Source organism: Plecotus auritus, assembly GCF_963455305.1.
Source record: "Plecotus auritus genome assembly, chromosome: 13".
In the NCBI taxonomy this organism is placed as follows: domain Eukaryota; kingdom Metazoa; phylum Chordata; class Mammalia; order Chiroptera; family Vespertilionidae; genus Plecotus; species Plecotus auritus.
In genome coordinates, this window is record NC_137779.1 from 10,047,618 (window position 1) to 10,118,208 (window position 70,591).

Genomic DNA, 70,591 nt, shown 5'->3' on the forward strand with positions numbered 1-70,591 from the left:
TGAGCTAAATCTCAGCTCCAGTTGTCAGCAGCTGTGTCACTTTGTTCGAGTCCCTTCCCCACTTTGAGCCTCGTTTCCCCATCAGTAAAATGGGGATGATAATGCCTCCTTTGTGGAATTACCGGGAGAATGAAAGAGATGGAGGCACATCAAGTGTTTGCACGATGCCTGGGACCTAGTGAGTCCTTTGTCAAATAAGTTAAAGCATGTGATGGGCTGAATTGTGTCCTCCAAAATGTCTATGCTGAATTTCTAACCCCTGGCACCTCGGAATATGACTGGTTTTGGAGATAAATCTTGTAAAGAGGCGATTAAGGTAAAACAAGGACACACAGGTGGACCCTAATTCACTCTGACTAGTTTCCTCGTAGAAGGAGAGACTAGGATACAAACAACCCAGACAGAGGAAAGCCCATGTGACGACAAAGGGAGAAGTCATCTACAAGCCAAGGAGAGAGGACTCAGAAGAAACCAGCCCGGCCTACACCTTGATCTTGGACTTGTAGCCTCCAGAATCACAAGGAATCACGTTTCTATTGTTGAAGCCACCCGGCCGGCAGTGCTGTGTTATGGCAGCTCTAAGGAATGAATATAGGGCATACTGAGTATGTATTCATGGGAGGCCCACGTTTATAGTCCTGGTGATTAGCCATATGCAGACATGGACTTGGGCTCTACTTGGATCCAAGATGATGACACAAACCACACACACAAAAATAAATAAAAATAGTGGAAACTGGATTGAGGGAGTGCCTCCCTTCTGGTTGGCTTCTTGGCAAATTCCCTGCAATGCTGTCATCCGGGAATGCGGTTATCACGCAAGCAGGGTGACTAATCCCCAGGGATTGCAACCCATCGTAATTTTTAGGTAAAGCTTCTCGGATTCGGTGAGAGGCAGTCGTTTGTAATCAGGCTGAAGTGCTCTGAAGAGCGCCTGGCCCACAGTCAGGTTCGTGGTGCAGTTCTTGTTGTCAGATGTCTCTGATGGGCTCCAAGGCCTGAGAAATTAATGTTCCCCAAGAATCTGTTTTCAGCTACTCTCCTTGGCAGACGTCATTAACCCCCCACCTCACAGCCACATGCTCTTCCAATCACCCACTTGGCTATTTATATGATTTAATGAATTCCAAAAACATTTCTTAATTATTATTACATCCCAGGCTCTGTGCATTTCATCCCCCGCCAGCTGTGGGTGCAGTTGGCAAGCTAGGGTATGCAGTGTCATGTACCGTCTCCACACAAGTGGATGTTTGATGGTTGGTCCCTATGGCAACCATGGTCAATGAAGGCTCATAAAGGAGGTTGAACTTGGGTTGGCCGCTCCAGGCCAGAAGGAAATGAGCATTTGGATAGGTGGGGGGAAAAGGAGAGGCTATTTCAAGCAAGGAGAGGCTGAGCAAAGTCGGTGGCATTGTATTGTAATAGTTTGTTGTATGTCCATCTCCTTATTAGACCATGGGCAGACCATTGAGCGTAGGGATGGAGTCTCAGTCATCTTTGTGCACCTGTTGGCTAGCATAGTGCCTCCAGGAGAGTGGCCCTATAATATAACATCACCATAATCACCAGCCCATGCAATTCTCAACTTCTTCACTCAAGTGACAGGAACACAACCCTAACTGGCTTGAGCAGAAACAATTTAAAAGGGGAGGAGTTTATTCGCTCATTAAAGTGCGAAATCTGAGGGCATGTTGGCTTCAGGCATATTTGGATCAAGGATCTCAACAAAGACTCTTTTCTTTTGGCTCCATTTCCCTCTCTGCTGGATTCCTCATCAGATGTTTCCAGATAGTAGTCACTAGATGCTCTGGGCTTAGAGCCGACCAGGCTTATAGTATACTCAGGCTTCTGTGTGTGTGTGTGTGTGTGTATACATACATATATACACACATATACATATATACACACATGTACATATATACATGTACACACAGATATACACACAAATAATTTTTAGTGAATCCTCTGAGTAAGTTAGAAACAAGGTCCATTTTTACTCTAAACAAAAGGATGTTCTCTTATGTAATCACAGCACGATGATCAAATTAAAAAAAATACAATGTCGAATCAATACTATTACCACATCCTAAATCCCCATTTCATTTCCATCGATTGCTCCAATAATGGTCTTCTAGATTGTCCTGCCCTCCTGCCCCCACCCACTCAGAATCCAACCCAGGATCCAGAATTCCATTTAGCCAACACGCTGCTCTCCTTTAACCTGGAAGCATTTCTTAGCTCTTCTCTGTCTTCCTTGAAGTGTACGGACCGGTTATTTTGGAAAAGGTCCCTCTCTTTGGGTTTGTCTGATGTCTCCACGTGCTCTTTTGTGAGCACAATGTTAATCCTTGGGAAGACGATGGCTTTTTCGTTAGACACCTCGTATAACACTGCTCCAAGCCTTCGGGTTCTGTGAGCTCACGGACGTGGGCTTTGAAGGAAGCCCATCCAAGTTTCCTGTGTTCCTGGCTCGTGGTTTCATGATGGTCGTTGGCCAAGCTTTTATGGGTGCTGGGTGTTCAAAGGCCGTGTGACTTTGTAGAGCTACCTTCAGCCCACAGGCCATTTTAGGTCATCTTCGGCTCCGAGCCCTTCCATAAATCTGCTGCCAGATTTGGGTCCCTCTTAAGATTTGTTCAGGAAGGCAGCCTTCCTGTAAAAACATAAAAGTCTTTGGTCCCCTTTATTTAACCATTTACACTCGAACCATGACCATTGCTCCATATTCCAACCTGTCTGAATACACTTCACACCCTCGGATCCATTCCAGTAATTGAGGTTTTACTCACTGGCCGCTCTGACACCGACGACAGTGAAGCCATGAAGCAATTCTTCGTTAAATCAAATCGCTTTTATTCTCTGAGCCCCAAGTGTTCTCATCCATAAACAGGAGACCATAACATAACCTATGTCCTAGGTTGTTGGAGGATTAAATTTGCGTGAAAGTCACACAAGGCTCAAATCATGTTCTGTATCTCCAATGTATTTGTATGTGTCCATGTGTCTCTATTTACCTCTCTCTATGGGGAGAGTTCGCTCGTTACTTTGCAAATAAAGACCTGCCTCATTCTTCCTAAAACAGCATTTCAGAGAAAGCTGGGGCCGAGGCAGCTAACGTTGAGTTGGGCGAACCCCTTCTCCTTTGTGGTTGACCAGCAGGACAGTAGAATATGAGCTTCTTGAGGACAAAGTTGTTTATTGACTTTGTGACTTCAGCTCCGAGATACATTATGGGCACACCGTAGCCACTCTGCCAATATTTATTTAAATTAAAAGCCCCCGCTTGGTAGCCCTGGAGGTTGATTTTGGAATAAGAGGGGGTTAGAGCGTGAAATGGATTCCAGGTCCAATAGCTCAGATCACTGCCGGTTGAACCTTTCCGTCCACCCAGAGGAAGGGTGGAAAGGACGCTCTCTGCCCCGGAGCAGTGGGGCATTCGTGAAGTGCCACTATTGGAGCTGAAGGGGGCCTCAGGGGAACAGCAGTGAGCCGAGGCTGAGTAAATTAAGGCCCATGGGCTCTTGATCCGATTCACCTCTTATGATTCTAATTATACGCCATCCCCAGCTATTGTGTTTCTCCCTGTGCCAGGCACCCTGTGAGCCTTATCTGTCATCCTGTCCATAACCCTACAAGGTGGGTGTTCGCAGTTTCATCTTCTCAGATAAAGTCATCGAGGCTGAGGAACACCCTCTTCAGGACCGACTTTCCTTCCCATTAAAAGGCCTGAACGCTTTGTTGTGGGTTAAGAGGAGCAAGTTTTCTCAGCTTTACACATGGACCACAGAGAGGAAGAGCGGTGATTTCCCACATCTGGTGGCCCTCTGTCAGTGTGCGTTAAGTGTTCGACATGAAGATCTTATTTTAATCCTTTAATCCTCTCAGCAATCCTAGACGGGAGGTTCCAGGATGTCCATTTTGCAGAAGAGGAAACTGAGGCCCAGGAACCTGAGTGACTTCCCTGTGGCACCCAAGTCTGCCTGTCTAGGCTCGGAACCGTGACGGCCAAATGCCCTTCACCAGGGTCCAGCCACTGAGCCGCAGAGAAAAGGTGCTTTGCTATGGAGAATCCTCACACCCTCCCACAAGTCTCATCCAAGAGGTATTGCGTTGTTTTTACACCGAGAGCCGCTCAAAGCGTCACGGTTCCTTTTCCTCCATGTCAACGAAAGGAGACGTCAGATAAGTGCCTGGGCCAGGAGGTGTTGCAATATCGGCACCTACAGAAATGTTCACTGATGAACAAAATAGATCCAGAGACATGGAAGCATGGAACAGACTGAGGAATCTCAGAGGGAAGGCAGGGGTGGGGGTGGGGGTGGGAAGAGATCAACCAAAGAACTTGTAAGCATATATGCATAACCCATATGGACACAGACAATAAGGTGGTGAAGGCCTGGGGCAGGGGATGTGGGCGGGCTAAAAGGGGGTCAGTGGGGCGGGGGAGGAGGACATATGTAATACTTTCAACAATAAAGATTTAATTAAAAAAATAAAGACATGTTCATTGAGTGGCCACGGGAATGCATTCTTCCAGGTAACTGTCCAGGACCGCTGAGATGTAGAAAGTGGCTGTGGCTGGTGTGAGTGTCCACCAGCGTGACTCCCTGGCCACCCACCTCCAAGCAGATGGTAATGACTTTCTCAGCCAGAATGTGGCCACAGAGATGAAAGGCTCTATTTAAGATTTCCCAACCCTTAAGCAAGCCACCTCGACGCTCGGGCCACCCTTTGAACTGCCTTCATAATCTAGCGGGAGAGGAACTATAAGCCAGCTCCGAGTCAGACTGCCCCCCATTAATGCTTAATCACCTCCCGGGGCCCTTTCGATATATTGCATCCCCTCATGGTGCGCTTTCTTTTCAGGGGTGTGAAAAGGGAAATAAGGCTTTGATATAAATAAACAGAGACTAATATTCCTGGGAAAAGAGGATGTTGTTAGCGCGATCCACGCGGGCTGTGCAAATATCTTCCCTCATTGGAACGTGAAGGGTTGCAGGTAAATGACTGAAGTCTCATAGGACATGATGGGTCGACACACTTCCCCTCATTGTCTCTTCATATAAATCGAGGCATGGCTACTTTATGAGCGAGGGGGGCGGGGCGGGGGCTGGTGGAAGCTGAGCCGGGACAGCCTACAGCTGCATTGTCATAAAACGGTGCCCAGATAGCGCCAGGTGTTCCAACCGACACCCTTGCTTGTGGGCTTTGAGTGCTGAGGATTTTTTACAATCTCCGCTTCGTTCGCTGCCCCTTTCCAGACACTTCCTCGGGAATACAGCGGGAGCGGGTGTCTCTTTCCAAAGAGACGGGTCCAACCTCTCCCCAGAGACGTGAATGGGGTGATCCGCAGCCGAGATTTTGGGGGATTTGTCTCACTCAAGTCTCAGGTTCAAGGATGCACACCACGTGTGTGTGTGTGTGTGTGTGTGTGTGTGTGCGCGCGCACATGCCGAATCTGTTCTTCCAAACTAGGATCAAAGCAAATGTCCAGGGCTACAATGGTGTGTGTGTGTGGGGGGAACTATTAGTGATGGAGCCCTCACTAGGCTTCAGCTGCCTGGCACTTCTTGTGGCCACTTACCATCTCGCGAATCCACTGAGGGGCGTCCTGACGTTATCTTGATTTTAGACGTGAAGAAACTGAGGCTCAGAGAGTGGGTCAACCTACCAAGGCCACACAGTCTGACACTGTCAGTGCGGGGCCTGGGACACAGATCTGTGGACTGGGAACCGCAGGACGTTGTTCATCAGTGACATGCCAGTCACCTTCCTGTGCCACGTGTGACTTCGTTTAATTCGTAGCACACCTTTCCTCTCCCAGCAGGCCCACGTGACAGCCGAGGAAGTGGGAGCTCAGAGGGAGTAAGTAATTCATTAGGGGTAGCGACAGGCATCAGGTCCTTTGCTGCTTTTTTTTCTTCCCAGAATGCCTGTCGCGTGGGCCTTGCCCTCAGGATGTCTCTCTGACCCATGGTTGTGGGTTTCAGTTTCCCGGATGCTGGAAACAAGCCCACGTGTCGGGTGGGTTGAGCACAGAGGGTACAATCCCCTTGCTATGGGTTGAAGTGTGTCTCCCCCCCCCCCCCGCCAGGCCTCCCCGCCCCCCGCCGCCAAATTCATTTCACACTTGGAAGTCCTAACTCCCGGGACTTCAGAATGTGACTTTATTTGGAGACAGGCCTTTATGGTGACAATGATGTTAGAATGAGGTCAGGTGGCCCCAATTCAATAGGACTGGTGTCCTTATAAAAGGGAGCAATTTGGATACAGATTTGCACACAGGGAGAACTCCATGATGACAGAGATCAGGGTGTGGCGTCTACAAGGCAAAGAACGCCAAAGAGTGCCAGCAAGCTTCTAGAAGCGAGGAGAGGGGCATGGAACCAACCTTGGACGGAGCCAACCCTGCCCACACCGTGGCTTCAGACCAACCTCTAAAACTGGGAGATAATGAACTTCTGCTGTTTGAGCCACTCGGTGCATGCCGATTGTTACAGCAGCACAAGGATAGTAACACATCCTTGGAGGGAAGGGAGGCTGAGGATGGCCCTGAGGAGACACGTATTCCAGCCTCAACTGGTCCTCACTGCAGGCAGGACCTTCTGCAGCAGCCACATCTGTGCCTCTGGTGGCCAGGGGCAGTTCAGAGTGGCTCGTTTCAAACCGCCCCTCCCTGGAGCAAGCCAAAGGACATGCCTGATTAGAGTCAGGATTCTCCCCACTTGAAAAGAGCGGCTTGAATTTTTACTAGCGCATCTGGGAGCATACGCCATGCAAGATGTTTACCAGCATCCATGCGCACATGGAAAGCATCACAGAGGCGTGCATACATATCTGCTCATTTCTAGTTGCAGGTTAAATATCAATTACAGATCTCGGCCCGTGGTTGCACCAAATGAATCACAATAGCTAACAGTGATGGGTTACTCGCCTGGTACTTTCCCAGTATTATCTCATTCAAACCCTCGCAACAATTCTGTGAGGGCCACGATTATGATCCCCTTTGACACGTTGGAAAACGGACTCCTAGGAATGTCAGGCACTTGCCCGTTTGGACAGGATCTTCCTGGTGTAATGAAATGGTGGCCAGCAACATGAGGCTTTCCATTCTTAAAACTCTAAGTCCACCGCTTTCTTCCTTATCTAAGGCCGAGGTCTTCTCTCCCCATTGTGTCTGGCCAAAGTCCCACAGTAACTTCTGATTGGATAGAATTTGAACACGTGACTACTGTTGAACCAATCATGGTGGCTGGGGCTGGAATATGCTAATTGGCCATCTACTGGGTAATGAGAGTGAGGCGGGTTGATTCCCAGGGAAAATCAGGGTGCTGTAACTGGAGGAGGAAACGGACGCTGTCCACTGTGACAACTTGCGCTATGGAAACCCCCCCTTCGTGTTTCTCAGCAGGATCGCTCATCCTGCTTCACTAAACCCAGGTCTGTGTGTTTTTAGATTAACCAGGACATTGTTTCAGCCTAGACCGGGCCTTACAGGAATTTCCCTCACTTCTTGTCCTCTCCCGTTTCCATGGTTGGAAGTAGGAAGCACCCATCTATTTCTGATGCTTTAAAGAACCAACCTTTGAAATTAAAGTCAGGGCCTGAACTTTTGCAACTAAAGCCTTAAAACTCCTTTCCTTGGCCAAACCTGGAATGTGGGGATAGTCGGGGCTGGATTCAGCTCAAGGCTCTGTATCAGTTATCAACCGCCACGCTCCTGCTGTGTAACAAATAGCCACCAACACCACGGGCTACAGCAACAGCATTTATTTTTGCTAATTCGACTATGGGTTACTGGGAGGGTCTGCCAGTTGGGGCTTACCTAGGCGCTTGTGATCACCTGCAGGTCAGCCGAGCCATCTGCATGGCTTTTCTGTTCTTGGCTGGGCTTTCTTACTTATCCAAGCCTTTGGCTGGGACACCCCGGCTGACCCAGCTCTGTGTCCCCCTCCAGCAGGCTGGCCCAGCTGCACATGGAGAAAAGGAAGGATGAGAGAGTGGAAATGCACAATGTGTCAATTGGTTACGGTCCCATGGCCAAAGCAAGACACAGAGGCCAAGTTCGGAGTCACCTGGGAAGGGCCCCTCAAGGATGTGGGCATAAAGTAAAATGACAGAGAGGATATCATTTCTTTTGTTTGTTTGTTTGTTTGTTTGTTTGTTTGTTAATCCTCACCGAGAATATTTTTCCATTGATTTTCAGAGAGAGTGGAAGAGAGAGGGAAAGAGAGAGAGAAATATCAATGTGAGAGAAACACATTGATTGGTTGCCCCCTGCATGCGCCCCGACCAGGGCATGGGCCAGGGAGGAGCCTGCAACCGGGGTATGTGCCCTTGACCAGAATCGAACCCTGGGTCCTTCGGTCCACAGGCCGACACTCTGTCCACTGAGCCCAACTGATGAGGGCATGATATCATTTTTATTTCCCCTCATACCACCACCTGAGGCTGGTATTCTTATGAGACCCATTGTCCAGATTGAGACACTAACGCTGAGAGGGGTTAAGAGACTTGCTCAGTTTCCACTACCAGGAAGTGACAAGGTCTGGATTTAAACCTGTGGCAATGTCTGGGGGCTGCACCCCCACCCCCAGCTTCCTCTCTAAGCGGTTTCCACCCCAGTTCTTTGCTCTCTGCATAGCTGCTGGCCACAGGTTGGGTCTAGACCTGCTCTAAACATAATATAAGTATACAATACAAGAAAGTCCTTCTCTACAAGCCCCAGAGAGAGAAACAGCTCCCGAAAGGGCTCCTTTAAGCTGACTTTCCTCCGAGCTCCAGAAACCGCCCCTCCCACTGGAGCCCAGGTGCCCTCCCTGCCCCTGGGAGCCTCGGCCCAGGGGAACTGGGAGGCCAGGGGCCGGGCGGCAGGCCAGCGAGATCAGCTAGAAACAGCTCTTTCTTTTCTGCCGGTGACGGGTCCACACCCTGGGTGCATAAATTCTTTCTTTTATTTTTATTATTATTACAGCTCAGGGTCTAGCTTGGGCCATAAATGGATTTAAGAGGCTGCTAGAGTATAGAATTTAATATAGTTGGCACCATTAAATAGTGGCATAGCGAACCCACTTGGGGAAATCCGGACCCCTCCCTCCCCACCACCCCTCTTCCTCACCCCTCTCACCTCCCTCCTGATCCAAAGGCTTCCTGGAAAAGGTCTGGTGGGCCCATCCTCACTGGGAGGGGAGGGGGAGGGGAGGGGGGAGGCAGAGGGCAATAGGCCGGAAGGAAGAAGGCCAGGGAAGACATACCTTTCCCAGGGTGTCTGCAGCCCTGGGGGGGAGGGCACTGGGCAGATGCCCAATTAGGGACACTTGGGAGGTGGGACAGACCTTTCTAGATAAGCGTGGTTTTTATCGGCCTATAAAAATACTGCTTTCACTTACCTGCCCGCTCCTTCTCCAGGCTCCTGGGAACAAATGGAGGGGGACAAAAGAATGGCCTGGAGGGCAAGGGAGGGATGCCAGGGGCAGGGGGCACCTGGGGCAGGGACGGAGGAAGGGAGGAAGTAGCTCAGGCTTCGAGGCTCCCAAAGTCCAAAAGCTGCCGCAGGGTTTTGTTCTCTCCAAACCCATCGCCATTCAGACTTTTGCTCTAACGCAGTGGTCGGCAAACTCATTAGTCAAAAGAGCGGCAAACGGCGGCTTGCGAGCTGCATGTGGCTCTCGAGCCGCGGTTTGCCGCTGTTGACTAATGAGTTTGCCGACCACTGACCTAGACTCTCGATTCCAATAATTACAGGCTGTTGTTGTTCCTTGTGATTAAGCCCCCGCTAGAGCGGCAAACCGTGGCTCGCGAGCCACAGTTTGCCGACCACTGCTCTAACGTGATGCACGGACGGGCGAGTTCTGCAGCGTCGTGCCTTTCATTGACTCCTGATATATCTTTTGACTGTGTCTCCACATCTTGGGCTCTGAGTCCATCGGTTATAATACCTTTATGTTTTACTCAATAAATGTTTATCTAGTACTGACTATGTGAAAGGGACGAATGCCGTGTTTGGTTCAGTGGATAGAGCGTCGGCCCACGGGTGGACTGAAAGGTCCCAGGTTCCATTCTGGTCAAGGGCACGTACCTCGGTTGCAGGCTCGACCCTGGCCCTTGTCGGGGCATGTGCAGGAGGCAACCAATCGATGTGTCTCTCTCCTCTCTCACATCGATGTTTCTCTGTCTCTCCACCTCCCTTCCATTCTCTCTAAAGGTCAATGGAAAAAGCATTTGGGGGCTGGACTTGGCCAGTGGGCGGAAGGGTGGTGAACGCTGTGGAGGGGGGTGTCCAGCAATCGTGCAGTGTGGTCTGCATGGGGCAGAAGATGGGGTTCCAGTCCCAGGTCTGTTCTAAAGTCTTGGGGAACTTTGTCAGTTTCCTTCCCTGTCTGTCTCTGTGCCTCTAGACCTCAGTTTCCCCGTGTGTAAGATTAAAGAGTTGGACTAGTTGTTGCTGAGGCTCACTTGGGTCCTGCCCTGCGGGATGGGCCTGTGTCAAAGCCCAGGGGTGACAGGTGGCGAGGGGATGGGTTCTGGAAATGGCTTCTCCCTCGCCAGCTGCAAAAACACACACGTCCTTCCTCCTCCCGAACCGGTGACTCGCAGCCTGGGTGGGACTGTTGAATCGAGGGGTTCTCTCCAGGGGAACCTCACCATGCCATTGGTGAATCATTTCAGGCCGAGTGCGTCCGTGGGCCAGGCTGCAGGAGAGGAGATGTGAGGGTCCAAGGGGCCCGTGGACCCACTGACTGAACGCAGATCACCAAGGAGAGTTGTGAACTTGACCGTGCAGAGGAGCATGTGTGTGCATGCAGGTACACATGGCTCATGCGTGTGACTCAGGGTGAAGGCCTTTCATTGTGTGAGAGGCTTCCCGTGCGTGACTGTGGGCAGTGTGGCTGCTTGTGGTTGTGTGTGGCTGAGTGAATGCCTGCATATGGGCAGGTGTGAGCCTGTGGGCGGCTGTGTGACCGTGGTGTGTGTGTCTGACTCAGTGTGGCAGGTGGGTGTGTGTCTTTGTGACAATGAGTATGGGAGTGTGTGTGTGTGTGTGTGTGTGTGTGTGTGTGTGTGTGTGACAGTCAGTGAGTATGTGTACGTGCATGTGTGTGATGAGTATGGCCAGCGCCGTGTGCCACAAAATGACCACACTTACATATGTGGGGGATGGCCCTGATCGCCACACAACCAGGTGACTGTGCATGGCTGTGTGTGCCAAAAGTGACTCCCTAGTGGTTCTTGCTGCTTGACCCCCTTGGGGACAGAGGCTGTGACAGTGGTGTCAGCAAGGGCCCAGGGCCCAGGCCAGCCAGCTGCCTCCCAGCCCCCAGGGCACAGGTGGTGGGAATCAGAGCCCGGCTGCTTTCAGGCGGGGCTGGTGGGGGATGGGCTCAGCGGCCCAGTGAGAGCTGCTCCCCCTGGCCTCCCCCTGGTGTCCACACAGCCCGCCAGGCCCACGGACTTGGGGACAAGGCCGGAGGCTGTCTGGGAGTGAGGACGGCAGCACCTGATTGCTTGGGACGAACTTCCAAAAGTAAACGTGTTGAGGACCCGGAGACCACCTGTCCTGGGGCAGGTGCGCACGCACAGGATGCTGGGCAGTGGCTGGGTGTGCCTGTGCATTCACCGCCCCCTCCTTCACTCTGCCTCCTGTCAAGTGGGGATGGGGCCCTTTTCTTTTTTCCCATTTTATTGTGCATGGGTTTCGGGTGTGCACTTAGCGGTGAGACAGTCATACACTGTACACAGTGATTCCCCTGGCACCGGACACACTCAGGCAATGTTACTGACCTTCTTCCCTTGGTGTTCGCAGACTGTCAGGGGTGTGGGGGCTTCCCCGAGTGCTGGGGGCAGGGAGGGAGGGGGTTTCTTTTATGACGCTGTCGCCTCCACTCCCAGGCACCTTTCGCCCAGTTCCCAGGAAGTGACTGTGGAATTTGTTTCCAAATATAGAGCCCGGTGGCCTGGGAGCCTGTAGACAGCCCCCGTGGCCTCCCGTCTGCAAGGCACGACTTCGGCTGCTTTCCTGGAGGCCGGCCGCGGGTGCTCGCGTGGAGCTGTCGGTGAAATAATAATCATAAAAGCGGCTAATAAAAGTAGAGGGGAGTTGAACACGGGGTTATGAGCCCAGGGCACGTCTGACCTGTGGTGGCTGCCCTGACGCACACAGGCATTCCATAGCCCGACACGGACCCACACAGGCCCGAACCACACACGCGGGCTCATATGTACAGCGCAGACTCGCGGATGTTTTTGCATAAGGAGGCGCACAGGAACATCCACAGCTATTTTAAATGCTCGCTCTCGAGGAAGGACACACACTGACATGCACACAGACTCCCACACAGCAGAGGGGCACCCCAAGTCCCTGCTCAGAGGGCACACTGGCACCACAGTGGCTGGAGGACAGTGTGAACTTATAAATGTGTTTTATTCATTTCAGAAGAAGGGAGAGGGGGATGGAGACATCAGTGAGGAGAGAGAATCACTGACCAGCTGCCTCCTACACGCCCCACGCTGGGGATCAAGCCTGCGACCTGGACATGTGCCCTGACCGGGAATTGAACTGTGACCTCCTGGTTCGTAGGTTGACGCTCAACCACTGAGCCACGCCCACCGGGCGACAGAGTCATATTGAGCCACATAGAAGGAGTCACACAGCCGCCTCTCTGCCTCTCCGGGTGCTGAGCAGGACTTGGAGTGAGTCACAGGGTGGAGACTGGGGATGGGGATGGGGAATGCGTGGTCCTGAGCTTGGATTGGGTGCTGTGGGTCAGGCACCACTGCTGGGCCCCGCACTCACCAGGGCGCACCAGGAAATCGGGCCCTGGGCAGAGCTGCTGTTGGTGAGCTGGAGCCAGAAGAAAGCCCCCAAAACAGAATCTGGTGTCCTGGCCCGAGTCCTGGGGGAGAAGGTGTGGAGGCCCCTGGTGAGTCTGGAGATGGGGCAGCCTTAGAGGAAGCACATTTTTGCATGGGGGTGGGAGCGGGGGGTGGGAGCGGGGGATGGGAGTCGGGAAGAATCAACCCCTAGAAGACCAGCGCTGGCTGGTCCCTGGTAGAGGAAACTGAAGAGAGGAAGTGAAAGAGCGGGGACCCCTGGAGCCTCCCTTTGGGACCCTACTCCCAGGTTTGGATCTCAGAGTCCCCACCTTCCCTTCTTAACCTGGACTGTGGCAGCCAGCGCCGCACCAGGAGCCAGCGTGGGAGAGGTGTGCCCTGCTGCTGGGACAAACAAGCAACAGGAAGAAGAATCTAGAAGAGGGACAACAAGAGAACGTGACTGCGAGTCCTCAGGCCCGGCGCCAGGCACAGGTCCCGCTGGGTCCCCAGCCTACGGGCTCTGGGACCTCCCTGAGGCCCACCACTGGGACCTTGAGGCAGCGGGACTCCACCGGCTCAGGAAGCGCATCCCATCAGGGCTGGAGGGCGGCGCCCGGCCTGCTCCCTCCACCCTGAGAACCCAGAGTCTGGGAAACTGCGCCCAGGACCCCGCAGGCCATCCATCCCACTGAGGCCTCTACACCTCCCAGCGTTGACCCTAGCAGGCTGAGCCCACAGCCAGCTGCCCACCCCATGGGGAAGTGCCGGGGCTCCCTTTCAGCCTCTACCTGCAGACACACAGCCTAGGGGATGGGGAGCCGCTGGGCGCACCTCCGGCAGAGGCTGTGTGACTAGTAAGTCCTCGCCCTCTCTGAGCCACATGAGTGAGTGGAACCTGCGGCAACAGCTCGGGCCTGCCAGAACGTTAGCTGTTATTGCGCCTCCAATGCCAACTGGTTTTTGAGCCTCAAATGCTCACATTCTCTGTGTGGCTGTGTAGACACCGACGGGGCTCTTCTGAGAATATGAATGCGAGGTACTGGGGAGGGAAGGAGACGGGTCTTGAGGTGGAGGGAACCTCTGTAGGCTGTGGGGCAGCACAGGCCAGCCCGGGGCTTTGGGGGGCTGAGGGGGCCCAGTGGAAGCAGAGGGAAGGAGGCTAAGAGCTGTCTTTCTTGGCCAGCCTGGAGACGAATGGGGTACAGATGAAACCCGGGGTAGGCCCCCAAAAGAGGAGTCACTCCCACCCCATGGCCAAAGGCCTCTGCAGCACCCAGGCCAGGACCCCTTCTTTCCCCCTCACTCGCACCCTCCATCCCTGCCGCGCTGGTCAGCCTGAGCTGCTCAGCACCCTGGTCCTGCTCAGAGCTCGCTGCCTCCAAAATGCCAATGGCATCAACCACTGTCCGTCCCCAGAGAAAGGGGCCTGTCCTCCTGGTTCAAGAAGAAGGAAGTGCGCCCCCAGTACCCTTCCAGTGCTCTTTCTATCGCAGCCTCCCGCGGACATGCTTTCTCTAGAAGGAAATGGAGGAGAATTTATTCTTTCCCGCAATAGACCTTGCAGACATGGACGATGCCAGCTTCCCTGCCGACCTTCCTCCTTCCCTTTAGGAGAGGTCATTCCAGGCAAGCTTGGATGGAGGGATGGGGAGCCTGGGGGCGGGCGGGCGGGGGTGGGCAGTCCGCGTGAAGAGATGCGGGGACTCTGCGTCGCGGGGAAGTGTCCCGCCCGCTGCTGCCTGCACCCGCCCCCACTCCCAGGTCAGTGCCCTGAACTCTAGGTGGGGCTTTCTCTCAGGATCCGAACCTCCCTCAGAGATGGTACTAAATCTCCATTTTCTCCTCCGCTGAAAAAAGAGGGGATTTTTCTGCCCCCGCCTCGTGGAAGCTACTTCGGGGGGCCTCGGGACAGTCCGGAGCCCCGGGGACAGCGCCTTGCAGGCCTCAGGACGCGAGGCAAACATGCGCGCTGGTCCCCGGGGTGCCCGGTTGCTGTTCGACGGGGCTCCTGGGTTGCCATGGTGACCAGCAAACCCAGGGCCCTCCCGGAAACATCGCCAGGAGCTTTTCCACCAGGAACCTCTGTCCGCTGCACCCCAGTGTTTCCCGGGTGTGACTGTGGCCGGGGAGCGCGCGTCTCCGGTCCCCCTGCTCCGGACCCTTCTGTCGCAGCTGCCCCCGCAGGACGGAAACCCCGCACGCGGAGGCCAGAGGAGGCCCGAGGCGGGCGCTCCCGCCCCGGGCTGAAAGGGAAGAAAAATTAGAGGTCTCGACCAAGCAATCGTTTTGGTGACCGATCCCTCCAGTTTGGGGTTTGGCCGCCCTCCGCACCCGCACCCCCACCCGCCTCCCTTCACCTCCTTAACGTCATTACTAGAGTTTTCACTCGCAGCTCCAGGAGGGCTGGCTGCCTCCATCCGCCCCCTTCCCCGAGCGCAGGGCTCCTCGGCTGGGCCTGCAGCTTCCTAACCAGCAAGTTTCTCCCCAAAGAGAGGGTGCGGGGTGCGTGTCAGCGGCAGGTTAAGCTGGCGATTCCAATGCCAATACAACAGTTTGCTGGGCTCTCTCGACCCAGGGAGGCCCAAGTCCGAAAAGCCTGGGCAGATGGCGTGAATTTCCCAAACCTCGGGGCTGGCCCGCTGTGGCCATGAATGCCCCGAGTCCGTGGTTCCTGGGGAGACAGGGAGCTGCGCTGGCTCACAGGGGCACCGAGCCTCGCCACCCGACCTCCTTTGTTTTCTTTGCTGCTCCGAGTTCTGACTCTGCGGTGTAGACAGAAAGGAACCATTGCCCCCAACCCCCTTACACAAAGCGCTTTATGAAACATCGGATCGAATTCTCCCCGGTGGGGACGCCTCGCTCGCTCGCAGGCTGGGGCTGGCTGGAAGGGGGCCGGCGAGCAGCCAGAACTGGAGGCGCAGTTTCATCTCTGGTTTTGAATCCGGCCCTTTGAGCAAGCTTAACACGTGTGGATTTAATTTCCCTCTCTTTCTTGCTCTCTTTCCCCCCCCCCAACCCCTCCTTATGAGGGAACAAGAAAAATAGTCTGCCGTGTCGACAGCGCGACACCGTTCCCTTTGCCAAAGAAAATTTGTCTTTCCAGAGCCCCGAGAGCAGCGGGCTCCCAAGTTTCCATTGCACCCTCCTGTTGAGGGAGGGGGTCTCCAGACAGGCCCCCGCCTGCACCCCAGACCTGGAGTCTCTATCACCCGGGTCACAGCCTGGAATTCTGTGTGTTCCCCCACACCTTGGAGGCCTTGGGGATGTGCTGGCCACGCAGACCTGGTGGCTACACCCTGAGGTCTTTCTAGAGGTTCTGGGCAGTAGATATGGCCGGAGTTCTCAGGCTCAGCTCAGCACACAGGATGCGCGGCTCCCCGCTCTCTCAGCTCAAGACCCGCACCCTTCTCCCCACCGGGGACCCCCAGATTGGAGGGGCAAGAGGAGCGCTCCGTTGCACCCCCAGCTCAGCTTGTTGGCGCCTCGCTATCTCCGCTGGGCCCCCCTGAACCATGTTCCGTTTCCATTTCTCATTTCATGAACTAGATCAAGGGACAAAAACCTCACCCGCCAAACTTGGGGAGCTGGAGGCACAGGAAACAACACCGACGTGCAGGATGCTCCGTACAATAAGTGGGAGTAATCATTGGTGGAAATATTGGGGGGAAATGGATATTAAAATAACACCCACAGCCAGTCTCCTTCTCAAATACATCCGGTCAGAAGGGGGGAAGTGAGGCACCGAATGAGACACTAGGAAGTCGGACACCGCAGCCCTGGAGAAAATATCAGAGAGCCAGATTTAACTAGGCAGGAGGGAAAGTGACCCCCTGAGAAACCAGGGAAATTCCCACCCTCAGTCTGACCCTCGCTTTCGAAAAATGAGTTGGTCAAAGTTTAGTTTTGTCATCATTTCTATTGTTGTTATTCAGATTAATTTTCCCAGCCCCGAGCGCACTTCTCCCTACTTCTCTCCTTCCGTGGAGACCTGAGTCAGGCAGGGGCCGGAGGGAGAGACACAGAGATGGGCGGATTCTTAAGCCAGTTCTCTTTGGAGAGAAAAGAAGACGGAACAAAACAAAACAAAAAACAGCTAGGCAAGACTAAAGGAAAAAAAAAGGCCAAGAGCAGCCGGTCCTCGATTTTGTTTTGGTTTTGACTTTTTAAGTAGGAACCCCCTTCTCCTGCCCACGGCAGTGTTAGAAGCAGGGCAGGGACACCGTGAAACGGGGAAAACAGATTTGGGGAGCAAAGGGAGCTTTGGGGTCAGGGAAACCCAGTCCTGGCCTGGAGGAAGGGATGTGAGCGTGGCAGCCTGTTCCAGTTACTGCCCAATGACGGGGGCAAAGAAGGAATATTCTCCCACCTCGCCCAAGTCTTTATTTCCCTCTCCCCGCGCGGCCTCCAGCGCTTGGCAAAGGGGCCTGGGCTGAGCCGGTGGGATCCTTTGTGAGTCTGCGGGGTGGTTTTGGGCCCCGCACCGGGGATTTGAGAGAAGGGAGTCGAATGGAAAGGAACTTGTCTCGCTCAGGGTTTCGCCTTCCCCTCGCAGCCCCCGCGGGACCCAGGCCTCGGTTTCCGGCCCACCTCGGCCCTGAGGTCAAATAGCAACTCATTTCCAGGCTTTGGGGCCTCGGGTTGCGCGCCCTTGGCATCTGGGAGCTACGCTGCACCCACGGGCCTCGGGTTGAGGAGAAGATAGTGATGAATAACTCGGGAAACGAAAGCGAAGCTCACGGAAGCCAGTGCGGCCTGGCCGAAGCGTGGGGCCACCGGCTCTGCTTGCTGGAAGCAACCGAGTGTGCGGCCGGCTGGCCCCGGCGCCCGCATCAGCCGCTGGGACCGACTGCACGCTCTCCCCGCGGGCCTGACCTCATTAGCTCCTTGGGGGGTTCAGTGACCGCGTTCCTGCACTTTTTGCCGCCGCTCCGGCCCCAGAAGAACCAGGCCTGGAGCCAGGCCAGGCTTCGGAAAGCCCGAGGGACTGGGGGCGCGCGAAAGCCGGGATCGAACCCCGAAGCTGGGGGCAAGTCCAGCTTGCAAAGTCCGGCTCCCTCGGGGCCCCTTGGCGGGGAACTTACCCTTCCAGAAGGCCGGCGCTTGCTCGCCGGCTCAGTGCTGGGCAGGCCTAGCTCTCCTCTCCCGCCGCCGGGGGCGTCTACGCAGTGCGATTCCCAACGAACCCCAGTGCGTTCCCAGCGGCGTGCAAAAAGCTCGCGCGCACCCTCCACGGGTCTGCGTAGAAGTTATGCCCATCGATGAGAACAGAAATAACAACAAACGTTATTACAAAACAAAATAGAGCTCCTCGTCCCTCTGCAGGCCCCGGAGCTATAATTTTTCTCTGCAGAAATAGCCTCTCTCCATGCCCACCCCTTCACCCCCTTGCACCCTGCCCCCCGCCCGGCAGCGCAGGGCCGACGCGCACCCCACAACTTAGCTAAAGGACCTTTCGCAGAATGGACTTTTTCTCAGCAAGAAACACGGAGGCTCCCGCTTTCTGTCTTCCTCCCAAGCCTCTGTGTCATTTCCCCTCCGCGATAGCCCAGTCATTGCTCCTAAGCTGGTCTGCAAGGGGACCCTGAGCTACCCCGTCCGGAACAGAACCAGCTACAGGGACGCCCAACATGCCCTTGCCTAGAGCTCCTCCTCAAAAAAATAATTTTTAAATAATTAGGAGACTCCCCTGCAAGAGACCTCGTCTCCCCTGGAACAGCCAGATTGCTTTCCAAGCGTGGGCTGAGGTGGGCTCCCACCTCCCTTCGTGAAAAGGCCCCCTCCCCCTCCCTAAGAAAATCGATCTTGGCTCAATTTGTGTCTGAAGTTCGCCACCCCCATTTCCCCAGAGGGCGCGGGGTTTGTTTATTTCTTTATTTATTCCCGTGGCCCAGGCGTCCGGGACTGGTGGCTGCGCAGACCCGCGGACTGATAGGCGAAGATGGAGAGAAATTAACCTCCCGCCACTGCCCCCCAGCCGAGCGTGACAGCGCGGACGGGTTGCGTGACTCGTGACGTCTCCAAGTCCTATAGGTGCAGCGGCTGGTGAGATAGCCGGTATCGCCTGGTTGCCTCTTTATTTTATTGGGGTATGCCTGGTAATAAACAGTAATATTTAATTTGTCGAAGACCACAAACCAACTTCGAGCTGGGAGGTACATGCTACTCTTGACAGACGCTGGAAGAAGGTTTGGCCTAAAAGGAATCTCTTTTGGGGGCCTTTTTCAAACTCTTCACTGAGCCCCCCACCCCAGTGAGGCGTCACTCCTGGCTTTTGCACCGGATAGAAGAGGTGGGATTTTTGGAGGTGAGTGTCGCCCTGGAAAGCTCTGGGGAGGAGGGGGGAATAGGTTCCTCTCGACTCTTCGCCTGCCCCCAGCCCCCCAAACTTCCCGCCCCAACTCCCTGCCGAATCCCCTCTCTCAGGTGCTAGCTCTCAGGGCCACAGGAGAGTGCATGCTCTTGCATTTTGCCTTCGGGTGTCACCTGGCAGGAATAGATTCCCCCTGGGGGCTTCAGAATCCCAATTTCGCTTGGTGGCCCGCACCATCTCCGAGCCAGCCAGGCGATGGCTTGGGGGAGTCCGGATTTTCCGTCTCCTGAGGGGCCGGCAGGTTATTTATGGGAATTTATTTTATCCGCAAATCTCGGAGAATTTACAGGGATTGAAGAGGTCTTTCTGGATTTCCCTTTCCCTTTGCCAGAGATGCAGACTATCAGCCTCAGCCTGAGGCCATGCTGTTTCCCCTTCGTTGGCCCGGGGGTCTCCTCCTCAGCCAGCCCCACGTCCTGGGAGCTGACACTTCGGAAGGGCGAGGGTGTTTTCACAAATAAATAAACAGCCTCGGTGAAAGGCTGTGTGCAAACAAACCTGGAAGGTGCAGTGGGACCTGGAGCAAGTGCTCGGCTGCTTTCCTCCCAGGCCGCCCCACCGCTAGGGCTGGACAATTCACTCTGGAATTCTGCGGCGACGTGTCAGGCCTGCCTTCCGTTCAGTCCCCGCGGCCACAGAGGATCGCCCGAGGGGCGGCTGGTCTCCGGGACATTTCTCCTTCCTGAATCCCTCTACCCAGACCTTGGCCTGCAGGTCCCCGTCGCTCATCAGAGCCCCACAAAAGAACAGGGTGAGGGGGTACAGGAGATGAGAACAGGAACCCTGACATTTATCCCAAGCACTTGTGCTCCAATCTGGGTCTGCTCAGACTAAGATACTGACTGTGTTTACGCTTCTATTGACCTCTTCAACTCGACCCTCAAAATAAAACATTTGGGGGGGGGCAGGGAGAAGAGCCAAGGGGAGATGAAAACCCCAGCCAGTCCCCAATGACTGTTTGATTATTTTAATAAAACTGGGCATTGCCTGTGTACACATCCAGCCAGGGAGGTCTGGTGGCCCTGGGGGTGGGGGCCAATGGTGATTTCTTGGCATCTTTGATCTCGACCCCCATCCCAACACACCTTCACCCTGCCTTCACCCCGGAGTCACTGAGAGTCTGGGTGATGAGTGGGGAGGGGGAGAGATGTCAGGGCGGCTAACTGCCGGCTGGGCCAGGCGGGGTCACGTAGCTCTCCCTCTTGAGGTCAGCGTTGGAAAGAGAACGCGGGTGAGGCTGCAGAGGAGGCGCCGGGCGTGTGTGCACGCGTCTTGCGTTTAGACTCCGCTCTCTGCACGGGCCCGCGGCACGGAGATGACTTCCCGGGCAGAAGCCGGCTGGTTTGCGATGATTTGTGCAGGAATTTTTGCAGCCACCGAGCCGCACTCAGAGCAGCAGAGATGGATGGACGCTGGGAAGGGGGTGGAGAGGAGGGGGTGATCTCCAGGTCTGGGTTTGAGAGTCGTGTTGTGATGTGAGTGTTCGGGAAATCTAATGGAAAATGTGGTTGGGGGAGGGAGTGGGAAGGGATAGGGAGGAGGAAGGAGGGAGGCAGAAGGGGGAGAGAGAGGGAGAGAGAGGGAGAGAGAGAGGGAGAGAGAGGAGCTAGTTGGATAGGCAATTCCAGTACTTTGTAAGCATCAAGGCAGCCCAACGTCACTGAGCTCAGCTGAGTCGGCTTGTATTTCTGAGAGAGAGAGAGAGAGAGAGAGAGAGAGAGAGAGAGAGAGAGAGAAGTATCTTACCTCGGATTCCGGAACTTTAACCCTGAAAGCGGCACTCAGAGAGGACTTGGACCATTCCCACGGCTTCCTCGGGTCTCCCCACTTTCCCTCCCTGGGGCTTCCAAGGAGGAGCAGGCCACGGGGCTTATCCTATTGAGCCCCCCGCCCCCCACGCTGCTGTTTTGCGTTATTTGGAGCCCTTCTGGCGCCCGACAGCTTGGGAGTCTTTAGGGGGAGAGCAGCGAGCGAGGAGGTGTGTGCTGGAAGTGGGCCGCGGCTGCCGAGGCTGCAGCGCCGGGTGCCCCTGTGCAGGCAGCACAGCCTCTAGTCTGCACGCAGTCCCCCGCGTCAGCCCGGAGCCACCATGCCGGCGCCCCCGCCTCCTCGCGGCCGGCTTCCCTGCTAGGAGCACCAGGGATGTGGTGAATGCACCGGCTTCACCGAGTGAGGTAACCTTGCCGGCGGCTGGCCCGGGAGGGAGCCCCCGGCGAGTGGGCTCAGGGAGGCGCGCCGGGCAGCACAGCAGCCGCGCCCTGGGTTCCGCAGAGTCCGTCCCGCAGAGGTTTCGCGGGGCCGGCGGCCGCGGCCGGGGGAGCGGGGTGGTTTCCGGGACGCGCGGCCTGGTTCTGTCAAACCGTATCTTGTTCGCCTCCGCCAGCCCCGAGCTCCAGGGATCCTGGCAAGGGCGCGGGGGTGGGATTATCCCCGCGGCCGGTGGTGCTGGGAGCGCACGTGGGTGACTCCAGCCCCGCTATCTTTTGTTGTGAGCAGACTGCGGGGCTCCCCTCACTGCCTCCTGAAAACCCCAGCGCGCGGGGAGGGAAGTTCTTGGGAGTGGGGCCTGGGCAGCTGTCCTCGGCCCGTTTCTGGGTCTCCGGTCGCTGCGGACGAGGATGGGATTTGGCTTTTGGTTCGAGAGGCCGCTGAGAGTGGAGGGGCATCCCTGGCGCCTCCTTCTGTCTTCCCGGGTTTCGAGGGGAGGGAGGAAATTCCTACTTGGGAGATCGGAAGGCGCTCAGAGCAGGAGGCCGGCTCACCGGGGCTGGAACAGCTCTGCAGCTGCTGTTTCGTGTGTTCCAGTCTCCTATGCCTGCAAGCCCGGGCCACTCTGCGCGTTGCGTGGGGCCGAGGCGGCCGATTCCACGCCCGAAGCCCGGGTTTCGCTGGGGCCCACGTTGCCCTCGCCAGTGCCGAGCTTGGGCCTGCACTTCCCGAGAGCCAGGCCCGGCTGAAGCTCGGAGAAGCTCCCTTCGGCCTGGCCGCTCGACAAAACGCCCGACCCCGGGCTGGAGAGCGGAGGAAGCCGGCGAACGCGCGCCCCGGGCGGCGGCAGAGCGCGGGCCGCCCGCACCCGGTAGCGCGACTCCCTCGGAACTGCGGCGCGGCGCTTCCCCGCCCGGCTGGCTTCTTGTTCTTAACGTTATGAAGGTTGAGGAAGACGGGAGGACGCTAACTGCTCAAGGACTTGTAATTTTAAGGCCTGAAACAGATAAAGGATGAACGCGAATTCTCTTTCGGACGGGTCTCTCTCTCTGCAAATCTTTCCCCTCCGAAGTTTCTGGTTTTGCAAGAGGCGGGTTGCTCAGACGTGCTGCCTGCGGCACAGGACTGTTCCGCCGCGGGTTTTCGGAAACACAGCTCTGATGACCTGTAATTCGACGAAGAAAAAAAATTCTCAAAAGGACACTAGGTTTTTGTTTTGTTTTTGGTTCCTACCCAATGGCTTCCAAAAATACCCAGGCCTTATCTTTATTGGCTCTTCCAGAAGTCCAGACAAATTTGACGGGCAGCTGGCTTATCGAGGGGAGTCTGCGCAGGGCAGATGCGGGCTTGCCTCCTCCGGGTCAGGCGTGGGCCTTTCGCAAGAGGTTGTGCGTGATCATAAAGTAATAGTAACAATACTCACAAGGGGCCTTCTGCAGCCTCCTTCCGCTGGGAACGGAGGTGCTGGTAGCTGGAAAGTGGGGCCCCAACTGCCCCCTTGTCACTTGTACTGCACTTCCAACCTTCTCTCTCTCTCCCTCTCCCTCTCTCTCTCTTTTTCTGTCTCTGCTTCCTGTCTGCAGCGCAGGACCCGGTGCGGTCACAGGGCCCCGGGCACACCATGGCCGACGCAGAAGAGGGCTTTGGCCTGGCGCACACACCCCTGGAACCTGACTCAAAGGATCTACCCTGTGACTCAAAGCCAGAGAGCACGCTAGGGGCCCCCAGCAAGTCCCCATCGTCCCCACAGGCCGCCTTTACCCAGCAGGTAAGGAGACCCTAGCTTAGGGGCCTTCCGCAGAAACCAAAGCCCTTTTTTTTGGGGGGGGGCAGGGATGGGTCGCCCACTGCCTCTAATTGTGCCCTTTCCTTTCGACCCCCACTCAGTCACACCTTCCTCTGCCCTGCCTCCCCCAATACTAGTTTATTCCAATCCACTCTATTAGGACGATTACCTTTATGGCAGGAGGGTTTTTGAAATACACTGGGTTGTTAGAGAAGCCTTGATTATCCAGCTATTTGGGGCCAACTAACAAGAACACAGACCCTTTGCCTGATGCACTAGGTGTAGGCTGGGCCCTGAGCGCCTCATTAAGGGCCAGGTCAGCGGCTGCTTCAGGCCAGCATGAGCGATGGCTTGACCCCTCTTCAGATCTTCCATAGCCTTCGCCTCCGCCCGCCTCCTCGAGCTGCTGCCCCGAGCTGCCCAGAGCCGAGTGGCGCACCATTTGTCTTGTGCGGGGCCTGGCTGTGCGGGGAGGGTGGGAGGGCGCAGGGAGCCATGGACTGGCGGGGCTGGAAGCTGGGCCGGGTCCCAGGTAGACCTCCATGATTTTAAACAAGCTGTCAGGGGGCACGAAGCGGGGTGACTTCACCAGAAAAGGTATTGGACGGAGCTAAAGCCCTTCTTGCGATGTTGACGTCCTTCCTGACTAGCTCATCAAGGACTAAGCTCATCGCCTCTGTGCTTTGCCCTTCACGGGTCTCAGGAAAATATGTCTATTTGTAGAGAAGCAGCGAGAATGGGCATGCAGTTTCGGAAACGCAGATCCCCCCTTTTTACAGAAAAGCAAATTCACTCATTTATGGATTATTGCAAAATGAAAAGTTTGTATATAATTTTTTTGCGTCGCTTTTGTGAAGTAACTCTTAGTTGAAAGCGGAAATGTTAAATGGCTTAAGCTGTGCTCATAATGAAAACAGCTTGCAAGAAGGAAGCTGGGCATGCAGAGAGCCTAGGTTTATTAATATAGACATTGGAGAATTCATCTTTGTTTTGGACGGCGGGTACCTATTACAATCTGTAAATATTTTAAAATTTAAAATCGCACCGTGTCTGTATCTGTGCTGCGTGGTGGTGAGAATAAACACGCACCTACAGTGTTTGCGTGCTTGTAGGCGTGCGTGTGGGCTTCTGAGCCTCCGTGAGGAGAGCCTGAGTGGTTTTTTGAGATGGAGCGGTTTCTTTAGTTGCATCCTCAGCCCCGTCCCCCATTGGACATTCTGGAGCACCCCATGCCTGGGTTTCCCCTCTAGGCTGGTGTAGGTGACATTAGAAGGAGCCCCCCCCCCATGGGGATTCCTGGGTGGGGGCTGCCTGGTGCTCCCAGCCAGGAGCTGCAGTGGGCTGGGGACAGTTTTCAGCCTCTGAGCCCACTGGCTCCGGAGGGAAGGAGAAGTGTCCGTGTTTGGGGCCAGTTTGGGGAGCGAAGGCCCCCTGTCCCCGGGCTTGTCCATGTGACTTTTTTCGCCTTCCTCCAGGGCATGGAAGGGATCAAGGTGTTTCTCCATGAAAGAGAGCTGTGGCTGAAGTTCCACGAAGTGGGCACCGAGATGATCATAACCAAGGCCGGCAGGTGAGCAGGCGCCTCTGCGGAGGGCCCTGGGGAACTGGGAGAGTGTGGGAGAGACGAAGGAAAGATGGCTGGGGGAGAAGGGGAGAGACAGAGAGAGGGAGAGAGATTGTCTGCCTGCGCCCGGGTAACGAGGCAGGGAGAGTTCCTCCAGGGGCCTCCGTCAGCGCGGGGAAATACCCGGAAGGCTCAACTGCGGAAACAGGTTATTTCTTCCAACGGCGCATTTCCTCCGCCTCTTATGTAAGGAGAAGCGAGGCGCGGAGGCTGTGCTCTGTGGATGCATTAGAAACCAGAGGAGGAGAGGCGAGGGGAGCGAGGACCGGAAAACAGAGGTGCAGGGAGGACTCAGAGATGAGACCGGGTTTCAGAGTGGCTGCCTCGCCTCCACCCTCCTTCCCACCCACCCTGACCTTGGAGAGGTTTCAGAGTCCCCCTGTGGCCGAGTCTGAATCGCTGGATGTATTCGCTGCCTCTTTCATTGTTTATAGATCGCAGGCGAAGCCTTTGAAACTGAACCGGGGCTCGGCCGGGCTCTATATACAGACACCGATAAACACGGCCGTTTTGCCTGCCCGGAGACTCGCCCTGCAGTTCCTTTTTAAAGCTCGCGGAGGTTTAGTGGGAATGCTCGCCCTCCGGGGGAGGGGGTGGGAGAGGCGCGCAGTGTGGAATCTCCGTGCGTGAGAGCGCCGCGAGGGTGCCCAGGCCTGGGGACAGCCTGGCCACATCGCTTCCCCGTTCCGGAATGGACGTGTGGGTCCCCAAGGGCAGAAAGCCCTGCGCTGACCCAGAACCCGCGGCGTGTGAAGCCGGAGAGGCCGGTAGGCCCGAGCCGCCGAGTGTGTGAAGGGGGAGGGTGGAGCCGCCCCGCCAGACGCCCCCGGCTCTCCAGCCCGAAGCCTCCCGCAATAAACTGACAACAGTGACATTTATTATTATTTGAAATTAAACAATGTCTGCTCCCCCGCTCGGCCTGGGTGAACTCGGAGGCGCGTTCTGTTTATACCAAAGAACTAAGGTTTTCTTCCCATTCCGCCTGGGAATGAACACCACGGCGGCTGCCTCTCCCGAGCCGGAGCCGAGCCGGAGCCCAGAGGATTTAACTATAAAAGGCCTGCGCGCTGTCCGCCTCTGAGCGCACTCACTCGGCCAGATAAACACCCAGGCTTCCACGACAAGGCTCCCCTTCCCGCCATCCCTGAGCGACCTCGGATCCAGCAACGGAGCCCTCTCATGCCCGCGAGCCTTGAGAATGCTTACTTTCCAGGGCGCACTCTCCCCAGGCGGGCCGGGAATTTGGGAGAGGGCGCAGCGCCCACAGTTCTGGGACACAACCACCCCATCCTCTTTCTGAAACCAAATCTAGATGGATTTTGGATTTTTAATTTCTTTGTTGAGGGCCCATGAGTTTAGACCCTCCAAGGAAGAGTGCCCTGCAGAAGTTGTGAGGCATTTAGGAATACATTCCTGCGAGGCTTGTGTTAGGGGTCCCCGAGTTACTCTCTGGGGGCAGAGGACTGAAGCCGGGACAGGACCTGTGTGGGCACCCACCTGTGTTCAGTCCCTAGGGCGCACACACTTTGGTGTCCACGTGACATGGCGGCGCTGCCCAGATGGGCCAAAGCACCTGGCTGGGTGGAGGGGGCGGCCAGCTTTTTACCTAAGAAGCCTCCTCCTGCCCCCAATTTAAAAAATAGGTGTCTGGCTCTGAAAAGAGCATTAAGCAGGAGTGGAAATGGGGGTCCCGCGCAGGCCGCCTTCAAACCCCGCTCTCCAGGAGCCCTGCCTCCTGCTTTCTATTTTCTGCCTAGACTTAGTGGCCAGCCAGCCACTTCCTTAGCCTTTCTCCTCCCCGTAACTTCCAGGGAAACCCGGGATGGATCTCGGCCAGAGCGGAGCCGGGGCCACTTTTGTCTTTCACGTTTCTAAAGGAATCTTCCATTGAACTTTGTGGACATGCTCTGCATATTAGCTTTAATTCATTTTAATTCATATCCTCTCTCTCTCTCTCTCTCTCCCCTCCCCCTCCCCCTCCCTCCCTTCTTCCTGGCCTCACTCTCTTCCTGGATTCTTCCTCCTTCCCCTCTCAGGCGGATGTTTCCCAGTTACAAAGTGAAGGTGACTGGCCTTAATCCCAAAACGAAGTACATTCTCCTCATGGACATCGTCCCCGCTGACGACCACAGATACAAGTTTGCAGATAATAAATGGTAGGCACCAGAGTGGCAGGTGGGGAGGGCACTCTCCCCACGGACCCAGCTGCATTGTCTGAGGGCCTACTGTGCACAGAGGCTTTTGCTGCCTTCCCATTGCATTTCCTTGACCTCACTCCAAAGGGCAAAAGAGCAGCGGTTAGCCCCCATTTTAGAGATGAGAAAACTGAGGCTCAGAGGAAGTAACGGGCCTATGTGTACCGCTGCACCCGCGGGTTGTCGATTTTTCAAAAGGGTATTGTTACCAAGCGCTGGAGGTATTTGGGGGTATAAAACCATTTACAGTTACTTTTTATGAGTTACCCGCTTTGAACATGCCTTTTTATGAAATTGCAAAATCGGCCCATGGTATTTGAGTAAAACAGGCAAGAGCGGAGAGGCGAGGCCCATTCCGTGGGCAGATCTCTCCGCGGCTGCCAAGAGTGCAGAGGCCTGAAGAGGAAGCCCCCTTTGAAAGCCCTCAAGGAGTTTTCCAAGACTTTTTTGCACGCCCAGGCTCCCAGATCCCACGATTATTTGTGGGCAGCGAGAGGCTGCGGCTGCCAGTCCCGCGCACCCCCGGTGCTGGGGGCGGGATGCGGTGGAAGAAAAAGAGCCAGGGAGGGCAGCTTGTCTGGAGGGCAGCGCAGGGCCAGGGAGACCTGAGGGTCAGGCCACTTCCAGATCATTCTCACGTTCAGCAGCCCGGGCCTGGCGCGTGAACCCGCCTGCACCACGTGCGCTGAAGCTGGTTCCTTGGTTTAGGTCGGTGACTGGCAAAGCGGAGCCCGCCATGCCGGGCCGCCTGTACGTGCACCCGGACTCGCCGGCCACCGGGGCGCATTGGATGCGGCAGCTGGTCTCCTTCCAGAAACTCAAGCTCACCAACAACCACCTGGACCCGTTTGGGCATGTAAGTACCTGGTGCAGCCCAGCCCAGCCCAGCACGCAGGTCCATCTCTCTCCTCCTCCTCCTCCTCCTCCTCCTCCTCCTCCTCCTCCTCCTCCTTTCCTTGGCTCCTAGAACCCACCCATCTCCTTTCCCAGCTTTGTTTATTTCACCCCTTGGTCTCCGCCCCCCCCTTTTTCTGGATCTGGTCTTCCTTTCTCTTTTTCCTCTCATTTCTCTCACCTTCTAATTCAGCCTTCCGTGTTCTCTCGACCCTCTGAGCGCCCACCGCTCTCCCCCGAGACGTTTGCCCTCTGCAGTCCTCCCTGTGATCCTTCATCCCACACTTTGGCCCGTTTCTCCCGTTTCTCCCGAGTGGATGGAGGTGGGGCCTGGTTCTCCTGGCCTGGGGCTCACACTGCGTCCCTGCCCCCAGCCCGGCCTTTGCTGAGGAGCAGGGATCTTGTTGTGACTGAAGCTGCACATTCCCGGCCTGGACTCCGGGGCTGGGAACCGGGCCTGCACCCAGTCCCATCTGTGACTAGGGGTGGGGGTGGGGGTTTCAGTCCCGCAGGAAAAAACAAACCGTGGTCACACTCCCCCAGTGGGCACCCAGCTCAGAGGCCAGACCATTCCTTCCCCACCCCCTCCCAAATCCTGCCTTAGTGTTGGGATGTTCCAGCCCAGAGGGAGCCCAGACCACCTGCCCCTCTCTTACAGCCTGGCAAACCAACCCCTGCTCCTTTTAGCATGATGCTTCCCGGCAGACCTGTTTTCCCCCCAACTTCCAGCTTTCCTCCTCCCCAACAATGCCCACAGCGGGCAAACCTGGACCGGGTCCTAAACCTGGAGTCCCTTGGGCCCCGAGAGAGGGGCCTGGCGAGCCCCTGGAATTGAGTACAGGACACTGAGTGTGCAGACCCCACCCTGCAGGAGATGTGCAGTTTGAGCAGATGCCCCAGAGGGCACCGCCCTGTCTTCCCCAAAGAAAAACAAGTGGAGAACAAAACACTGATTTTTAGAAAAACGCCCCTAAACTCGTTGTTGGAAAGAATGCATCACCAGGACGGAATACCGTCCGTGAATTCAGTGTTTGCAACCCTCAGATTGGCGATGCCGCCTTACACGTGGGTTCCTGGGTCTTGGGGCGTTTAATCCTCCTAGCAGCCTGGGGAGGGGCCGAGGACAGAGGTACACGCAGCCTCTGTGACTGGGAGTCCAGGGAGGGGAGGGGACTTGCCAAGGTCCTACAGCTGGGATTTGGGGGCAGGATGTGAGTCTGGGTCTCCAATCCCCAAAGTGCTCCCTGTCCTGCTAAGGTTTCTTTAGACACCGTGGACAGAAACGTGGTCCCCGAGATTTGGGGACATGAGGGGACTGGGTAGGAATGGATTTGAGCGGGAGGGAGGTCAGTTGCTGAAGGTACAAATGAGACATCTCCCGTGGGCGCAGGTGGGAAGGGGACAGCAGGCCCCTTCATGGATGCACTCAGAGCCACGCGCTCTGCGTGGCTGGTGGCAGATTGAACTGCGGGCCCCTGGGGCAGGGACCAGGGAGGCCGGTTCCTCTCCGCGTGGCCGGGAGCGCTCGGAAGGGTGCAGAGGGGCGTTTCTACCAAAAAGCGCAGTTCCCCCTCCTGTTGAAAGCGGGTGCTTTGTCGCCAGCGTCCCTTGCGCTGCTGCCCGGAGAGCAGGGCCGATCTCGAGCTCGGTGGGCGTCGTACCTGCGGGTACGGAGCCCTTCATTTAGGTGCAGCGCTGGGGAGAGGCGGGCTATTTTGTGAAGGTCCCGCATGCACCTTGCGTCCCTGTGGAGCTGGGGCCCTAGTGTGGGGACCTGCGTGGGATCCTGGTGGCAGGAAGCGGGACTGTTCTCCCGCCCCAGTTGGGCTCCTAGCCTTCCCTCTGCGGCTCTGACGCGCCTTCGGGTCGCGCTGGGGTGGGAGGGGGGACCCCTGGGGAAGGCTCAGGGCCCCTTCCCCCCTCCGGGCATCGTGGGAGTCAGGTCTCTAGGAGCCGGGGGAAGAGAGAGCGCCCCGCAGCTGCCGCGCATTCCCATCGCAAACTCCGGGCTCCGAGTCCCGAGCCGAGCCGCCCTAATGAAATTAGGGGCCATCAGATCGCCCTCGCGCTGATGTCTCCGCGCCGGCCCCGGCCGTCAAAGCAATTTGGCTAAGCCGGGCCGATGGCCGCGCCGGCGGGGCTGCGCGAGGCCCCGCTGCGTCTCTCTGTCGCCAGGCCGCCCGGGCCGGCGTCGCTATCGGCCAGGCAGGCGGCCGGGCTGCGGAGGCCCGAGATTAGAGCCGCGCGGCCCGGAACCGGGAGCCGCAGGGGCCCTCCCCCTCCTCCAGGCCGGTCTCTAGCGATGGCCCCAGAACCCGGTCCCAGGGCATCAATGCAAATAATCAGAGACACCCAGACACCCAGACACCCCGCCCCTGCGGCCTGCAGCCCGCGGGCCTGGGGAAAGAGCAGGCCAGATTCTCAGCCCATTGCGCGCGGCGATTCGCCCTTTCGCGGGTAGAGATGAGGACGTTTTTGCTAAAGATCAGCGTTACCAGCCTTTGGGAGCACGCGGACTAGTGCCTTAGAAGGATGCTCCTCTCGGGGAATCCTGGCGCCCGGCTGCCCCCTCCCAGCGGTAGGAATAGCAGCACAGCCACATCCGCCAGACCCCGCTAGTCCCTGGGAGCACCCCAAACACGGAGTAGAAAGGAAGGAGACGGAATATGCCCAAGAAAGCCGAGGCCGCAGCTCTGTCTGGGGCCAAGTCGAGATAATTCCGGTTGTGGATCCTGAAATGTTGATAAAGTTGGAGAACCTCGGGGCAGCCGTGTTGGATGGTAAAGGGGGAGGGGCTCCCCTATCTCGCCGTTCTTAGGGTCCCCCACCCCATCCTCTTCTTTTTTCATTGACTCACACTTTGTACATTCTCCACAGAGCCAAGCCCATGATTTTTATCCCAATTCTGCCAACGCTTCTTGTCTCTTCTCTTGCATCTCTTAGAGTTGTTTTTTTTTTTGGGGGGGGGAAGGGGCAGTTATTTGTTTATTTCTTCTCCCCTTTAATTCCAAAAATTGTCACCAGGCATTGGTGGGCGGGGGGCGCAGTTCCTTGCTCCCGACTTGCTTTTGCTCCCGTTGGGGGCGAAAGTGCCCTACGTAGGGAGTTAATTTATTAAGCAAACTTTATTAAGAATTCTGATTTACTGCCGTGTGTGCTTTGGGTAGATTCCTGGAATATTACCCTGGCTTTTTCGGTTGGAAATTGTCATTTTTGAAATGTTTCTTTTTAATGAAATCACTGGACCCTTTTCAAAACAGGAGGGGAAAAAATCGGGCTATTTTTCGAGAGCCTATATGAGGAGGCTCACTTTGGGGGTAGAGTGCGGGGTTTTATCTGGAAACAAAGGGGTTTTCATTTTTCTTACAATCTCATTTTCTTTATTATTTCTAGATTATTCTAAATTCCATGCACAAATACCAGCCCAGATTACACATCGTGAAAGCGGACGAAAATAATGGATTTGGCTCAAAAAATACTGCTTTCTGCACCCACGTCTTTCCTGAGACGGCGTTTATCGCGGTGACTTCCTACCAGAATCACAAGGTAAGTCCAGTGCCCCGGACCGTGCCTGGGGCTGCCGGCTCGGCCCCACGACTCTGCAGGGGTCTCGGGCTGGAGCTGCGGGCTCTGGGCGGCTCTAGTCCGCAAGGCAGGCACCAGCGTCTCCTCCAGGGGCTGGGCCTGGGGCAGAGCCATGGCCTGAGGATTGTAGCTTTTTTGTACTATCTTCATGGGTTTGGCAGACTCCTCTCTCTCTCTCTCTCTCTCTCTCTCTCTCTCTCTCTCTCACACACACACACACACACACACGTTAGAAACAAACTTATTGTCCTCAACGAGGAGGCACCCCACTACACCCAAGACATTTTCAGGGAGAAGAAAGGCCACTTCACCCATGACTGATGCTCTTGGGTGGGGCCGGGCCGCCCTTCCTGGGGCAGAGTTTCTGTGGAGATCAGTCTCCTGCTCCCCGCCCTCCCTCTGCCTTTTGGATGCATTTCAACTCCAATCCGGGCAGGTGGCAAGGTTGCCGGAAACCTTGGGCTTGGATTTTCCAGATGCTTCTCTAATTGGTTTCAGCGATTTCTGATCCACGCCTCCCCGCCCCCAACACACCACATGCTAAAGCAAGGGTTGCATTGTTACAAAAACAAAAACAAAAACAAAAACAAAAACTGAGCAAGCTCTGCCACCAGCAGCCTGGACCACCCTCCCAGGACTTAGCTAGGATCCTGCAAAACCACAGCTTGGTGAGGCGGGTCATGCTGGCGGGCAATGGTCAATGCGTGGTTTGGGAGAAGGTGGCTGTAGCTTGGGGTAGAGGTGGGATGGTGCCAGACCCCACAGCTGTTCGAAATCCAGAGTCTGATGCGGGCATTTTAAAGCTTGGCAGTGACATCGGAACAGGGCACCCCATAACCACAGGTTGGGGGTGTATAATCTCTTCCTGCCCAGGAGTCAGGGCTGTCTTGACTGGTCATGGTTCATGTCTGTTCTTTAGAAACCTGAGGGGGCGGCGATTCATTGTATTTGGGGGGGGGGGGGACTGGTAGGATTGAATGATTCCTAAGGCTTGTTATGGAAAGATCTGGAACCTGACAAGGCAAGATGTGGGCCCTGGGAGGGGCCTCAGCCACTGTGCCTTGTGGACTGTTAAGAGTATTAAGCAGTGATTTGGGGTTAGAGGAAAGTGATTTGGCTGTAGGGGAAAGTAGAGGGTTCCACATGGGATCAGTGAGGGTGGGTCACGTGGACAGCTTAAGGAGATGGACCTGGGAATGGCAACGCCCCTCCCCCTCCACAGGTCCTATCCCCACCTACGAGGTAAGGAAGCTACAGGGCTGTGGGGCCAGGCGAGGGAGGCCAGCAGGGCGAGAGCACCCTGCAGCTGCCAGGCATCCCGTGGAGGTCATTCCAGTGCTGGGTGTCAGGGGAGCCCCGGGGAAGCCGGGTAGTTAGAGAATGCTGTGGGTCAGCTCCAAATTCAGAGTGTCAGTGACAGGCTGGGCTGTGATGGATGGGCCCCTCCAGGCCACAGGCCTGTCTGGGAACCCAGGTCTGGAGAGAGCTTCCCTCCGGAACAAAACTCGCTCGCCCCCAAAATGCAATGACTTTTTAAAAGGGAAAGAGGATTTGGCTGAGTTCTCCCCATCGGTTGAACTGACAGAAGCAAAAACGTTAAGACTAAATACCCTGAAAGCTGCACAACCGTTTCGGGCGAATTGGAGTCTGGCTGCTGGGAACCTGTTTCCCAGTCGCTGCTGTAAACCCGTTTAGCTTGTGGTGATAGTCACAGGGAGAAGAGTGGGAACAGCAGCAGCCAGGATGCTCCTTGCCATATATCTATATTCTTAAAGGCTCCCGGGCCTGCCAAAGGGTCCAAAAATATATCGAATATCCCCCCGCCCCCAAGGAAGCTCAGCTTCTCATAGAAAGGAAGGAAGTGGTGGACACAGGACAATGACCTGCTAGACACGTGGCTGGTCAGACCCTTTGGGGGAAATGCCTCAGCTGTGTGTAGTCACCATCACAAAAGTACACCTAGGGGGATTTTCTCTCTGTTTATGGTTTTACTGAGGATGATGGTCACACAATAAACTAGAATATGGCAAGTACACATTTGATTAGTTTGACACATCTATATACCCAGGAAACTAGCGTCATAACCACCTGTGACTATACCCAACCCCCCAAATTTCTATTTTTTCTCATCTTTAAAAATTAAATTTATTGGGATAACATTGGTTACTAACATATAAATTTCAGATGTATGACGCTCTAATTTGGTATCTGTGTGCCCTGTAAAATTTCTACTTAAAAAAAAGTCTTCTCCAACGAATGTATTTACTGATCTGCCTGCATGAAGGAGCTTGTCCAGTGGGGTGTGTGCGTCTGAGTGTCGAGCTGAGTCTAGGAGACTGTGTGTGTAAATGCTCATGGATCTAAACACGTGCATCTCCAGACATGCATTTGGGTATTTCTGAATTGGTGGCCACACACAGGAATCGCTTGTTTTCTTTATTGGTTGGTCCAGGGAACCCTGAGCTGTACATTTAGGTCTTTTCAGCCAGCCTGGCAGAGGGATTTCGTGGGAGACAGCTTTCTGTCATTCTCCCCACGGTGAGGTCTCCCCCTCTTCAGTTGTGGGGCACGCAAGGCACCTATGTTGTTTGTCAGGAGGAAGTCCAAAGCAGTACAGTTTTCCAGTCCAAGTCCGGGGCCACTGCAGACGTGCCCACGTGGATCTATGATGTGTGACTTCAATCCGCGGGCCAGGCTGGCTGTGATTTGTGGACTCTGTCTTGTGGCTTTATGGTCCCCCCTGGGCCTCTTGTTGAGGCCCTGACTTCATGGGCAGAAGCCGCCTGAGCGTGGCCACTGCATCGGGTTAAGGTGGGACTCCGGAGGCAGACGGCCTGGGTTCAGATCCACTTAACTTTGAACAAGTTACTGAACTCAGCTTTCCCCACCTGTAAAATGGGGACAGTAGAAGACTGACTTGTTGTTCTCGTTGTGAGGATTCCATGAGAATCCAGGGAAGGGTGTGGCGCAGACGCTGGCACAGGGCGAGCACGGAGTGTTAGTGACAATTCCATTGACTGGCTCCATCGCTGATCAATTTATTCCCAGGGCAGCTCACTCCATCCAAAAGGCAGGCTCTGGAAAACTCTTTCCTACCTTGACTATTTTAGAATCTGAAAGACTGAGATTTTCAATAAGTTCTTATTACTGTGGTTGCAAAACCACAAACGGTTAGTTTTCCGGGCTTCGTTCGTTCACCCATCGTGTCGTCCATTCCAGGACTATCGCCAGCATTATGCTCTGGATAGGTGAGCAGGGAGAGAAGAGCAATCGTGTGATTCATCTGGCAGGGCAATTTGGGAAAACAGGAGCCACTGATTTTTTTTTTTTTTTTTTTTTTGCCAAAAGGGCGCAGGTACCAGGTGGAGGCAGGTATGTGACAGGGCTCATTTCTCAGGCTGCAGCCACGCCCCGGTGTGCCCACGGCTGCTAATGATATGACGTATTTCCTCAGCCCAGCTGCGATCCCGAGCTGGATTTGGGAGTTATTTCCCCAGATGGTTGACAGCTTGAGAAAGATATTTAAAAAACTCGAATCTTCCCCAGCGACGTTCGCTCCGTGAAACACGTTTTTGTAAGGTTTTTTGTTGGGGTTGTCAGCAGCTCCCGGAGCAATCCCTAGAAATACTTAGGTGTTAAAAAAAGGTCACGTGGACATTTCATTTCCCTGCTGTTGCAACAATGGCCGTGTATGCGAGCACGTCTGTCCCCCGATATTAACTTACTTTGCCATTAAAAGGCATTTTCCTCCTGCTTAAATCATTGTGTAAGGAGCCTGTATTTATGAGGTACGAGCTTTCTGGTTGGGACCAGGAAATGAACCCCTAATAGAGAGACATAATTAAGATTTTTGGCCCTCGTGAGAGTTTTTTCTTTTTTTTTTTTTTCAAAAGCAAGAATTCACAACAATTATTCTCATTAATTTTTACAACCTCTGTCTCACTGGTTGGAGCTGGCATTTATATTTGTATTTCCCCCCGCCCCCCGGCCCTCCCCCGATATCTGGGTCTATGCTCATTGCCGAGGGAGCATGCAAGTCAGTTTCAGGGGAGCCTTCTGGTAGAACTGGGACATCACGGTGCATCTGTTCGTGCGTTTGTGCGCCCGGGAGTGAGCTAGCTGCCAGGTAGAACATCCGAAGGCAAATTCAAGGACAGGGTTATTGTACAGATGGAATAAAGAAGACATTGTTCTTAGGAAGTAAGGTGGACATATGGGAAATAAGACGGATATTCTCACCTGAGCTGAGCTTGTATGCTCACCTTCCTCAGGGGTAGTGCTTACGTGCAGTAGGATCTCCATTCAGTCTCCAAAGCAAGATCAACACACCTTGGTGTCTGGGCGACAAATGGTGCTTACCCCATGCAACCGCATTTTTGGAAGCTGTGGTGAGAAGCGCAAGCATTAGGCAGAAGTAAACTGAGGGGCAAGAAATGGGTTTGAGCAAAATACTCTGTCTGATAAAATATCCAAATCCACCCCTTTCTTTTTCTCTCAGGTGATGCTTTTGCCCCGAGCTCCCAGCAGAGCAGTGACATCACGGACTGGGCATTCATTCAGACCTGATGCCACATCCCATGTGTCTTCCGCCCGCTCAGGGACTGCCTTCAGGGACTGCCGGGGAGGGGCGTAGGGAGTGGGGCAAGATCTAATTTTCTAAGTAGATCGTCAGTGATGGGATTTTCACTTAACTTTTTGAGAATCTCCCCGCCCCCTTTAAAAAAGGAATTTATGGTCAAGTGGGTTGCATTTTATTGTGACAAATCCTGAGTGGGAAAGAAAGCCCCATTAGGTGATGGGCTTTTAGACTCAAAACAGAACTGGGCTCAGGAGTGCACATTTTAAAGACCGTATTTTTTTGTTTGTTTGTGTTTTTTAAAAAATATGTTTTTATTGATTTCAGAGAGGAAGGGAGAAGGAGAGAGAGAAACCTCAATGATGAGAGAAAATCATTGATTGGCTGCCTCCTATAGATCCCCTACTGGGGACTGAACCCCCAACCTGGGCATGTGCCCTGACTGGGAATGGAACTGTGATCTCCTGGTTCACAGGTCGACGCTCAGCCACTGCGCACACTGGCCGGGCTTAAAGACCATTTTTTAAAAGGGATTTTGTAGACTCTGAAGAGTCAAGTCAAAATCAGAAAGCTGCAGGAATGGGTATAATTTTTTAAAAGATGAGGGAGGAGGCGATGTGTATACACATAAATAAGCATACATACATATTAAACATTTTGTAATAGATATTTTTAGAGCACTTTTAGGGTCTCAGGGAAGTTGAGTGAAGATACACAAGTTTGCTGCATTCCTCCTGCCCCCACCCCGACACACACAGCTTGCTCACTATCAACATCCCCACCAGAGGGGACATTTGTTACAATGGGTGAACCGAGACTGACACATCGTCACCCAAAGTCCAGTTCACCTTAGGGTTCACTCTCGGTGCTGTCCATTCATTCTATGGGTTTGGACAAGCATTTAATGACATTGTCCAGCATCACAGAATCATACAGAAGAGTGTCCCTGCCCTGATATCCCCTGTGCTCTGCTGGAAGCCAGACATCTTTTTACTGTTTCCATAGTATGTCTTTTCCAAATGTCATATGATTGGAATTATATAGCATGTTTTTAAATATTCAATTTACATATGTTTTTATCATGAACACACGCTTATACATACATAGTAAGTTTATGCTCATTATAGAGCGTTGGAGTTAGAAGCCCTTACTAAGCCATCTTTTGGAGAAAACAGGACATACCAGAATGTCTGCCCCCAAATGCATTATTAGAGGGCACCTTCACCCCCATACAGAGATTCTGAGCATCCATAACTATACCATGGGGGTAGTTGAGATGATTTGGGGGGTTACATGAATATGATAGAGCCACAGAAAGTTGTTCTCTTTTGATTAGCTTTATTCAGCCATCAGGGAGACAGTCTTAGTTTAGTTGGTACTCTTTTGGGATTGAAAGGTGTCTAATCTCCCCTGTACCAAAGAGAAAGCCCACCTTGCGTTTAGAGCTTTCCAGTAAAGAGAATTGAAAGAATCGCTTTCTTTATGTGGAATAGCAAGTGATTCTGGTTTGACATAGAAGTGATACAATATTTTGTACTAAATAAGTTGAAGAAAAAACTGGTTAGCTTTAAGTAAAAATATTGAACAGACCAGTGTACAGGTGTGATTTAGTGATAATGACCATGAAGGTCAAGCTTGAGTGACTGAACCTCGATGTCCACGGAGTGATTTGATACATACCAATTAATTCACAACCAGCTGTCAGGAAGTGCTTCCGGCAAATGCCTGGTAGAGGCGCCCTCTCATCTGGATCTGCTCCTGTTCACTCATCCTCATAGAATGTGTGTTGATGGTTGGCATGGAAGTTCTGGGCCTTGACCCAAAGACCCTGTCCTATGACTAAACTTCGTACGTTGCACCAAAAGTATCCAAGAAGAGGGCTCTTTCTCCCTTACCTCAAAAATGAAAGAGGTTTGGCAACTGTTCGATAGCCGTTGTATATGCTGTAATTCTATCCGTTGGTGCTTATTAATTAGACACCATGTTCCACCTGAGCTAGCAGAGTCTACCTGTGAAACAGAAATGAACATGGCATGAGGCAGTGCAGGACTTGCAAGCAGTTAGCAAGCCCTTCTGAGTGAGACTGCCAGCTGTAGGGTGTGACACCGTGCCAACACGCACACCTTTCCAAAGCGGAGGTGCGATGCCGGTGAGGCCCAGCTGGTGTTTGCAACACACAATGCGAGGAGGACAATCAACAACAGCCACAAACTGGCCAGAATGATGCTGAGTATGACTTGAATTAGGTAATGGGCAAACCCAGTCCCGGTTCTTTTCTCTGTTTAAAAGGAGTCTGATCTAGGGTATTTTTCAAAGCTTCCGCCTGAATCAAGTGGTGGGTCCCAGTGACGGGACCGGCTTAATTGGCTATATATATTTTTGTTGTTGTTGTTGTTGCCTGAGGCTGCATTTATGCAGCACCATCTTAGCTGCTGTCCCGAGGTGGTCTCGTAGCAATCACGCTCTCTCCTTTCTTCAGATCACCCAGTTAAAGATTGAGAACAATCCCTTCGCCAAAGGCTTCCGGGGCAGCGACGATATGGAACTGCACAGAATGTCAAGAATGCAAAGGTAAGAATGTGGGTTCCTGAGCTCCCTCCTCTCCACGTACCCCCCAAACAGCCCATGTGAGCCATCAGCCACGAGGCGCCTCCCTCCAACAGCCCGCCGCGTACAGAGACCCGGAGCCCTGTTAGCCAGCAAGCAAAAGGCAGAGGAGCCTCCTTGAGTCCTCTGTGTTCTGATCAGCCTCACATGTGGTTTCCTCTGTCAGGCAACCTGGAGAGTGTATCGTGGAAGCGCGGGGGTGGGATGTGCAGAGATCTTGGCCTCCTTCATCCGCCTAGGGAACGAAAGCTACCATTTGCTCCTCTTCCTTTGCCGTCTCTCTCCTCCTAGTGGAGTCCTCTCTTTCTTTTCCCCCATCAGTCACGGCTGATGAATGATTTTCTTTCTGGCAACAGCTCTTGGTCAATGAAAGGGAAGTTAACGACTTGATTTCCTGGGGCTGAAATACAGACAAACTCGACACCACGTGGTGTCCAGGGCACCAGGGGATTGGGAGATGGTGATAAAAATCACTCCATACTTTTACATATCCTGTGGTCGCAGTCGCTGATATGATGAATAGATGGGGCTGTACAAATGTATACGGTGGGAATTTGGCCTGATTTGAAGGGATTGCCAATTTCATCAAACACTCTCTACCTCTTGATATGTTTCCAAAATAAGTTACCATATGGCAAGAGAATTAGAAATACATCTTGATCCCTTTGACCAAGAAAGTGTGTGTTTTTTTTCCTTCCCCTTGTGGTGGGTTTCGTGTTTCAAAATAAAATGAGGTCATTTAGGAAGCTTTTCCTCATCCTTTCTGGAAGACACAGAAGGGGGGCGTCAGGCAGATGGACAGACATGCTCATTCAGAGGAAGACAGGAGACCTGCGAGGGAAAGGCCGTAGCTCTGTGGTTTTAATGCTGGGTTTAGAAATACATGCCGTGGGAACTGTTTTCAGATAGCAGGCTTCCCAGATCTAATTTTGCATACTTTAAAAAATAAAGGCCAAAAGGGCGAAGGGTAATGAGAGGTGCAGATTTCCAGTTATAAAAGAAATAAGTCGCGGGGATGTAATGTACAACAGGGAAGATTGTCAATCATATTGTGATAAGCTTCGATGGTGGTTATTAGACCTAGTGTGGTGGTCACTTCGTTAGGCATATTAGTGTTGACTTTTTGTATACCTGACACTGATGTAATATTGTCTATTAACTGTATTCAGTAAACATAGAAATGTCATTACCTTCACGTGTACACATGTACACTACACTCAGACCTTCCCGCAGTCATAATTGGTTTTCTTCATGAGCATCGATTAGTAAGATGCTTTTTGTAGCTAAACATTTGGCGTTAAGCACATCTGCATTTTGAAACTGGAGTTGGATTTAGTCTCTGGTCAGTAAAAAAGCTGACAACAAATCCCACATAAAGCTGAGAGGGCTCAAACTCTTTGTGGCCCTGGGCTCTGAGGTCGTTTTTATTCCTGCCATGTTCAAACTCCCAGCCCAGTCTGCAGTCCCCTGCCATTCCCTTGACAGGAATCGAACCTGGGACCCTTGAGTCCGAAGGCCGACGCTCTATCCACTGAGCCAAACCGGTTAGGGCTGATTCTACCTTCTTAACATATCTCAGAATTCACCTCCCTTTCTCCGTCCAGCCTGGCTATTCTAACCACCACCGCCCCTGCCTGCGCAAGCCTCCTAACTTTAGACCTGCCTTCGGTCCTGTTCGCCTCGCAGACATTCTCTGGGTAGCCGCTGAAGACATCGTGGAAAGCACAAATCAGACTAGGTTACTCCACACCTAGAACAGCTAGGCCGCCTACTGTTTTCAGCATGAGGCCGGACTTCCTCACGTGATTGACCAAGCCCTACGGCGTGACCACTCCCCTCTGGCCTGGCCACTCGCCTTGCTTTGTCCCTCACAGGTGCCTCCTCTCTGCTTCAGCCTAGTTCCCAACCTACTCTTTTGGTGACGTTTGTCCCTCCGAACAATACATTTTCGGACAATGCCTCCGAACAATGCCTCAGACTTGTCCCCTCCTCCTGTACTTGGCCGTTCCCTGCCCATCACTAGTGTCACCTTGTGGCTTTCCCTTCCTCCAAGAAGCTTCCCCTGGCCGCAGACTGTGTACTCCCACCTGCTCCCAGGACCCCTCCTGCTTTCCCGGGTCAGGCCCGGCCCCTGCACGTGGGAAGCTGATTGGCAGGTGGTAACGGTGGAAGGAGAGACAGGTGGGAGGTGCAGGAGTTTAAGAGCTCAGATGTCAGTGATCCTGGGGACTCTCCCTGAAGTTGTAGCCGCGCTACGGTATTTAAGCAGCTGACTCTACTTTGGTGTGAGTGGGCTGTCCTAAGCAGCCCCTGGCTGTTGTGGATTGGGGAGGGTTTGGTTAGGTGACTTTCCTGGTAGGCACTGCAGATAGGGGTAGGCAGGGGTGGCTGGTAATCGACATGCAGGATCAAACCTCTCAGCCCGAGAGCCACGTGGTCTTTGTGGCTGTGTTAGGAGTTGTGTTGGGAACAAGAGGACTCAGAAGTGACCAGGTGGGGAGTGCACAGGGCCATGTGCCCCGTTTTCCCTGGACGTGGCCTGTGGGAAGGACAGGGGACTAAGCAGAATGGCTCCAACAGAAGGCTTTAGAGTCAGACAAACCTGGATGCATCCTCGCTCTGCATGTGACCTTGGGCAAGCGACTGCACCTCCCGGAGCCTCAGCTCCCTCATCTGTGAAGTGGGCGTCAGTAAATGTAGCGCTCACTTTCTAGGGTTCTTGTACGAGAGACTGCCTGGAGGGGGCTGGTTCAGGCTCAGTAAATGTGTCTGATCTGGAGCGAGATCCCCATTGCTCCCAGTTTCGCCCTTGTTCAGAGTTTATTCTGAGCTGTGGCCCCTACTCCCAGGTGGCAGCAGGTAGTGACAAGTGTCCCAGGAAGGTGACTGTCCGGAGGCGGCTGCGATAACAGCCAGGCTGCACGGGCAGGCTCCCTGTTAATCTTCTAATCCTGTTTCCTGTTCCACACACACCCCGTGACAGCTGCTGGGGAGAAAAGCAGGAGGGGTGAAATTTCCTCCAACTCCAACAACTGGAAGGAGGGCTGAGCGTGAACTTGAAGTCCGCCCACAGAAGTCACTCTTGGGTTAGCTTGGCCAACATCTGGGCACTCACCCCACTATCTCTCCTCACCTAACTCTCCGCGTTTGGAAAAATGCAGATGGTGCCTTAGTGATCTTCCAACATTCATTTATAGTTTCTGGTTACAGAAGAAGCAACTGCTTCTTATAAAAATGGGAGAGCACAAAGAAGAAAGTAAAATCATTTAAAATATGCGCCAAGGTTATTTTGAAAGGTTAGTCTGTGGCTTAAAAAACATCTAATCCTGAAATCCAGTCTTCCCCAAATGGCAGTGCCCCTACCCTGGTGACAAAGGAGGTGACCAGAGAGGGTCCACAGAAGACAGGAGCGTCAGCCTGACCTCACAGTCATTGCTTAGAACGAGAGGAAGGAAGGGAGGAGAAGAGGAATTAACTTAAGGTAGATTATTTAAAGAAAAATATTAACTAAAAAGCAGTAGGGCTGGTATCAAGATTGGGTGAACGTTGTCCAGATGCTATGAAAATGGCGGGAATTTGGGAAATGCTCCTAAATGCTCACCTAGTGAGAAAGGTGTGGGAGCTTCGCGCTGTTTGAAATGGTCTAGGTTCTGAGTGTTCATAGGACACGGCTTTCTTCCAGCTGTGCTGCACTCCAGCTCAGACAAGTTCTGAATTGCCGAGGAGCCCAAGATGCCGGGACCAGTGGGGTGGGGGTGGGGGAGATGGGCACAGACAGACAGACACCTTTATGGAGAGATGGGCCCTAGGCCTTGTAGGGAGAAGGGGATTGGAATCCACTGGGGAGAAGGGCTGTCTGGTCTGAGCAGAGGAGAAGTGGGCAGGGGTCAAGAAGCCTTGGGGTGTGGAGTCGGGGTCAGATTCTAAAGGTCTCTGAAAAGCTACCTGGAGAGGCGCTATGACAGGGTGACACTGGGGTTCTAGAGGTAGAAGGGACCACGGGAGACAGCATCCGCCCCCGCCTCCCAAGCCCTCTTGCAGAAGGGGGAAATGAGGTGGAGACTCATTCACTTACTTAGTTTTTGAGCTGTTCATTTGTTAACGCAGCTAACATGCATTATTAAGTGCCTACTGTATGCCAGGCACGGGGCTGCAAAGGTGAATCAACACGCAGGGGAACAGGGTCCACAGATGAGAAGCAGGCTTTGGAGTTGGGGGACTACCACATGGAGCAGCTGCAGGCTCCCCGACTCCACTGGGCCGCTAGGTCCTCATCTGTGAAACAGGCATAATGACGGAGCCCACCCGCAGGGCTGCTGCATGGGACGCATGCGGTGATGCGTGTCCTGATTGCGATCCCTCCTCCAGACGGGAGAGTCAGAGTGCCCACGTGCTGTAACATGGCCCCGGAAGCACTTGGCATGGTGTCTGCCCAGAGTGAAGCTGGATCGGTTAGGCGTGAGGGAGGGTCGGTGCCCTGTGAAGCCAGAGGCCAGGCTGGCTTGCCCAGGTCACACGGCTGGTCAGTGCAGAGGCTGGCTTCCTTAGGTGGAGCCGATCCCCCTTCCGCCCTCCTCCGCTCGTAGCAAACCCAGAGTGGGAACAAGCCGCAGGTGCTTCTCGCTTAGCCTCGTGCTGAGTCTGCCTGGCCCTTCTGCCGCACACTGTCTCCATGGCGCATTATTGGGAGCCTGGCAGATTGTGGCCATGCCACACTTGGCATTGGCGGTGTCTTCAGAGCTCCTCACGGAAGGGCTGAGGTTGCCTGTATGTCCTCAGTCTTCTTCTGGGCAGCGGGTGCGCTGGGGAAGCGGTCTCCGGAGTGGGGGGACCCTGAGGCTCCGCTGTGGCTGGCCTGGAGTTTGAGCTCCCCAACCAGAGAGTGGCTAGGAACGCGTGGAGCCCACGATGCCCCGGCTAGTCTGGTTCAGGGACATCTCTACACACCTGCATTGGAAATGGACCATTCTCCCAGCCTCTGAGATGCTCACGCTCACCTCCTCCATCTTCTTCCTCTAGGGTGTGGCTTAATCGGGGTCTCAGACCCCCTTTGAAAACACAATGAAAGTAAGGGACTCCCTGAAAAACTCAATATCTAAGTACAAAAACCACTGAAAAATTTCCTGGGCTTCATGGGACCCCTAAAAGGTGACGCCCTTCCGAGGGAGCCTTCCCACCTCCTCCAGCCCTTCCTTCCCGATCCTAAATTCATGTCCAGCTCCTCAGCTCAGACGGCTGTTTTTCAAAGGGAAGACTTAGCGCTTTTGTATCTCATGCTTGTGGTTTAAGGTAACCCAAACGCCCCATAATGAGGACTGGTTTCCATTCAAGGTTCCGGAGAGAGCGCTGCTCTCACTTCTTGCTGTATTGTTGAGTAGCCACATGGTTCCCGAGGGCAGTGTGGATTGGTCTAAAACAAGAGGGGGCTTGTGTCTGGGAAGCCGAGCCAGCCTCTGCCGTGAAATTGAGGTTTGTCCCGAGGGGTCCCACATTGGCTCATTGTTGTCCCATTGAGGTGTGGATGCTCAGTCCTCTTCTCCTTTCCCATTTATCTGCAACACTGTCTCCACCCTTCTCCACCCCACCCCCTGCCCGAACGTACCCGCTCTTCCCAAATGTACCGGCTCATCCATTCATCATCCATCTTCCCATTCATTGATCCATCATCCATCCACCCATTAATTCATCTATCCATCTATCCATTCATCCATCTTATTATTTCTTGATGCATCTCAAACCAAGTTGCAGACCTGCGTACATTCCATCCCTATAGACTCGGCATGCGTATCATTAACTGGGTAGGATTCCACTGTTGTTCACAATGTTTTACTTCAGGTAAAATTTGCACACACTGAACTGCAAAAACCTCACGTGCACCATTCACGTTCTGACAAGTGCACATACTTGTACCTATACAACCCAAGCCTCCATCATCAGATAGAACATCCCTCCACCCCCGGAACTTCCCTCACGCCCCATCCCAGGGAATTCTCGCCTCCACCTCCCCGCAGAAGCAACCAGGGTTCTGATTCTCTTTCATGTTGTAGGATTTAGTGTAAATTGCATCAGGCTGCTTTCTCCTGGGCAGCTTTGAAAATTCCTGATGTCTAGGTTGCACTGCAGAAGGACAAAGATCAGAGTCTCTGGGGGTGGGCTCAGGAGTTGGCATTAAAAAAAAAAATCCCAGGAGCTTACAGGTATGCAGTCAAGTTTGAAACCCACGCCCCTAGAGAGATTTCCCCATCTCAGCCCCTCCCCACTCTAAGCCCTGAGCCCCGTTCCTCAACGACCCCATCCCAATAATTAATGTTCCCACACTAGAAATTATTTCCTTAGAGACCCATTCCCCTGGAGGTGTCCTTCCCCACATCCCCCTGGAGGACAGGCAGGCTTTTAGACTAGTACAGGGAACCCCTAGCATTCCTACAGGGGCTGTTGCTTTGGGGTGACTTTGCAAAGGTCGCCATTTGCACTGAAGGTCACCAAGAGGTCCCTGACGGACTTCTGCATGACCAGGGGCCCCCATGTGATTCCCATCAGAACAAAGGAGGCCTCGGCACAATCCCGTTGAGTCCAGGAAGCTGTCTGGTTGAGGTCAGCTAGACGTGGCCTCTCCCACCTCCCAGCTCCCAGAAGGACAAGGCTTAGTCTTTGACCACATCTCTTCACCTTCCTACCTTCCCTCCAAAATAATAATAATAATAATAAAAACCACTGAAGCAAAGACATGCTTCAATTCGTTAAAAGGAGACTGAATTAAAATATTGGCTCTTCAATTCAACACAAGGGACCTGGCAACACTATTCCGCTGCTGCTACGGCGAGCCCGTGTTCGGTCTGCATCGACCTCTCCTAGCTGTGGCTTCACAGCCAGCTTTTGCTTCGGGGACTCACAACTGTGACCTGGGACATGGGTCTTGTCGCCCCATTCTGCAAATGGAGAAACTGAGGCAAAGGGAGATGTCATGATTCGTCCACACAGCTGGTCCAGGACTTTCCCGGTGACTCCAGAGCCCCTGCTGTAGTGCTCACAACCTTTTTTGTTGGTGTGAATTACAGCCCCCTTCTGAGTAGCTGATGCCAGGATGGGCCACTCCCTAGAACACGGACAAGCTCTAAATATCTGATAAATGGGGGAGGGGGCTGTTCAGAGACCATTCGAAGCCCTTGCAAGATAAGAACTGCTTCCAAATACAGTAATGTATGGTTTACAAGGTGGTGTTTGTTGAGCAGTGTGTCCCAAATGTATGCCAAGCCTTTCTTTCTTTTTCTTCCTCAGCTAAGAATATGTTTTTATTGATTTTAGAGAGAGGAAGGAAGAGAGAGAGAGAGAGAGAGAGAGAGAGAGAGAGGTGAGAGAAACATTGATCCATTGCCTCTGGTACGCACTCCAACTAGGGACTGAGTCACAAACCTGGTGTGCTGTGAACCAAGTAATAGAACCAATGTAGACGGGAAGGAAAGCGTGATTATTATTAGCACTGAGCAAAGTCCCACCCGGTGAACCACCCTGTTCCTCGCATGTCCACACATTACATCAGAATAACGTCCCCAAGCACAGTAGAGAGTTAATAAATCGAGACAGCTGTGACAGGCTTGTGGGCCCTTCGTGAGTTTTAATCGCAGTCGGAGTGCTGGCCCGAGGAATCCGTGGCCCCCCCCCCACCCCCCGCCCCCGCCAAGAACAGGAATGCCACAGTCGCTGGCCTTCCCGCTGCACTGCTTGTTTGAGAAAGGCTGCCAGACACTGAGTAAGCAGCGCAGGGCACACCACCACCAGTCCCGCGCTCGCCAGCAGCGGCCACCTGCTACAGTGAAAGGGCCAATTCAGACGCTGCGGTGGAAAAGGTTCTCAGGGGCGTTCGTTAGCTGGCGGCACGCTGTGGGTGCAGTTTGGCCCTGGATCTCAATATTCCCTTGTAACGTTTTACAACCCAGACCTGGCAACAATGGCGTCATTCATTGCACTCGCTCACGTGGAACAGAATGTGAGAGCCCGGGAGAGGCTGGTCTGCGGGCTCGACACCCAGAGTGAAAAGAGGTGCTCAGGACTCTCGGCGGGTGTCCTGGGAGCCCAGATTAAGCAGAGCGAGTTGGCAGGATGTAGGCGCAGCTGTTGATACAGCCGAGAGCGGTGGGATTTGACGGTAAACTACAAGTTCCTGAAACAGTAGGATCAGCAGATTGGCCGGGTGTAGCCAATACCCAACCTTGGTATCACTAGGAAGCTTTTATCACAGGATGGCTGTGTGGCTCACGCAGTGGGCATGAAGGCAGCAGTTTCCTATTATCAAGTGTACGTTGGCAAGATCTTTGGAATAGCTGACCCGGGCTGGAGCGCAGCTTTACCTCTTCTTAGCTGTGTGATCTGGGGCAAGCTGCTTAACATCTCTGCAGCTTAATTTCTTTACCTCTAAAGCAAGCATGTCAAACTCAGAGGCTAACACGGGCCAAATAGACAAGGATTAAGTTTATGTGGGCTGCAAAAAAGCAAAAGCTTCAATTTTTATACAAACGTAGGTTTATTTCGATAGAGACATGCTGAATACAAAGGGCTGAAATAAATGAGTCATCGTTAACGTAAAATAATAGAACATTTTGATAAAAATTAGTATTTTTTCTTTAACATTAACTTACCAGACACTGAATAACTGCACAAATTAATAAGCGTAACGCAAATAAACCTATTTTTCTTGTTCTCCGAAAGTGAAATATTTCCTGTTGCGCACACCAAACAAGTCAGTACAAGACTATTGATGTGGCCATCGGCTGCTAAAATACTCGCGGCTAGTATTAGTGGAGAGAAATGGTGCGCCTGCACTGCACCTAAGGCGTAAGGTGCATAAGGGAAATGAATGCAACACGATTATAGTAATCCATCATTAGCGGACGTTGTAGTTTGTTATTAATTATTATGTATAACAGGATATCGTAAAAATTAAGTTACAAAATTATTAAAATGTTTCCTACATACTGTTATATTGGCTGGGCCGCAAAAATGTTCATTGTGGCCGCATGTGGCCCGCGGGTCGCGAGTTTGACATGCTTGCTCTAAAGTAAATCTGATCATACTGATGAAATGGAGTTCTTGTCAGGATCAAATGAGGGAAAGTATATAAGTCAACCAGTACAGTGGCTGGGACATTCGAAGACACTTACAGAACAACATGGATGATGAGGAAGATAAGGAAGAGGATGGTGACAATGATGATGATGGTGATGGTGGTGATAATGGTGATGGTGGTGATGATAGTGATGACGGTGATGGTGACAGTGATGATGGTGATGGTAGTAGTGGTGATGATGGTGATGGTGATGATGGTGATGGTGATGATGGTAATGATGATGTGATGGTGATGGTGGTGATGATAATGGTGATGGTGATGATGATGATGATGTGATGGTGGTGATGATAATGGTGATGGTGATGATGATGGTGATGATGATGGCGATGACGATGGTGATGGTGATGAAACAGCAGCCCTCTGTTGCTGCTCTCCTTTCCAGAAACACAGGGCTTTTCAACTTTCACTTTAATCCTCTGTGCCCTGGATTCTTCAATGATGCTCTCAAGCTGTGGAGGAATATAATTTAGCTCCTCATCACAAGGACTTGAGAGATTTGCTCCTAATCGTGTTCCTGTGATTGGTGCATTGATGAGCCCAGTGAGAACTGCCCGAATGTTGTTTGGTGGTAGCATTGCCTCTGTCGGCTCATACCAGTGGAGAAGTCACTTCACCTTCACCTTTCTGCGCCTCTGTTTTGACACCTGTCAGATGGGCTTGCAGACCTTGTATTTCAGGCACTGAGAGATGTGACGGGTGGTGGGGATGATGTTTCAAGCTCGTTGGCAAGAAGCAAGCTGTGAAGGACGAGAGGTTATTGGGGTGAAATGGCTTTCCCATTTCTGTGCATGTTAGTAATCAAAGGCAGGATTTGCCCTTCCCAGACAGTAATTTTGCAGTTTGGCCAGAATGTAGAATTCCTTGGAGCCCATTGATACATTCTCTTGTAAATTCCCTCAGCCAACATTTTTGGGAGTTATTTTCTTTAATTAAGAAAAACGCATCTCCATTAAGAATATAAAACTAAGAGAGAGTCCCCTCCTCTTGGGGAGCTCCGACAGTCCAGTCCTTCTACTAAGCAGACCCAAATAGAATTGCCAGCAAGATTTGACAGGTTTTATGTTTTATTATTATTATAATTCTTCGTCTTCATTTTCCATGACGTAGCTGGAGCCGCAAATTGAGAACTATAAAGCTAATTCCATTCCTTTCAGCCTGCGGGCCCCAGGGAGAGATTCCGAGTGGTGTGGCTGTGCAGGATGGCTCCAGCTTTGGTTTTGAGATGGCACATGCCCGGAGAAACTGGGCTAGGAGACCCCTGGGTGTCCTGATGGTGTCTGGAGCCTCATGGAAACTTGGCAGACACTTTATGTCCCTGCCTGGCCACTCTGACGTGCTTCCACATGACAAACAAAGGCAGGGGCCCAGAGTGGGCTGTTACACCCCTGAGGGGTGGGAGTGGTGAACTCCAAACCCCTGCCCGCCTGAAAGCACATTGTGTTTTAAGTATTGACAGGAGTCATTAGGAGATTGTCTAGAAATCATTAAGGGGACTATTGGGTTAGGTGTCGGGTGCTCTCTTTATAGCTCTGTGACCAGGGGCAAGTTGCTTACTCTCTCTGGGCCTCAGTTTCCTAATCTGTAAAATGGGGACAAGAACAGCACCCACTTCCTACAGTCACGGAGAGGATAAAATGGGTTAATGAAGCATCCTTCAAAAATGTGTTAGGTGTCGTGTTTTCTTCCGTGGGAGGATTTCCGGTGTACTCTTCAATTTTAATGGGAAAGGATTTATTTTAACAGCATTGCAGGAACCATAATTAGCATTGCAAGCCCATAATTTCACAGATATTGCTCAGAGTGAGGCTAAACTTCTTTGGATGCAAACTTAATTTTAAAAAAGGCACTCAGTTAAAGAAGAGCTGGTTCTGGGTCATGATAAAAAGCACGACCACGTTTGGGATTGGCTGGTAACAGATTTCTTCTGGGGAAGGGATTCTGAACCTGTGGAGCGCCATGGCCCTCCCCGCCAGTCTGGTGAACACTGGATCACTTCTCAGAATAACACGATTAAATGCATACAATAAAATGCATAGATTGCACAGGAAACCAGTTCTGTTAACAATGACAGTAACAATGATGGCTGTCATTTGTTGAGCACTCATGTGCCCATTATTACTCAGATTTTCACATGTACTAAGTCATTTCTTCTCCCCACACCCTCTGAACCGGGGACCTGTATTCTATCCATTGGGAAATGAGGCACGGGGAGTGAAATACTAAGTCAGTGGTGACAAGTACTGCAGCTCCAAAGGAAATTTAAGGCACGAAGCAGCAACCCGCTCAGATGAGGGTAATTTAGGGCCATCCCTGACTATCCTAGCGGTCAGCTACCATTCCTGACCCGTTTACCTCCTTGTATACATGTAGAACTATTCATAACCCTACTTGCCTACTGTAGAAGGCATGAAAAGTTAGTGCCCCAATATTATATCCAATACATACGATGTACTTGAGTATAATTGGGTCACTTTGCTCATCATGTGATTTTTCTGGTGGGTTCTTTGGCCCGTGGTTCAGCCAGTGGGGGGCCTGTAGCAGAGCACTGATCGATGTTATTTCCCATCTTCTCTCTTTCAGTAAAGAATATCCCGTGGTTCCCAGGAGCACAGTGAGACAGAAAGTGGCCTCCAACCACAGCCCTTTCAGCAGTGAGCCTCGAGCTCTCTCCACCTCATCCAACCTGGGGTCCCAGTACCAGTGTGAGAATGGTGTGTCCGGACCCTCCCAGGACCTTCTGCCCCCGCCCAATCCATACCCACTACCCCCGGAGCATGGCCAAATTTATCACTGCACCAAAAGGAAAGGTGAGTGGGCACCCCCTGCCCGATGTGCCTCTTTCTCTACTTCTTTCCCTTCCTTGGGGGAAAAGAAGTATCCACAACTACATTTATTTCTTTAAAAAATGCAAACAATACAAACATACATAGAGATTGCAAGAAATTAAAACCATACCAGCAAACAGTTCTTCCCCCAATTCTAGCCCCTTCCTTGGGGAACACTTATTCTAAAGGTCCAGACCTATTTTACTCATTTACACACACGCACACACATAACTAAAAACAGTTTTGTTTTTATGTGTAGCAGTTGAGATCAAACTGTATGTATTTTGCAAGTTGCATTTTTTGAAACTTCAGAATATGTTGTAGATGTGTGAGGCTGGAGCTGCCTCCTTTTTTTTCTAAGTGATGAAGAGGAAGTACTGCCTCAGAAGGAGGAAGTGGAGTTTCTGTTGCCACTCTCACCTAGTGGACAGGCAGGCTGCTGCCAGCGTTCCCGGTGCACCACACGCCATGCTGCCAAATAAGAAATGGATGACTTTTCCTCAGCCACTTGAGCCCAAAGGGACTAGATTAAGGAAGGAAATCTCTGGTGTTCCGTTTTTTTTTGTTGTTGTTGTTGTTGTTTTTTGAGTAATTCCTCTAGGCCTTATTTATTTATTTATTTATTTATTTATTTAAACCTCACCCGAGGATATTTTTCTCATTGATTTTTAGAGAGAGTGAAAGGGAGTGGGGGGAGAGAGAGAGAAACATCAATGTGAAAGAGACGCATCGACTGATTGCCTCCTGCACCAGCCCGGACCAGGGCCGGGGTTCAAACCTGCAACTGAGGTACATGCCCTTAACTGGGAATTGAACCCATGACCTTTCAGTCCACAGGCCGACGCTCCAACCACTGAGCCAAACAAGCCAGGGCTCTTCTATGCCTCCTTTAAAAAGAGATCTGCACACAGGGCTTATGACGGGACCTGTCTCGTAGGCTTGGTGTGATGATGTTGTGCTGTCAGGCTGGTGTTAGCGCAGGGCTGACTCAACAGCGCAGGGCCGAGTCACTGTTTGGCTCGGGCAGGCCCAGACCCCAGCCTCGAATTAGCTGTTGTATCGCAAAGCCCCAGCAGCCAGCACGATGCCTTTGGAAGTCCAGTGCCCAGTGTTTGGCCCTTTAAAAAACACACACCTCAGTCATTAGGACCCATGCAAATGATGCTTTGGTGGCTTTCTCTGGAGCCGGGGTTACACGAGGAAACTGATTGGGTTGGCTCTGTGACATTTACTCATCTTGCATTTTGAAGGAGGGAAAAGCTGTGTTTGGTCCAAGCCCAGGCTGGGGAGCTGACTTGGGTGAGGCTGAGGGTTCCGGATTTACCTGAAGCTCATCCAAGCTCCTCAGTTCTCAAAGGCCTGAACAATATCACCCCACCCAGCCTCCTGGCCTGACTCCCAGCAGGTCCGCTGCCGGATGGGCTGCAGACCAGATGCCTACAAACATGTGCATCTTTAGGCACGAGCAGGGTGAAGAGTGTCTCACGGAGCGGGTCCCTGCCCGGAAACCCTATTTCCTATGACACCTAAGGGTGCCCTGCCTAGGTTCCAGATGGCAACCTTCTCAGTAACACTAGTAAATAGGTGCTTCTATGAACCAACATTACAGGTGGGGAAACTGAGGCTCAGAAAGGTAAAACCACAGGCTGGCGGTTCTCGGTGGAATGTGAACCCACGCCGGGTGTGCAGACTCTGCCTGGGCCCCCGACCCCTGCGCCCCCCATAGTGTTACCTTTGCTGATCAGCCACAACCTCAAAGTGGCATCCTCCGCTGCAAGTTGGCTCGCGAGACTGGGTCAAGCGCGCTGATTAGGAGCTCAGCAGGTTTGAATTAGGGAGCTCTGCCTATTAAATTAAGGCCAGACCGAAAGAAGAGGAGGAAGAAGTTGAAAAGAATCAAGACGCTTTTTTCGGTCCAGTATTTATAGCAGCACCCTTATAAGTGCATTCCTGGCCGGTGACCCGCTTTCGATCACGGGAGCCGTGGACTTTCACGGGGGATTTGGCGGGATCCCCGTGGGAACGCATGGTCAGCTTCAGGTGGAGGCCAGCGTTGGTGGCTGGTCCATTGCAAGACAGTGCCATAGTGGACATTTTCCCGCTGTGTAGCCCTGGGCAAGTTGCTTTGACTTTCTGAGCCTCAACTACCTTTTCTGCAAAATGGGGATAATAATAGTAGCCACCCTGTGGGCTTGTTAGGGGATGAAATGAGATCATCCACATAAAGCACCCAGAACAGGACCTGACATAGTAAGTGCTCAATGAGCGTTAGCCGCCACTGTCCCGCCCTGATGCAGCTCACTCGTCCCAGCAGATCAGACACTAGGATGACATAATTATATTATTGTTTGGGGAAAATGGCGATCGGATGCCGTAAAGGAGATACACAGAGTGCTTATGAACATGAAGGGGTATCAGCCTAGAGGGGTCAGGGAAGAATTTTAGCTCTGAGTAGCTGGATAGGAGAAGAGGGTGTTACTGAGTGTCAGGCACAAAGATGGGCCCACCCCCCTCGGGGAGTGAATGACAGGCTGGAACTCGGTGAGGGGAGGGCAGGGGCCAGCAGGGAGCCAGCCCTTGTGAGCCATTTGAAGGACTTTAGCTTTTATCCGAATACCAACGGGCAGCCATTGGAGGGTTTTAAACTGAGTGTGACAGGACTTGGTTTGTTTGGAAGTGTCACTCGGCTGTGATAGGCGGGGCTAGAATGAGCACCAGAGCTCAGGTGAGAGGCGGTTAGGGGCTCCGGAGTGAGCTGAGGATGACTCAGACCAGGATGTGGGGAGAAGGACGGGAGATGTGGATGGAATCAGGATGCAGTGACGGGCTGGAGATAAGAAGGTGAAGAATTACCCCCTTTTCACGGGTGCAGAAACTGAGGCTCAGAGAGGTTGAGTAACCTGCCCAGTGTCACCCAGCTGGTAAGTGGCCCCGCCCCAATCCATCCACACTGCGATCTACGCACTGGGGGTGCATTGGACACACCCTGCAGGGCTCCCTTCACCTTTCCAGAAACTTCTGCCCTTCTCACCTCCCTCCATCCCCAAAGGAAAGCTCCCAGGGACAGGAACATTCCAGCCAGGCCCTGTCTGTCCTGCCTGCCTCGAGACGACAAAAAGCAATTCATCATCAGCCTCCATTGTAAAGTGATAAGGAATCAGTGGAGGTTTCCTTCCAGTTTGGGATTCCCGTTAAGTGATAACTCCATGGGTGGCTTTGCCCTGGCCCCGGCCTGCCCCACTCACTATCTGACTTCCCCTCATTGTCTGTCTCCCTTCCAACGAGCCCAGGAGGCCGGCGCAATGAAATGTCAAAGGGCCAGGCAGGCCAGAGGGCTCCTTGTGTTTGGGCCCAGCTGTCTCCAAACTATCTATCCCGATGGATGGAGCCGGGAAGGTCTTTTATCAATGCCACTCAACCACAGCCAGGACCCCGGGGCCTGGGAGAGCACTTGTCTGCCTTCCTCCCCCTCCCACCCTGATAGCCCCCCACCCCACTAGCAACCCAAGGCAATCCAAATAAAGATTTCAGGCAAGCCATGTACTGCACTGGGTATTCAAAGGGAAGTCGGGAGCAAGGGGAAGGGACATTGAATACAGTAAGTGATTTTGCAGGGTGCGTTTTCTCAGTGTGATGTGCCTTTAAGAGCGATTTCACGTGGCTTTCTTCACTGGATCCTCCCTGTGCTCTTCGAGCCAGAGGACATGTCCTTCTTGCCCATTCTGCAGGGCAAGCAGAGGACTAGGAGGTGGGCTAGGCTGCTGAGGTCAGTGGCTGTGCGGTCAGAGCTGGGCTGCACCATCAGGTTTACATTGATTGGGCACTTACTTTGCACTGGGCACCGTGCTGGTGCTCGGGAGAAGAGCAGGGTGGCAGAGCCCCCGCCCCCATGAAACTTGTGTTCCACTGGGCGAGGCAGGTAAGCAAGTAAGTAAACCAGTGGCTTCAAATAAGGGCTGAGTGAGATATGAGCCGGAGTCTTTTGATTCCTAATCAAGGATAGTCCTACAATAGCATTCCAATCCTTTCTACTTTAAGCCAAGAGCTAAAATCCACCCATCCGTCCACCCATTCACCCCCCATCCTCCCGCCTCCCTCCCTCCCTCCCGTCCATCTGAACAGGAGTTCCATGAAAGCTGAGAGGCTGGGCTGTCCAGCTGAAAGAGCGCTGTTAGGTGAGTCAGGCCTGGATATAGTCCCACCGTAGAGTTGCTAAGGGTCACTCAGCCAGGCAGGGGCTGCTCACCACTCTACCTCTGGGGCTCGAGCTGAACGAACTCAGTTGCCAAGGGAAATGGCCCGTGTGGGATGGTGGCGATATTTGCTCAATGGGGTTAGCAATGTGAGCGCAGCTCTGTTTCCCAGCTGTGGGATCCACCCTAATTCCTTCAGGTATTGGATGACCTCCACCGAGCCATCTGCCCAACCTTCTAAAGGGGAAAAGCCAGTACGCCAGATATTTAGACAGATGAGATTTAAACACTTCCTTTATGTGCAAGCAAGCTAGACTGCTTATTAACAACGCCATTCCTGCACGGAATTTCTGCATTATTGCCATGTACAGTCAAGAACTGAGATTCATATGGTCCCAGTGGTTCATCCAAGGTCACATAGCCAGCAAGAGCCAGAGACATAACTCTGCGCCCTAAAAATCCGTGTTCTGGATTCATCATTAAAGCCACTTTTTCCAGAATCAGTAGCATCCAGAAAAATGCAAGGGACCAGGTTTCCCCCAGCGCTGTGCAGGGATCGGTGGGCAGAATCCGGAAGAGCTTTCCTGCTCTCCGAGCACACAGCTGGGTTCAGGACCACTCTTCCCACACACCTTTCTGAAGCCAAGCTGTGGACTCGTCTCAACCGGGACTTGACCTGAGACCACAGCCCCTCATCCCCTCACCCTGGAAGGTAAACATGGCTCGGCATGGAGAGAGATCTTTGGCTGTTGATCATTTATGGTGGTTCCCAGGAAAAAGACAGAAACCAAACCATAACCAAAAGAAACGAAGATGACATCCAAAGCATTTATCACAACCTGAAGTTGGATGCTTGCTTCGGAATGTCTTTACAATGCGGTGAGGTTCTAGAGGAATTTGAGAATACTCGGGACCTGCTTTCATCAATGAGCCAGTATCGAGCCTTCTTCGGACTCTGCAGCAGATCGTTGGGGTATTAAAGACTGGAATGTGTAATTTTACGATTTTCCAAAATGGGCTCCAGCCCTTTTTATATTATTCTTCCTTTTTTTTACTTGTAACAAACCTGGAAGCGGATCAGAAACTTGGGAATGGTTAGTTTGACTTTTTTTTCCCCCCTCTTGCCAAGGGTACCCTGCAGCTGTACTTGCTATTATTGAAAAGGGGAACGCCCTGGTTAAATGGAAAACCCGAAGGTTCTGATTCCAGCAACAATGGAAACATCCAGATTTATGGATCTGGGGGTGGAAGGAAGAATGGAGGGGAGAAATCGAGGGAGGAAGTGACCAGGACAAAAAAGTGTCTCTAAGATGCCAAAGAACGCCCAGCTGAAAGGTGGACAGTGTAGTCACCCTCTTCTGCATGTCTTCAACCACTGGCTTGACGTAGACAGACACCTGGAAGGGTGGCTGCCTTTTTCACTTTTTTGGGGACAAATCTTTGGGTGTCCTATGGGTCCCAGATGTGTCCCAGAAGGAGTCTAGCTGAAAATAAACTTGCTGGCTTCTCGATGGGTACAGCCTTCACTATGTTTGGTTTGGGAGATTTTTGACTTATCTATGGGTGTCACTGGGAGGATGATGCAAATAGAGGTGTTGGGTGGAACCCAGGCTCCACTACCCCGGCCAGAGAGCTGTTTTGTAACGCAGACCAAGGTCAAAGGATTTACGGAGGGATGAGTGACTGACTTAGAGCTTCCTATCTGAGGACCACCTCCTGATCACAGGTCAGCATCTGTCCTCACTGCTCAGGGGAGAATGGACAGGGGCCAAGGATGTGGACCAAGAGTAGGGCTATGACTACCTTTGACCACTCCATCTCCAGCAGCTGGCACAGGTCTGGCACTTGGTAGGGTCCCATGAACACCTGTTGACTGAGTAGGTGAGTAGTGTTGGATATTGGAAATGTAGAGAGCCAGAAGCAACTGTGGTAGACAGAGTCAGTCAGCCCTGGCTTTGACTCCAGCCTCTATCCTTCCCAGCTGCATGACCTTGGGTGGGTCACTTCCCCAGGCAGGAGCCACATGGAGGAATTACTGTGAGAACAGAGTCAGGTCACTTAGTAAGTGCTCAATCAGTGAAAGCTATTATTCCCTCCCATCACTGAGTCTGTGTCCTGCCCTTACGTCATCCACCATCACAGTGAGTGGCAGGTTGTCCCAGTATTTCGTTTTTCTTCAGCAACCCCCTTAAAGACAGAAATATTTATTAACATTTATTGATTAGAAAGCAATTGGAAGACAAGGAAAGACAATCTCCAGTTTGAGGGTAGAATTCCAGCTTAAGATGAATCTGGGTTGAGGTTTACCCTTGGGTAGAAATTCCCCGGTTTTGCTTCCCCTGAAGGAAACACCTGCAGGTGTGTTATTATAGACTGGGTCTGCCACGAGACTGACTGGTGCCCTTGAAGATGTCTCATTGCATTTAATTCTTCGCCACCCAGTGGAGTAAGTATTCCTAACTCTGACTCAGAGATGGTAAAAATCAGTCTGAAATGCTGGTGTCCCACAGATGTGAAGCAGAAGACCATATTCAGACCCAGACACATCTAGACTTCTTAGCTCGGAGTCTGGATTTAGGGAGTCTTTGAGGCCCTGGAAGTTGTGTGTGTGCTCCATTCTCCAAGCTTTGTGTTTCAGTGTATTTTTCTAGGAGAGAGCTCAGCACTTAGTTAGTTTCCAAAGGGGTCCGTGACCTTGAAGTGGTCAGAACTATCCCCACTCGTCACACTAGGGAATACTAGTGAACAAAGTGGCTTGATTAGCAGCAAAACAGTCACACATTAATTTGTACTGACTCAGCAGATATTAACTAGGCACTTGCTTGCATAAGGCTTCAGGAAAGGATTTGGAAATTAATTCATTCGCGCTCCCGTCCATTTGTCCACTTGCCCATCCACCCTTCCGTCCGTCGCACAAATGTTTATTGCGTGCCTTTTCCATACCGCATGGTATTAGCAGAGATTTCGGAGGTAGATTACTTGGATTCTGATCCTAGTTCCCCTGCTTCTCAGCCATGTGAGACCTTGGCAAGTTTGTCAACCTCTCAGTGTCTCCCTTCTCTCCTCTGGAGAATGCGGGTAGAATAGGACCCTTCACGTAGGGCTGTTGTGAAAATGAAATGTGTCGTCTCATGGAGAGTACCTCAAACACTCCATGTGCTGTTTCTACTGTTAGTGTTGACTTTATTATTTTTGTTACTAGGTGTGAACTAGTGCTGGAATTGCCCTGCCTTTGTGGAATTTACAAGCCAGGGAGGGAAGATAATATATAACTATAATTCTTATTTATTGAGTGTGTCCTTGTACCAAGTTCTGGACTAATACACATTCTCCCATTTCATTCTCAACAATTCCCTATGTAGAAAAATGCCAATATTAACCTTTATGTTTTGCAGATGAAGAAATTGAGTTCAGAAAGGCCTGACTTTGCTTAGAACGCCACAGCCCAAGGTCCTCCCTATGACAGTCCACCCCTTTGTATCAGAATGGAGGCCTGGGCTTACAGTCTTAAGAGACTTGATTCTTCAGGCCTTGGGCCAAATGGCTGTCTCTGCCTTGAGTTGTGGGGTGGCTGGTCCTGGCCTCATGGGTTTCTCTCCTCCTGTCTTAGCAGATGAAGAATGCTCCACCGCAGACCATCCCTACAAGAAGCCCTACATGGAGACATCGCCCAGCGAAGAAGACCCGTTCTATCGCCCCAGCTACCCCCAGCAGCAGGGCCTGAGTGCCTCCTACAGGACAGAGTCAGCCCAGCGGCAGGCCTGCATGTATGCCAGCTCCGCGCCGCCCAGTGAGCCTGTGCCCAGCCTGGAGGACATCAGCTGCAACACGTGGCCCAGCATGCCTTCCTACAGCAGCTGCACGGTCACCACCGTGCAGCCCATGGACAGGCTACCCTACCAACACTTCTCGGCTCACTTCACTTCAGGGCCTCTGGTCCCCCGGCTGGCTGGCATCGCCAACCACGGCTCCCCCCAGCTCGGGGAGGGGATGTTCCAGCACCAGACCTCCGTGGCCCACCAGCCTGTGGTCAGGCAGTGTGGGCCTCAGACTGGCCTGCAGTCCCCTGGCGGCCTGCAACCATCTGAGTTCCTCTACTCCCATGGCGTGCCAAGGACCCTGTCCCCACACCAGTACCACTCGGTGCATGGGGTTGGCATGGTGCCGGAGTGGAGCGAGAATAGCTAAAGCGAGGCCTGCTTCCTAACAGACATTTGCTAGAGAGAGAGGAGAGAGAGAGAGAGCAGGAGAGAGACAGTAGAGAGAGAGAGCAGGAGAGAGACAGTAGCCAAGAGAACCCCACGGACAAGGTTTTTCATTTCACCCCACATTTACGCCTGCGCTTGAGACGCCCCCCCTGCCCCCCGACACTGATCTAATCAGTAGCCTGAAACCACAGTTAAAAAAATGTGACTTTGTCGTTTCGTCTCAAAACTTAAAAAAAAAAAGAACAACAACAAAAATGAGTCCCGTTCCCACCACAACCACCACACTCGTCCATGGGCCACATTCACACCACCTCCGGAGGGCCTCCCAGATTCCTTCTTTTGGTCTCCAGCAAGTCTTGCCTCATTGAGTGTGTATCCTAATGCAGAGTTGGAGTCTTTTCCTGTCTTGCTGTTAATGTTGACATTGTTATATAATAAATAATAATATATTTTTTTCTTTCAATTTTCTTAATGGGACCCAGTCCCTTACTTTGGGGGAGGTCTGAGGCAAGTTCAAAGCATGTACCTGAGGAGTTCTCTTCCTCTAAGCCACCCCTAAAACCAAAATTCGCCACCCTCCCCTTGACTAAGAAATGACCTACCTCTGCCATGGGATGTTTTTGAAAAGGTCCCCTATGTCCCCAGCTTTTTCTGATTGTGTCCTGCCTTCCCCGTCACCACGGAGCCCAGTTTGCCTCCTAGGGGGGTCAGGATAACCTTGGGCTCCACCTGGCATCATATCTTACTCAGCGCTCCCGTCTTCCCAGCTCCGGGTCTTCCCAGCCATCTGTTGCTAAAACGTGGCCTATAGCGTCCCAGCTGGAAAGCTTGCTTTGAAAAACTTAAAGAGCCCTGGGTTACACGCGGGCAGAACTGTGATAAGCAAAGGGCAAGCTCCGTGCTGACAAGAGTGGCGAAAAAGCCAAAGTCAATATTCGTCCTGCTACAAAACAAAGCCAGCCCCCAGCCTGCAAATCTCCCGACAGTCCAACTGGATGCCCAAGCCAAAGCCACAATTTCTAAAGAAGAGGCAAAACGTGCTCATCGGTCATTCTCTCCAAGGGAATCACACCCAGTGCCAACACCAAACTGTGGTTACGGAAAGCAGAAAACAGTGTTAAAAAAGTGTGTAAGTAAAACGTTATTGCAGGGTTCTTCAGATGTAATATTTTACTGGTACTATTTATTTATAAATAGGAGTTCTAATTAAGTAATAACATGAAATCCAGCATGGGAGCTGGTCAAGAGCTTTTAATTTTATTGATACTCAAAAACCAAGTTTGCGTTCTTTTTTTTTTCTCTTTCGAATGTGCTTTGCTTTCTTGATTAAAAAAAAAAATTCTTTTTTTTTTAACTGACCCTAATAAAAAGAACAGGGTAATATGTGAGGCTGAGTATGTCCAAGTCCGTGCGAGTGTGTGAGTATGTTTGTACGTGAGTGTCTTCAAGCAATTTTGTCCTTTCATGTTGCTAAGGGAGGGGGGAGGGTGAGAATTAAGTACTCATTTCGTATATTTGTGTGCCAATTAATGCCTAATAAATACCATGTGCTTAAAAAAGTACAAGGGACTTGAACACCCATTTTTTTTTCTGTTCTTTCTACTGACGGGATAGAAGGGAACTAGGTAGAGGAAGGAAGGAAGGAGTTGTCTTCCAGGGGCTTTTTTGCCCCATCTGCTCTCTCTAGCTCATTTCAAGCTGTTTAGAACCCTTGTACTTGCGTGTGATAGAGCCGAAAATGTCTATCTATTGCCCATAGCCCTGGAGGGTAGGTATTTGATTTCACTGAATGTGTGTCAGCATTGGAAAAGAAAAACCACCAGGAATTCCAACTGACCAAGAAACGAAGCAGTCATGCTATAGGTAAAACCCAACACCTGGTCTTCTGAAGGATCTCTTTCTTTGAATTAATTTCCGGAATCAAGTATTTGGGAGTTCCCAAAGCATGCAACTTTATGGACCATCAATGGATATTTACTTAAAACCCACAAATTTAGGATTAGTGAGTTGGTCCTATGTAACACATATGGGGCAGAACAGAGCAGCAAATTGGTGAGTAAATTAGTTATGCAAATGTTTTTAAAAATCCCAATTAGCAAGAATGTCACATCCCCTTAAAACAGGAATAACTGGCATGTTGATTACAAATTATTCATTGAATCAGATCCCTGAGAAGTGTGAATTTATTATAATGAAATGACAATTTGGCTTTTTTCCAAATAAATGGAGAAACTAGATCAATGGCCTTTGTGTCCCCACAGAACACTAGAGTGTGGGACTCCAAGTGATGGGGCAGAGATTCAGGTTATTAGTCTTCTTGAGCTCAGAGAGGTGGGGACATTCCAAGATCACACAGCTGGTGTGTGGCAGAGCTCAGCATGCAACCTACGCTCGTCTAAGCCTTAGCTTCCTCGTTCACTAAAAGGCAATATTCCACCAGCTTCAAAGGACTGTTGAGAGGGGACATAATATGTATGGAAATGTCCAGTTAAGTAACTAACACAGTAGATGCTCAATAAATGCTTAAAAGACTTTCATCAATGGAATGCAAGTTAAATGTAGTTTTTATTCACTGGCTTAGCAAATGTATATATTAAAAACAATGATTCCTATTGCTAATGAGGAAATAGGACATCTCGTAGATTGCTAGTTGGAATAAAAATAGATAAGCCTTTTGGGAGGAGAGTTTGGCAAAATATATGAAAAGCCTTAAAATTGTGCCAATCATTTAATTTGATAATTGAACTTTGGAGAATTGGTCCTATGGAAATAATCAGGACTGTCCACAGGATTTCTTTTCTGAGAAGTTCCTCATTAATTTTTTAATCATAAAAACTGGAGACAGCTTTAGTATCTAATTAATATGGGGTTGGTTAAATAGATTAGCGTACGCTTGTACAACGGCATACCACATGGCCATTGAAAATCCCTGTGTGAAGATGATTTAAGAAGATATTAAAGATACATTGTAAGTAAAGAAGCCAGTTAAAGTAGCTTCTCACTTTTATTAAATGCACCTGCATTCTTCACTCTTATGGGGCGGGGGGGGCACAACCAGTTAGAATGTACAATCAATAATAACAGCGGCAGCGGGACTGTGAGTTTTTAAGTTTCTTTGTTTTATTGGGTAATCTTGTATTTTTTTGGTGATGATGAAGGTGAATTATCTTTGCGATTAGGAATAGAAATAGTAAGACAAACTCTAGTTCATTTGTTGGTCATTGATCAAGTGGGGTCTCTGAGGAAGGCGGACACCTGTTCTGCTTTGAGGATGAAGGGATGGTCGTTATTAAGGGGTGACAGCAGCCTGGTCAGTGACTGAGCTGGGTACCAGGACCGGTCAGCCGAGTGCTGAGGACAGAATGTTCCACCTCAACCCCAGGAGACACCTGATATTTGTCTGTCTCCACTGGGGGGTTAGGCGATTGTCCTGGGGTGAACCATTATTCTCTTGGCGCGCGCGCGCGCGCGCGCGCACACACACACACACACACACACACACACACACACACACACACACACACACACACACACACTGAGCCAGGCAATTGTAAGAATCTCACCTTTGCTCTCTAACTGGCCTGGTTTATACAATTCACTTTGCCACTTGCTGCTTCTGTGACCAGGGGTAAGTCACTTCACTTCTTTAACCCTCCACTGAGTCATCGAAATGAGGGTAGTAGGAGCACTTGCCCCTGAGAGCTGCTCTATGAGGCTCCATGAGACGATGAGTATAAAGCACTCAGCCCATTGTCTGGTGAGAAGGAATGCTCACTAGCTATTAGCTTATAAAAGGATGAATTAGTATTGTTGTTGTTGTTGTTATTATTATTATTATTATTATTATTTCTTCTCTTTTTCCTCTTCTCCCACGTCGTGTGGACCATAGCAGACCCTGTGAGTGCCCAGCCGGTCTCCTGGGCCCATCCTCCAGGTCACCTACAGTGACTTCCCACTTCCAGCTTTTGTGTCCCTCCGCCTGAAGTCCTTCTCTGGCCTCAGGGGTGTGCTTGACCAGGGAATAAAACAAGGAGGGACAGAAGTTGGTCTGTAAATACCCCAGTTTCCTGTTGTCTTGGTGGGACACGTTTGAGTAGGTTTTCCACAGACTCCTAGAGGGGCTCGTGGAGTCTCATAGAGCAGCTCTCTGGGCAAGCACTCTTATTACCCAGTTGCTCACAGAGGTGACCTGTCATTACCACACCCTTCACTGCCTGCCTGCCCTTCCTCATCTCATTTCTTACCCGCTCACCCAAATGAAACACTGCATCCAAACCCGTTTTAGGGTCTGCTTTGAGGAAAACCTAAACTAAGAGAGGAAAGTTGTTACTTCAAGAGCTTTCCCCCCTTAGACAAGATGGTAGGAACGCTTGATATAAGAGAGGGTTATAGTCTCTCTCTCTCTTTATCTCTCTCTCCATCTCTATCTATCCATCCATCTATCTATCTCTCCATCACCATCTCATCTCCATCACCATCTCCATCTCATCTCCATCACCATCTCATCTCCATCACCATCTCCATCTCATCTCTATCACCATCTCATGTCCATCTCCATCACCATCTCCATCTCATCTCTATCACCATCTCATTTCCATCTCCATCACCATCTCCAGCTCATTTCTATCACCATCTCATCTCTATCACCATCTCATCTCCATCTCCATCACCATCTCCAGCTCATCTCTATCACCATCTCATCTCCATCTCCATCTCCATCTCTTTGCTCTCTCCCACAGAGACAGAGTCCTGAGTGGGGAAATAGATTGCAACTGCTAGTACACATGAGTCTAAACTTCAACTAAACTTTTTTTTTTAGTTCCTTCCATCTAGATCCCCAAGATTGTCCCTTTATTATAATTACGGCTCTCCAATCTTTCCTTCACCCCGTGAGTTCCCTTCCAAAGCTGCCACCACAGTTGTACAGGTGGAGCGTGGCACAACCCTCAGAGCATCATTTCCACGGAGGGTCTATCTGAACAGAGTTGGGTACGACCTGCCCAACTGTCCCTGGCAGCCCCGCACCACTGCTACTTCCAATACATTCTTTCCTTTAAGGTTGGGCCACAGCTGATAAAAACCCCGATATGGAAACAACTTGAAGATCTTCTGCCTTCAGAGAAGTGAAGGTCTAAACCATGGGCAGGAGATCGTGGCAGTCTAGTTGAATCCTGCTGGGACACAATGCAGATGTTCTTTAGGTTCAAGTTTGCCCCTAAGCAGAGGTCCAGCCTTTCCCAACTCCATCTGCTACCTACTTTCTTTTCCTCGAGAAAAATACAGTTGAAGATCAAGAAGAAGGGGGAGAAGAAGGAGATGGAGGAGAAGAAAGAGAGAAAAAGAGCCAAGAACGGCTTTTGCATTGCTCTAGTTTCTGAAACATAAAAGCTATTCTTTTAGAGTAAATCCATTTTTCCCTGTGGCACTGAGGATAGAGAAATTCCTAGGAAAATAATTTGTCAAGTCTCGACTGATCAAAGATACATATGAAAGGACCCCACTTTTTTTTCTTCCCAAGGCAAAAACCAGCCCCCATCTAAGCTCAGAATGAATCGGCAATTCATTTACTGACTGTCAGATAAAGTAGCACAATCCCCATCACATCTTTAACCGGGACGGGACCAGAAGGAAGCAATTCTGTGCCCACCGAGTGTACAAGCTGGGGGTATGTTAGTGATTAGAGGGATTCTGGCCTGGGGGAGGCACAGAGATATGACTCAGATTCGCAAATGCACCATAAATCTCTCTTTTATTCAAAATGTGTGTTTTATAGTCGTTTCCTGGCCAATTGCTGCCTTGAATAAATATATAACATATCTGGGCTTAGCTTTTAGGCCCAGAGCTGGGGTTTGTCTTGAGGGCCAAGTATTCTTGCTATTTCCAAGAGCAAATAATGCAAATCTCCTTTCTCCCCAACTCACCAGCCACGTCCTACATCGAACATAGAAACAGAGGTTGGTGCTAATTGAGCCACGAGAGATAACGCAACACCTGGCCGGTTGAGCTAATTTCTCATATTCTCCTAACAGGCTGCCCACCCTCTAAACCCACCACCCCCAGCCAGGCACACACAGACGAATGGCTACCTCCGAGGGTCAGCGACTGCATTTGGTGAGATCCACTAACTCAGACGTTAAGCCAAAAACCTTGGTTTGGAAGATAAAGGGTTTACAAAAAAAGGTTTTCTTTAGGACAGTGGTCGGCAAACTCATTAGTCAACAGAGCCAAATATCAACAGTACAACGATTGAAATTTCTTTTGAGAGCCAAATTTTTTAAACTTAAACTTCTTCTAATACCACTTCTTCAAAATAGACTCTGCCAGGCCGTGGTATTTTGTGGAAGAGCCACACTCAAGGGGCCAAAGAGCCGCATGTGGCTCGCGAGCCGCAGTTTGCCGACCACGGCTTTAGAAGATTTCCATTTGTTCTTGAAACACAGCCCCCCTCACCCCCCAAACTTCCATCCCATTGCATCAAGGTGCCTCCTCCGGAGGTGGGAAAGACCAATGACTCTTTTCATTCTTTTCCTCTCCCTTGCCATCAATTTCAGTTGAATTTGGAGTTCAAGACCCAGAGGGCTTTTATAGCCCTGTTCATTGAGGGCTGATTAGCGCTAAGCATTTGACTTATTATTCTGCATGGACCCCAACCTTTAAGCTTTTTAAAAGTCAGTGCAAAAATGGAGACCTTCTCAGTTACAAGATCCCCCGTCCGGCCCTGTGAAGTGTGAAAGAACTTTCTTATCCCCATTTTACAGGTGAGCAAATAGAGGCTTAGAGGGGTTGTCACTCACCCAAGGTCTCATTGCTGCAATAGATAAACCCTCTCACTTTTCCCATTCACGACACTGGGCACTAACAGTGTGCCCAACTACAGAGCCAAAATGGCAGCGTCTCTGCCTCAAATAGATCTCAGCGCCATGTGACAGTCACTGTCTTGTGTCTGGATTCCTGAGAGCGAGCGCAGGACCTGGCAGGAAGTGGTGCTTGGAGACTTCCTGCCAAACTCCTGAATTCCTGGCAGGCTGGCTGATCTCAGCTGGAGAGAATGTTAATTTTGATATATACAGAGAGGTCCATGAATACTCATGGGCAGAGGATTTGTTTGGGGAGAGGAGAGGGCTACATCTCATCTAGCCTTCAAGTCAGGATCTGGGTGTGGAGAGAGGCGCAAAGGACGAGAATGGAGGCGTGTGGGGTGATGCTACCTGCGGCCGAGCTGAGTCAGGCTGCCCCGAGTGGAACCCCACCTCTGACACATCTCCGCTCTGCCAAATCTGGTAAATTTCTTCAACTCCCTGTGCTTTGGTTTCTCTCCCTGTAAATCGGTGCCAAGAGGGACACTTGTGAATTAGACTGGTGGAAGGATCTGTGCCCAGCACCACGTGTGTGACAAGCACTCAGAACACGGCATTGATTACAGATATGTCCATCTCCTGCCTCGTTCCAGAAAGAATCTTTGGCTGCAAAAATACGTGTAATCCACGGACAATTAATAACGCAGTAAGGCCAAAGGTGATGCGCACAAACCAGTGAATTCCACTTGGTCTGCGTGGCACACTGTCTGTCCCAGAGTGGCCACAGCAATTTCCTGTCCTGTATTGTTTTCCAGGCCATGATGCTTCTCCCATCAAGAGGGGGAGTCTGATTCTCACCCTTGATTACGGCTGTCCCTGTGGCTTCCTTCTGGCAAACAGAATGTGTGTGTGTGTGTGTGTGTGTGTGTGTGTGTGTGTGTGTGTGTGTGTGTGTGTGTGGCTGGGGGGGCGGGGGGGAGGGCGGCGGGAAGTAATGCTCCCAGCACCAAGGCTGAGCTAAAAACAGGCCAGGTCCAGGGTTAGGGACAGCTGGTGACGTCCTCAGTCAGAAAACCACTCAAGGCAAGGTCATCAAGGTGCTACCACATCCACCTAACCTGTCCCTCACTGGGATGTTCACCCTTTTTTAAAAAATATATTTTTATTGATTTCAGAGAGGAAGGGAGAGGGAGAGAGAGAAACATCAATGATGAGAGAGAATCATCGATCCGCTGCCTCCTGCATACTCCTTCACTGGGGATAAAGCCCACAACCCAGGCATGTGCCCTTGGCTGGAATCGAACCCGGGACCCTCCAGTCCACAGGCCGATGCTCTATCCACTGAGCCAGACCGGCTAGGGCTGGGATGCTCACTTTTGAAACACAGCGCTATGCTGTGAGGGAGCCCGAGGGAGAGCCCACGAGGACAGCGGCTGAGGCCCCTACAGCCAGCACCCACCCCTGTCCTGGGAGTGAAGAGCCTCCAGGCCACCCTGCCCCCAGCTCCTGACATTGTGGACAGAGGCCGATCGGCCCCGCAGGCCCTGTCCCAATCCCTGCCCCACAGAATCCAGGAGCATAAGGAAGGGTTTTAGGATATTTTGCTTCACGGCCTGGGGAACTGGAACATCCTGTGTAGTTAATAGAAATATATTTGGCTCTGAGCTTGCTTGCTGCCAAAACAAGGGGAGAATTATAGTTACTTACAAGAGCCCAAAGTATTCGCAAACGACAAACAAGGTGGGTGTTTGCTAAAAACCGGGAAGGCACTTCTCCTGAGGTTCTTGGAAAGAGGGCATCGTGCTATATCATTTTGTGGTGATGTTCTTAAGGAGACCGTCACAGTAAGCCCAATAGCACATCGTAGAGGACTATTGATCCTGGGTTTCCTCCATGTGCTACCAAACCCTACATTACAAATGGGCAGAATCAGGAGGTCTAGGAAGCAAAATGATAAAATCTAGTTACTGAGGTCTCTGCAGGTCTGGCTTTACTAGGGGGATATTTTCTAGAAATCAGTAAGCAGCTGAGGCCAGGACCTCATCACTAGCACCTAGAGCAGATCCTGGCACAGAGGCCAAACTCTGAAGGCATTTGGTGAGTGAATAAAGAATGACCCAGCCAGTGTTGCTCAGTGGTTGAGCACTGACCCAAGAACCAGAAGGTCATGGTTCAATTCCCAGTCAGGGCACATGCCCAGGTTGCAGGCTCGATCCCCCATGTGGGGTGATGTTTCTATCTTTCTCTCCCTCTCCTTTCCTCTTTGAAATCAATAAAAACGTATTTTTTAAAAAAGAATAACAGAGGAGGAGAAACAAGAGAGAGGCAGATTCAAATGCTATCGAGACCCATGGTGAGCTGTGTGACCTTCGGGGAGTTACTTAACGTGTCTGGGTCTGGTGCTGAGACCTCTAAGACAGAGAGAACAGCCCCGTTCCTCCGTCAAGGAAGAGCCCGTGGGCTTTGAGAGGTCCGGGGGGAGCGGCTGCAGCAGGCCTTTCCCTTTGGCCTACTCTCTCCTTCCCGGCTTCACACTCTCCCCTGGCCACTTGAGAAGGACAAGTTTTGGTTTCAAGTGGTTCCCCTGGGAATGGGGTCCCAGGTAGGGAGCCAGGGCGGTACCATCTCGCCAGCACTCAGGGCTGAGCTAAAAACAGGCCAGGCTCCGGGTGGAGGTAGGGTGGGGGTCACCTCCTCACTCTGCAAACCATCCCCTGCTCTCTGGGGAAGCGGGCCGGCAGGGTGCCCTGTCCTGAACGCCTCCCTCCCTCCCCCCTCCCCCAGCGTCCATGTCAGGCCTCCTTCTCTTGAGGAGGAGCTGTAAGTACTTTAGACAACAGGCCGATAGTGTCAAAGAGATGGATGGGACAGGCTGCTTATCTTGCTTAGAGAGACATGACTGGCTGGGCATGTTCTTCTCCCCCTCCTCTTCCTTCCCAGCCTGTGAATTTAACTCTCTCTCTCTCTCTCTCTCTCTCTCTCTCTCACACACACACACACACACACACACACACACACACACACACACACACGTAAGCACACAGGCCCTGAGAGCCTCTCTCTGTTTCTCAGGAAAGCTTACCTGTCTCCCTCCCTCTTGTCCACTATCCTTACCACTTACAAATCTCAGAGAGCAACCGGGACACAAGACTGTGGCCTTGCACAGACCCAGAGTAGATTCTGGAACTGTGAGGTGGGGACAGGATGAGAGAAGGATCTCCCCCCACCCCTCAGCAGAATTACTTAAAAAAAAAAAAAAGGGAAGGAAAAAAGAGAGAGCAATGGCCTCCTGCTTATCCTTATTGGATAGTCCCTGTGCTCCAGACCTCGGCGCGCACAGTCTAGATGCGGGAATTGTAGTCTGGAGCTGGAAGGGTTTCTGCGTGCGGGGCTGCGGGAGGCGGCGTAGAAGTGAAGGTGTTCAGGATTCAACCCCAATTCTAAATTCAGACCAAGGGAAGGAATGCCTGCCAGCAGGATCGTCCCAGACAATGAGAGGTTGCGAGTTAGTGCAGGCACGTGGGAGCACCGGTGACCCCAAGACGGTCTCCTAGAATCCAGCCCTTTCCGTCTGGGCTCCTACCCCAGAGCAGGGCGATTTGGCTCCCTGGATACGTAACAATGACTGGAGACATTTTTTATTGTCATGATGTGTGTGGGGGACACCATTTCACATCACACAGTGCACGGGGATTTGTCAGGCTCTGTATGTTGGTGGTGCCCAAGTGGGGACACCCTGCCCTGGAGACGTACCAGCACAGATGTGCAAGGAAGAATGTGCCACACGGAGCCAGCAGGGCTTTTTATCTTTTAATAGCTAAGATTTGGAACCAGCTTCAATATGCACGACTAGGCGGCTGGTTAGATGAGTGTCTTGACCGGGGCTGCAAGTTAGAAATCACTGGGAATGAAAACATTCTGATACTTAGGCCCTGCCACCAAAGTTCTCCCCCAGTTCGTCTGGAGAGGAGCCCAGACTTCCCCGTTTTATGAAGGACCACCTCCCCAACACACCTTGAGGCTTTAATATGCAGCCAGAGTTGAATACACCAGGTTCTGGTTCTTCTCAGGAATAATACACAGCAGGGAACAAGAATGGGGCTGATCTGTATACACCTGGACAGCAAGATTCCCAGACACACTGTTGAATGAAAGAAGCCAGTTGCAGAAGCATATGTTCAAGCAGGCGCTCTCTACAGTGGGACCATTCAGAAAACAAACAAACCAATCCCACTGGAAGGCACCTCCACCGGAGAAGTCTTTAAATCCATAGACTATCCACGTGCAGAACAAGACGACCTATTATATGATGTACTAGAGGCCCGGTGCACAAAATGCGTGCACGGGTAGGGTCCCTAGGCCTGGCCGGTGATTAGAGCCCATCAGGTTCCCCGCCTCTTCCTTCCCTCACTCCCTCAACACCCCACTGCCGCTGGTCACCCACCATGTTCTGTGCCACCCCCTGGTGGTCAGTGCACATCATAGCGAGCCATCGAACTCCAGTTCTTCTGGTCAAACTCGTGAGGACACTTTGCATATTAGCTATATATATATATATATATATATCATGTCAAGCATAAAATAGGTTCTAAAAAGATACATACATCCTGAAATGCTGCCGATGGTTACTTCCTGGGAGGCATTGAGGGGACCAAGATGGGGTGGAGTTTCTGTGGCCTTATCTATGAAGTTAACTTTTTTAGGCAAGAGGAATGTCTTCTTAATCGAATAAGTAAAAGTTAATAGGAAAACCGAGGAGAACATTGGGGATAGAGGCTCTTAAAGG

The 70,591-nt window shown here is 52.0% G+C and overlaps 1 protein-coding gene across 3 annotated transcripts; it reads left to right on the forward strand.

Annotated features, from left to right (window-relative positions):
- The first annotated feature begins 18,917 nt into the window (after positions 1-18,917).
- On the forward strand, positions 18,918-59,237 carry TBX5 (T-box transcription factor 5). Of its 3 annotated transcripts, none has more exons than XM_080649701.1 (9): positions 18,918-19,117; positions 22,975-23,159; positions 24,653-24,747; positions 26,838-26,957; positions 27,705-27,852; positions 31,284-31,436; positions 38,531-38,622; positions 50,363-50,589; positions 58,414-59,237. In XM_080649701.1, the coding sequence occupies exons 2-9, from the start codon at positions 23,013-23,015 to the stop codon at positions 58,986-58,988; spliced, it is 1,557 nt and encodes a 518-aa protein (XP_080505827.1). In that variant the 5' UTR covers positions 18,918-19,117; positions 22,975-23,012; the 3' UTR covers positions 58,989-59,237. The 3 variants fall into 3 exon arrangements, with proteins under 3 accessions (XP_080505827.1, XP_080505826.1, XP_080505825.1); XM_080649700.1 differs by lacking the exon at positions 18,918-19,117 and adding an exon at positions 20,746-21,357; XM_080649699.1 differs by lacking the exon at positions 18,918-19,117 and having other exon boundaries at positions 22,706-23,159.
- The last annotated feature ends 11,354 nt before the right edge of the window (positions 59,238-70,591 follow it).

Coding starts and splice junctions, on each gene's coding strand:
- TBX5 (XM_080649701.1), top strand. CDS start 23,013: ATGGCCGACGCAGAAGAGGGCTTTGGCCTGGCGCACACACCCCTGGAA. Junction 24,748..26,837: donor ATCATAACCAAGGCCGGCAG/GTGAGCAGGCGC, acceptor TTCCCCTCTCAG/GCGGATGTTTCCCAGTTACA. Junction 26,958..27,704: donor AAGTTTGCAGATAATAAATG/GTAGGCACCAGA, acceptor TCCTTGGTTTAG/GTCGGTGACTGGCAAAGCGG.